Raw genomic sequence first — 72,089 nt, forward strand, 5'->3', positions numbered from 1 at the left:
TGGTTTTAGTTGCAGCAATTGTTTCTAGCAGCGCATGTTTTAAGCACAGGTAAGACCAAAGACAGAACTCTTGCCAAAATCAAGGCCTGTCTTCAGAGACAGCCACCACTGTAGCTGTGCTCAGTCACAACATCTCAGTTTCAACATCTGTTGAACTGATCACTGCCCCAGTCAACTCTGAGCGGAGGATTACTTACGTCACACAAAGATGTTAATTTCAGATGTTTTCTAACTTCCGTGGGTTTTGTTGTTCATCTGGGTGCACTGCTCTTCCCTTGCACTGGCAGGTCAGGTCACCACTTTGACAGGGCAGCCCTTCCCCTTACTTTCCCATACAGCTATTGCCAGCTACACAACACGTTTTCCTATCATTTCAGGATTTCCTTTCACGTTTGGACAAAGGGCTAGACCATTACCATTTTTTTCCATGTGGAAGGAAGAACGTTTCCTCTATGTATATCACTTTCAAAAGCCACGTTCACTTTTTATGAAACCCATGGCTTCAACTAGCCCCTCTGAAACTGCCTCTGGATTACTTATTAACTACAACCCACCACCAGCAGTCATTTGCAGCATCTGTTTGGGATATTCCATGTTTACTCTAACTTTACCAACGTCAGCTGGCAAGACAACAGACAGTGTCACATAAAGTCAGACGTCACTGCTGTACGGTGGGAGGACGTATCTGTCAATGTAACGTGACCTCCAGGCCAGTTTCCAGTCTCTTCTAAGCATACCTTACTACTTCCTTTGCTACCTGACTCTTCCAGGCCAAGCCATCACCTTTATAAAAACGTTAAGGTGATTAATTAGCTTAAATTGAGTGAAAGAATCTGTGTTTGATCACTAAGCTATTTGTTTAGCTTATACAACATATAACAAGATGTTTATAGTGGGGAAAGAAGGAGATGGGCAGTTTCAGTTATAAGCCCTAGTCCTTTAAGACTGCAGACAACTATGTAATAAACAACTCCAGAAGGACAGGCATAGAATACCACTGAAATACTTAGTAAACTTTAGACTTTGTCTCAGTAAGGAGCCATAAAAGTCACGATGCATCACAGGAATTGAAAAGACCATGTTTTTCAATAGTTTACTGTTCATGGTTATCACAAAATACTTTGCAAAAATCTACCTATGCAAAAAATGCACATGGAACAGAAAAATTAATCTTAGATAATCAAATTCTACAAAAGCAGAAGGACAGCACAGAAAAGGAACAGCAATTAAAAAAAAAAAAAAAAAAAGCAGAACAAGAAAAAAACACACATGATTACTAGACCTTAGAGATAATTTGAAAAGTATACTTTAGATATCAATATACAAACTTACAAATAGTATAGAAAAGGTAAATGGGATGTTTTAATGTGTCATTGAAGAATATAAACATGAAAGACAAACCTAATTACAAGATAAGAAAAGGCTTATGCTTAAGACCTTATCTGTAGCAACAAGCATATAAGCAGTTATTAATAAACAGTACGAGCTCTATGCTCCACAACCAATTACAAGAATTTTGCTGTTGTGTACCAATGCCAATACTAAATACTGTCATTTCAACCTGAACAGACTCTAGAATACTGACTGTTGTATGTCTTAGCACTCCACATCTTGGTAAGTCTTGGTAAGTAGACTTTCTTCTCAGTTAAGGGTAACTAAAGCAGCCACAGGGTGGCTATCTCCACCCAAAAGAAACAGATTTAAGGATTTCCCTCATTTTATGGGGAGGAAAACCACCAACAACAAAAACTCACTCTAGAATCCAAGTCCCTCACAACTCATTTGAAGAGGCCAGTTTGGGAATCAAATTTTTGTTATGCCTGCAAAGCAGACAGAACACCAAATAAGCTGGATAGCTGTTACGTGGTCAGTAAAAACTCCATAGTATATCGTCATCTGTTCATAGGTCAAACCATGTAATCACCAGGAAGTATTTCTTCTGCTTTATTTATAGATGTAGCAGATAATAAAGAAGAAATTAAATCACCCTGAATGCAGTAAAAGTTAATTTCAGTTAAGTCCTTAGAGCTTAGTCTACATTGAAATAACCCCTAGAAAGAACTGAAAACTGGGAAGACTGTAATAAAATACCTTGCTGCATAATGTTAAAACACCTGTAGTAGTGAGATAAATGTAGTTCTATACCAGAATCATGACATGACACCCAAGTGTTTTTGTATCAGAGCAAACTACTTAGACCTACATTTAAAAGAAGAGAAAGTGTGAAACTTGTATGAGAAACTCCAAAAAGTCTTGAGCTTTTTTCATTTCCAAACATTGGTAATAAGATCACAAATATGTAATGCACACCTAGTGATGGCATTTAGGCACTCTTTTCTTTCCACAGAAAAGAAATAGCAGGTGTAAGAGTAACGGCCACTTGGTATGTTCTAGGGTAATGACCCTGTCTGGAAACTTATTGACCGAAAATGAAAGTTCTTTCCTTAGAAATATATTAAAATTACTTAGCTTTTCCTTTTTATGACAGTGCTCTTTATTCGTACTACAAACATCCATGTAGCCTTCTAAATGGCAATGCACCAGGCATGTAATACTGAATTTAGAACAATTACACCGAGGGTTTATTCACGAGAGGAAGTTGTTACATATAAGAAAAAATAACTGTACTTAAAATATTCACATTCTGAGTCATTTCACAAGAAATTCTGCCTTTAATACAAGAAAATATTTATTTGTACAACTCCCCCAACAACTGTCAAAATACACTGTACCAGCATTTATATGTGAAGACCTTACATGTCAGGTCAAGTTGTCAGAGCAGAAGTTTAAGGCAAACACAGTCTATCACAATTGATTGCATACTGTCTCTTACAGAAACTCAACTTTTTAGACCTCTGTCCTTTTAAAATTCATATTTTTTAATCTTTCTTCAAGCACATCAGCATCTTCTTCATTGTCTGTACTACTGAAGTTTGTGTCAAAATCAGGTTCGTCCTCTGATCCACTCTCTTGGCCATTTTCAGTGTTCTTACTCTCAGATCTGTCTTGTCCTTTATCAATCCTGCAGAAATCAAGAATAAGTTATCACCAGCTACTCTTGGAATTTCTCTCTTAAACAAGAAGAGGGTAGAGCACTGAGTATTCTACCTGGGATGGAAGAGGATGGAGAAGAAAGGAGGTGGAGGGAAAATAACCGCAAATTACTTTCATGTTGAATAGAAGAGACAGTAAAGGAAAAGAGTCTATGAATAAAAAAGAATATATAGAGATATGTATTCATACATAAATTGTCTGACTAAATAATCAACTGCTGGCCAGTTGTCACATGCTAGCAAATTAATATAGAATGTTCAGAAAAGAGACTGTGATGGTAAAAGAATAATAATAATAAAGAAGCCCGCTAAACACATTGCAGTAACTGTACTCAGTATCTGTCCTTCTTTAGTTTATTTTTGTTTACTGGTAACTGAATCATCAAATGACACACAAAATGCAAACAGTAAACTGTCTCACACATATTTTATGGTGCTCTATACTTAAATCCATTTTGAAGTACTTTGTTCCTAAAGAAGAGATGCCATTTATCCTTTGGTATTAAAATCAAGTGTCTTATCCAAGTAAGAATTATTTGGCCCAGCCCTACTAACATCAATAAGCATTCCATCCTGGTTTCAGCAAAAGAAAATGAAGCTGATGACTCCTACTGATTCCTGTCATGATTATTCAGAATATGGCATAAAGTACAACAGCTTCTTGGCAGTTTCCAAACAAGCTTTTACTAAAGAGGAAGAATGAAGTGCAGTGCTGAAACTGTATAATCTATCAGCTACTTACGGAATTACAATCTCTTCTTCCTTTCCACATTTGGCACAAATTTCCAGCTTACAAGCACATGGTCGACAAATAATATGGTAAGGATCTTTTACAGCCTTCTGGAGGCACTTCACACTGTGAAGAGAAAGAAAACATGATTAAAAAAATATTTGTGTACACTTATTAAACATTCTGTGTTCAAAGACACAACCTTCAAAAGAAGCACTGTTAAAGGCCAGTTTCATATGAAACATCTGTTTTTTCAACAAGCATCATTATCAAGATCATTGCCTTTTTTCCTCTCCTTTAACTTTTTCAGAAAGTTTTGCTAAAACTAGAAAAAAAAAAAACATGAAAGTAAGAATTTCTATATTTAAAGTGACAAAATAAATATTTCCATTCAGTTCAGTAAGTTGTTTTGCTTTTAAAGCTGCATAAATTAATTCACCTGGCTTACTGATAAAAAAAAATAAATAAGAATATAGTGTAAAAAGGTGAGTGGACTTTTACAATTAAAACATTTCAATCCAAACAATACGTCTTCCTCTTGAACTTCTCAGAATATAAACAAAGTCTGTGCTGGACTTTGCTTTCTACAAACACTAGAACTCTATTCCGAACAAAACATTCATAATTCTGTGTATGTTTTTAGCTACTCTTTTTAAAGATATGGTGAAACTCTGTAACTTAACTTCTGAAATGCTATGGCTTAACAAACATCTGACATTTCTAAAACCTTGTATTTTTAGTGAACAGAACCCTTGTTATGCAGCTGTCCTAAAAGTCACCATTTCTTGGTTCCTCAGGTACTCAAAGGCTGTCAGGAAAGCTCTAGCACACAGTTCTGAACAGGGTCTTTGCAGACGTGGCTAAAGCAGGCCGAAGGCAAACATTAAGTGTTTTTGCACGCCTTGTAAGGAAAGATGCACTAGCTAGCATCCAGTGAGACAAAATTTTTACTTCCTTTCTCAAATCCCATTCCTAAGCAGGATCAAGTTTTTCTTACTGTTTGCATCAAGTGCAAACTGAACTTTCATTATTACAATACACAATTCCTTAAGAAACTATAAATTCACAAGAATTGTTGTAGGATACACTTGACAAAAGCAGAGTCTGAACTGCCTAGTCTTCCCTCTTCTACAAGGAAAAAACCTTCAGTCAGATATCACTGAAAATACCTACTTAGTTGTTTTATTATTATTATTATATTTTTAAACTTCTTCTATGTTCAGCTGCAATACTGTTAATATCTACAGTTCTCAGCCATGTCTCACCAAACAGGGACGTTATCAATTCAAGCCGGACAGACTTTTTTTTTATAAAACAAAAACAAAACAAAAATTAATCTGTGCTACTTAATTACTTGGACTAAGTTGTAGATGTAATAAAAATCTTAATTTTAAAGAGTTAAAATATTAAGGTGCACAAAAATAAAATTAAGGTGCACGAAAGTCCTCTGTTTCCATCCTCTGTGTACAGAATTCAGTTTCTCATCGTGAAATAACGAATTTCTTATGCTTGTACTGTTTTACTTTATCTAGATGTTTCACCCGTTGAAATTCTTTCAGAACACTGGCCCACTCAGAAAGCATGGTATCCAAGTGCTGTAGGCAAGGATAGAAATCACAGTCTGTAGAGTTAGAAAGATATGAAATCTAGCTTACTTATTCAAAAATATGATGGAAAACATCACATATTTTGTCAGAAGCAACTGTACCACAATGTCACCTTTTTTATTTTATTTCCCACGCTTCCCTGATTTACATGTTTTTGCCTGCTTTTTTTTCCTTTGGGGCTGAGTAGAGAGGACGTAAAATAACCAGCTCCAGCTCATTACTTTTAAACGCAGTCTATGTAGTTATTTGAGAAAGAGTTACAAAAATTCTCAACCTCGTCAATGGTGCATACAACTGAGTATGCTTACTTTGAGAACTAGAGAGACTGCTGCCTAATCAGAATTTTTTTGTTAACATGAAAGGGCGAAATCGTTTACTGAAACCGAAATATTTATTGCATATATTTTCATATTAGAAAGTAAAACATCTCACAAGTGATAGATATAGTATGAACAGACATTCCTTCCTTCCTTTTCAACCTCATGAAAACCAAAATGAAGTATATATTCATTCAAGGAACTGCACATGTGCTTACAGAACCTCTTCAAGTGGTTCAGGAGCATGTATTTCAAAAGTATGTAACACAGTACCACACAAATGCAGAAGGAACAAGTGTGACAAATCTGGTTATGTTGTGCACTGCATCCCAGATGTAGTTTCCTTGAGTTCCATGTCTCATTGTTGAGATATTGGCTGTGTCTGGAGTCATTGACATAAGGACATCTGCAGATGAGCAGGTATAAGGAAGCAGAGTACCCATCTCAGAAGATTAGCCTATCACAAGACTATAAACTATTTTAAGGTATTTAACACCTTTGTTACGTTCTTATCCAAAACCACTCAATACAGTTCTGTTTGCATACAATGCTAAGCATTTCAGATGTAGGATTATAGTTTCATATATGAAGAGAACATACTAAGAGGTAAAGAAATACAAATACTGAAAACATTTTGTATGAATGTTATGTTTTGTAACACTGAGAGCAGTATTGCCAATCAGTTTTGTTTAATGTGACAAAAATTAATAAAGCTTTCTTCTCTCATGATTTCTCTGCCAGATGGTCTTTGTGAACAGAAAAAAAAAAAAGAAAGACAGAGGTGTGCAGATTCCTCCAATACTTACTGAATTGCTACAAGGCCTGAGAAAATCAAGTTATAACTGGTTCTGGTTTGACTCTTCCATTGGGAGGACATACTGATACATTTTTGAATATTTACAGGTCCAAAGTAACCACTTAGATTATTCAAATACTCTAACAGAGAGGAGGGAAGCAGTTATTCTTTGACTGTATTTTCTTTTCTAAAGTTTAACATAAAAAGATTAATGAAATTCAAAATTAACACCGCATTTTTATTACTGTTGCAGACTCCAGACTGAAGAATGTAACATAACAGCAGTTACCACCTACAGGTTTCCAAACGCAGACTAATTTCCAAAAAATTCACAAATTATATGTATATATAATAAAATATTCACATTTATACAATTCACAATTATATTATATATAATAAAAAAATCACAAAATATATGTATATATACAAATAATGGTTAACATAAAAAATCTTAACTCACCATTTTTTAGGTTTTGATAGCAGTTTGTACTTGTTAAATTTTACCCGCCACTCCAAAATATCTTTACAATGCTGACATACTCCATCATGAAGCTTAGCATTTATTTTCTAAAAAAAAAAAAAAAAAGATAAAATAAGAGAAGGTTTTCTACTTTTATGTAAATTTTATAATTTTGCTTAGAAAACATTTCCACCCATTGTGTGATTCATAATATATTTAGAAAATTATTTGATATTAATATAAGCATTTAATAATTTACTACTAGTAATTTTCTTCAGCAGACAGAGTGGTGAGGTCATCTTCTACTTTAAGGCAGCCTGTTATTACTATAATAATATTAATATAGTTAATAGCATTATATATGTTCTTATATTGTTTACAATATATTATCATTTTCTTGTTGTTATTCCATCTCCAGAGGTACTACTAAACAAGATTGAGTAAACCTGAGCCCTGAAATATGCTTTATTTCTTTATTTAAAGAAGACAGTTCAAAAGACTTAACATTTAGTTTATTATTGCTCAAGCCACTGTTATACTACACATTTGAAGAGAGTAGTCTAAGATATTTTTTTTCCAGAGCAGAATAAAATAGAATTGACATATCACTTACTGTCAAACCACTCCCATGTTTCTTTTGAAACAAGATTCCCTTATAAGTAATACATTTTTGCTCTCAAGTATCTAAGATAAAAATCCTCAAAACAGTCACTTAAGCTACAGTATATTTCCAAGATAATGCTCAATAGTTTGCTGGACAATACAAACCGTGAGCTGGCCAGTATGATTTGCACAAGAAAAGTTATTTTGAGATTGGAAACAGTAGAAAACCACGCTTATTTCTTCTCTAACCAAAAGTGCCAGCAGTAATTACAATTATTCTATGGTTGTGTGCACATTCAGAACTATAAAAACAGTAATTTCTCCACAAATACAGATATATATATATATATATATATATATAATGCCTATTTTAAGAGAGCTTAAAAATGACATCTGTAGAAAAAAATTGTGACATGGTAACAATGGTCTAAAACATATTTATTGCTTAAAATACCCCAAAGTCCATTGGGATGGACAATGTAGATCCTACATTGGCTGGGATCAGATTTTACATTATCCTTTTAGAAATAAGTTTGTAAGTTCATCTATGCATACAATAGTTTCCGAAGTGATTTCCTGTTTTCATGACCGACAAGAGCTTCTCACTAATCCACAGAAGTCTACTTCAATACAGTAAATGAAAGAATAAGCCTAGTTTTAAACACACGGTATCTTACTCCATTCCTCAAAGGGTATGTGGCAGAGGAAATACTACTTATGAGCTCTCACTGCTATGAGAGTTGCTTTCCAATGTTTCCATTTTCACTAAACTTCAACTTAAAAACAAAGTATGAGTTTTCCCATGCTGTAGTTACCTGAAGCTGTGGTACTCCTTGTCTGGTTCAGGTAAAGGCAGGATTTTTTATTTTTTCCAAATGATTCAATATTGACTTATTATGTTTAAAACAAACAGAAGAACCAAAACAAACAAACAAAACAACAACAACAAAAACCACTCACAGTTTCTGCAAAATGCTTGAATACAGAAAGCTCTGTATTCAGCAACGTATTATCAATGAAATTTGTCAGAAAACACAATGATTTGGCTAACATGGTAACTTTGAGAGAAGAAAATCAGTGGTAAGTCCTCAGTGGGCACCTGTTAAAAAGCTGGCAGTTCAACCTGCTGTCAGCACTGACTGTGCCCATCCTTTAAAAATTCAGGCAATGTGAAGATAAACCTTTTCAGTGCTTCACCTGCTCTAAGATTTTAAGTAGCATAGCCTTAGTAAGTTTCTAACAACCTGCAAATTAGCCTGAACTTCCCAGTTCTCCCTGCAACTCTCCTAATTTGCATTAATTAGTAATGCAGGAGGGGAGAAAGACACACACACTGTAATTTGCATTCACAAGCGTGCTTTACTGTGATCAACTATTTTTAGTATTTTTAAGGCAGAGCCCAAAAAACTTCAAAAGACTACAGTCACTCACGCTGAAGACAGCTGTTTGTCTTTCAAAGGGGAGTTAGATTCCTTGCTGATAACCACGCAGTTTCCAATAACCCGTCATGCCATCGGGGCTGGGGACGGGAGCCCTGGTACTGCATGATGCAGGTACTGGCTCCGTAATGTGTAACACACTTGGAATTCCAGAAGCAACGCTCCTAACTGATTGTGGCATAAACAATGCAGAAGAGTAAGATTGGAATTACTTTCACCTCTCATTTGAAGGAAATTCAGTTTGTAAAACTGTCAGCCTACTACAAATTCGACTGAACATTTGTTATGGAACAGGAAAATAGGTAGACCTATTATTACCAGAGCTGCTTTTTCCCCAGAGACACTTACCGTGTGGCTCCTGAATATACAACAGTCTCACAGTCGCTGATTTTTAACTATATTTTTTATAAAGGTAAAATTCAGGTCATGCCAAATTCTGAAAATGCTTTTTCCTATTACTCATAGAACAGGTCTTTGCTTGAACATAGCACCTTACAGCAAGGCCAAGAGACCAGTCACGTGCACAGAGGTTATGTGACTGGATCTTCACCTTTACTTTGAAGAACAAAGTCCCAAGTCTTAACTGATGTCCTCATCCCAAAGACTAGTTCTTGTTCTACAGTCCTTAACACCTTGTTTCACCACTGAAAAAGGGCTGTAATAAAACATCAGTAACACACAAGAGGCTCTAACAGAAAGTGAAGTAATTCAGTTTCACAGTGACAAGCATATTATCTACATAAAGTCAATCAATCTCTATCAGAGCTGGTCTGTGCAGTTAAGTTGTTTCTACTCTGCCATGTTTCAACTGTTCTGGTTTAATCAGTCACACTTTCACTATTCAGTGCAAAGCCAAGGATTACGGACATTATCCAAAACACTGTGAGCTATCAGTTTAGACTCAAAAGTCAGGAAGACAAAGAAATTCAGAGGTACCAAGTCTTAAGTTTTATGTATCACACTAAGTCACTAAAAGACAATCATATTTTGAGGTGTTAGATGCCATTTTTAAATCAAGCTAGCTTGACTAAAAAAAGTTTCAGTGAGGGAGGCAATGAAACTGGAGACTCCCTAGAGGAAATACAGAAAAATGTAATTTAAGTAAAGAGGGCTGTGCTATGAGAATGAAGGTGGCTTGTGCACTGGCAGATTTTTGAGTCACAGCACACCGGTAAATACACCAAGCCAGGAGAGCTGAAAGGCCAAATTAATTCCACATATAAAGATAGGGGTGCTTATCAGCCATTACAGAGACACTGTTACGGGAAGTATGCAAGGTTGCTCCTGCTTTTTGATGCTGTGCCACCATCTCACATACCACTTTTGTGCATGACTCAAAGAAGAAATTTAATCAAAGAGCAGAAATGAGACTAAAGATAAGACTAAAGAAAAAAAAAAAGAAACTCAAAATTCAGTTAATTTTTCAGATCAGTAGCAAAAGGAACAGCAGTTCCCAAACCTTCCTACCCCCCACTAATTTTGCAAATACATACTGCTTTGTATTAGAGCTCTCAGTCACACTGCTAGCAGTCCTTCTTCAAAATTAACAAGGGTAGCAGATAAAAAGAATTCTTTTAATGAGTTTTAAAATAAGTAACAAATACAAAGAATATTACCTAAAATCCAGACTCAGGGAAACACAGAGTGAAAGAAAAAACATCACAGCAGTAAAAGCCAGATCTTCTAAGCATAAAATAGAATGTCTGAGTATACAACACAGGTAATTCCAGTTATTTATTTTCCAGGAAGAAGGAATTTTGACAGAAAACAGTCTTAAGCATGTTTAATAAAATACCTTATTAAATCTCACATGTTCATTTGTAATAGAAGCATGCCATAAATGCTATGGTATTACTAGTAAAAGAACAGGACAACAAATTAGAGTGTAGATACAAAGATCATATTTATGTATAATTTAAGTCCTTGTTCAGGCCTAAAGATACCTGGACTTAACAGTCACGTGTAAGACCACAGATCTTACAAAGGACCTTGAGGAAACAACATGGTATCTGCTCAGAAGGGAACAACTGGAGTGAAGACAACAGCTTTTAAATTTTAAGTTCCTCCTAATAGGAACCCATACAGCACAGTCTCTCCCTTCCCTCCCCCCCCTTTAGCAATTTCATATATTTTTTAGCTCAGAGTTGGCACTTCAGGTATGGGTGGCTCAGCATATCCAAATATGAGAGAGACTAAGATTCTACCATCCTTCTCTACCATATGGCTGATTTAGAAAGTTAATAAAGATGGATGGATTGATGTAAAAGCAAGCAAGAAGGCAGATTTACCTGGTTTTACCCTGATTTAACCTCAGCTGGATGTTAGGAAAACTTTCTTCACTGAGAGGGTGGTTGGGTACTGGAACAGGTTCCCCAGGGCAGTGTTCACAGGCTATGAGCTATGCTCTCAGGCACATGGGTCTGTTTTTTGGGTGGTCCTGTGTGGAGCCAGGAGCTGGACCCAATGATCCCCGTGGGTCCCTTCCAACTTGGGATATTCTATGATTGTGATTCTATGATTGTGTTTGTCTTCTAAGTTTACCTTGCTCGGAAATAGTACCCCATTTTAAAATGTTAATATCACAAAAACAAACTCAAGTATAATTCACCGTGGTTTTCTATGCTAAATTCACCATTTCCTTTGACAAAACAAAACTATTTCACTTTCAAAAACAAAGCAGGCTTGAAGAAACAAAGAGAGTTGTCCATAATTAAATATTTGGATGATTCTTTTTCTCATTTTTTTTTAATTCACTGAAAAACATGTAAGAATAAGTTCTCCTAAAAAACAGGAAGAGAAACTTTCCTGCAATCTCACTTCCCAGTCAGAATGGAGCAATTATTAGTTAAATAAATTTCTCTGCTGCTTATTTTTCCTAATAATATTTGCCTTAGTATGCATTTTAAACACTTTAATCTTCACCCATTTAATAGCTTGCTTTCCTTTAAAATAAACAAACAAAAACCAAGACCAACATAACACAACCCCCACAAAGACCCAAACAAGGATTGCCAACTTCATTATTCTGTTCAATCTTTTTTTTTTTTTTTTTTTTTTCTTTAACCTAGTTTTCACCCAGGTATTTAGCTATCATGCACAAATACATGGTAATGCTTATGGCCTGGAATGTTTTTCTTGGTGTGAAAACTACTCTAACAGACTAGATTCTTTTTCTAGTACAGCAGTTTCTCAACATGTTTTACGCTCATTTCTGTTTTATTCGATACCTCTTTCCTTTTCCCTTTGCCGTACTTCCTCCAGGAACAAGGGCAACTCATCCAATGTTTACAGTATTGCTATCTATTATCCTAAGAAATGGCAAGTATGCAGTGCAGACTTATATAAACATTTTAAAGTATATAGTCACAAAATATTCCATGTGCATATATATTATATACACACAGTCAGGTCAACTGCATCAATAAAACAGCATCCTCTCTACGCTTAAGTAACCCAATATTAAATCATTTAACAACCTGCCAAAAGCAGTTCAGAATGTATTAAAGTAAACACATGCACCTACACCTACTAACTTGGCATACAAAATAATCCCTAGCTTATGCTAGCATTAAAGCAATCACAAGGAAGATGTAATAATGAAGTTTCAAAGAAGCCTTGCTGTCTGTTTGGAAGTTACTAATTACATGTGCGTGCATGTGTATTTTGATTTACTGTATTGACAGCAGACTTCTACCACCAAGCACACGAGTGGTTTATTCTGCTGTAAATGAACACAAAGTCAACGCTATCCACAAACTTCCTTGTCAGAAGCACAGATGATACTACTTCAATGAACAAGGCTGAAGGCAGCATTTCTGAATAACTGCACTTCTCAAAAAAACAAAACTCTATACAAACTCTAGTGTATGACTACAAAGCAGTTAGAAAAAAACCAGCGCTAACTAACAAACCTGAAACTCTGTGATATAAAATGCCAGTGTCTCAGGGCTATACCACACACTTCTCAGACTGAAACCAAATACTCCAGAGAACTTCACTTGCTCACATATTGCATCGTGGCCTTTAGAACACAGGAAACCAAAACCTTTCTTTAAGCCCAGCTCCAGATAGACCTTTAGCTTTTCCCACATCAGTGAATAGCTCTACAACAACTCGATTCTCCTACAGATCTTGGGATGTGTAAGAGTGTGCATACTTGGAAGGACTGACAGTCAACCCCCATAAAGAAATGAATGTATGTATGTTTGCGCATACACGTGCTCATGTTTTCACTAAAGACTTAGTCCAAAATATATGTTTGGTTTGCCCCTCATCTGCCTACTTGAAAGGCTAAAGCTAGGCGTGAATTCACTCTCAAACTCAGTATAGGAGGGGTGGCTAGAGAGCAGACTTCAAGATGCCTTTGTGTTAAGAACTCAAACTATCCAAACTCCAGTACAGTTACCTTCCAATTCCAGTTGGCTACCAGTTTACCTGTATCTTCCCTTCTGAGCTTCAAGTCACATTCACTGACTCAGCATTTAAGCCTGCTCTCTTCCCTGTGCCTTCCCACAGTCTTGACCAGTGTCTCCATTAAAACAGATTATTTATCTGCGTAGCTAGCTGAAGAAGTAGCTGACATCAGCATTATGGTAAACCTGAGGTTCAGAGTTAATAACGTCTGAAATTTAGGAAAATCTGGATTATCATCTGGGGTTTATTTAATGAGAGGAAGAAATGGAGAAACAGATCAGTCATTTGGGTGTAAATATGAATCACTTTGTGGTTTACCGTCTTATTACAATTGACTTCTAAATGCTCCTGTTGAATGCTATTTGCTTTCATCTCTAGAACTACCTTCATTTCCAGTTTCCATATTGACTTATGCAATATACTTTATATAAAATGTATATTCATACAACATAATGTATATTCCTCAGCTCAGTGTCACAAACAGCTGTACCAGAATATACTACATGAAGCAATCACCCATAAACAAATTCCCTGTTTCAATAATTAACAACACAGTGTGTCTTACTCTGTCTGGCTCTTCCTTTCAGTTCATCCTAGCAGTGCTTTCCCAGTGTAGGCATCTAACGAAACGTAGTAGAGAGGCAGTGTGTGTTGCTTCATCTCAACTGGGCTATCCCAGAGTAATGCTGCAGTAGAGCCTGATCATGAGAGGAAACATAAATGGATCTTTCCGTATGTTCTGCAAATAATCTGAACTACAGTCTTTAAGATCAGAAAATGGGTGCCAAGGTCAATGTCAGACAGAAAGCTCAAAACCATTAAAAAAAAACAAAAACAAACAAACAAACAAAAAAAACACACATCCAAACAACCAAAACCAAAAATAACCTGGATAATAACTACCAGCAAGGAAAAGTCAAAAGATTAATAGATCAATTTCCTCTGCAGCAACTCCTTCACTGGGGAGCAGCAATAACACTGCAAATAACTTCCTCAACTCCACCCACAGTACAACCTGAAGTGACTGTACTTGATACTCAACATTGCTAAAGCATTGTACAAATGTAGAAGGATATAAATTTCTAAGCTAAACAACACTCTCCAGCCTCTCTAGATGCTATTAAGTTGGACAGTGTACAACAATAGTCAAGGATGGGCCAACACTAGACCCCCTTGACCCCCAAAAATATTAGTGATTTGCAGGTGACCCACCCTCTTTCAGCAACCCTAAGTATTCAAATTTATTCAGCCAGTAAGAGCTAGAAAGGAGGAATGTCCCAGTCCCACACCAGCCCTTCTGATCAAACTTCCACTATTTGTTCCTTTGCCTCATCACAGCTTGAGTACCTGTGGTACACCTGATCACTCCGGGCGACACAAATACATAGAAGTGATGAGACAGAGAAGCAACGCTCAGTGTAATCATTAAGCATATTCTGTATCTATACTATGACACTTAAACTTTGCTAGTCCAACTCTTCACAGTTCTTAAACAGCAGAATCAGGCCTAGTCATCATTGCAATGGCTTCTGTTGATGCCTCACCAGTAGAGACCAAAATTTTGAGTTATATATTAAAGTACACCAAAAGGAAAGTAAATTATTCAGCACACTGTAATAGGAAGCACCTTCTTCAAGAATCTTCTTTCCTGTATTTTGCAGTCTCCAAGAGGCATGTACAGAAGGGAAAGCTATGTTCAAAAGATGTATGTGTGTGTGTTTTAATGTGTCTGTTTAAGTGCATGGTACTGTATAGCGACTTCTATGTGATATCAAATACTGGGAAAAATTAAAATAAAAAACACCAATCTGCATATTAAACTGATTATTTCAGTTACAAAACTGATGTCAGAACTCAGTTTGTCTTCAAAGATTCTTCTGATAGAACAGCTCTTTAGGATATTTGGGGATGGGGGGTGTCGCAGACAGCAAAATACACTTATCTATACTATCAGCGATTGTACAGTGACTCAAACAATGAATAATACCGGTGCCACTTGGAGCACCAGGAAAGCAGCCTGTTCAACTTGCAGAACCAGTTCTACAATCATCTAAAAAAAAAAAAAAAAAAGTCTAAAAAAAAAAAAACCACCAACACACCTCTCTCTCTGGTGCCATTACTCTGACTTACTAGTTTCTCCCCCGGCCTGACCGCCTGGCCAGGTCACTTAAGGAGCCATGGGCACAGCAGTGACAGCGCTCCTGCAGAGCTCTCATCCCGTGTGTGGTTTGAATCGCCTCCGAGGGCGGCGCATCCCAGTCCGCGGTGCTCCTGCTCGGGCACTGCCTGGCCTCCACCCCCGGCCGCGCTACCACGGCCACACGCAGGCTCCAGGGACATATTGTAAACCGCTGCCTTCCTGACTTAGGAAACACAATAATAACGTAACGATGATCTTGGTGCGAAACCAACCGAAGAGCTGTAAGGGAAGGCGTAAGGAAGCGACGAAAGCGACGCTAAGGCAACGAGGCCGCGGAGCCGCCCCTCGCAGCGCCTCAGAGCCGAGGGCGGGCCCAGGCCGCGGGGCTGCCGGGAGCCTCCTCGCGGCCCGGGGCCTCCCTCGCGGCCTCCTCAGGGAGCTCGGCGGCGCGGCCCGGCCCGGCCCGTCCCGGTTGCGTGCCCGTCCCCCCGCGCTGCCCGACCTTGCGGCGGCTGCTGGCGTCGTGCCGCCGGTTGCTGAAGGCCCAGGTGTTCTGGTGGCGCTGCGGCCGCCTGCGCACCGCGTTGCCCCGCTGCGAGCTCATCCCCACGGCAACCGACCCGGAACCGCTCCTCCTCCTCCTCCCGCCCCTCCCTCTCCTCCCCCTCCCCCTACGGCCTCTCCCATTGGCCAGCCCTCCTGTCTGTTCCACCCGCTCGCCCGCGCCGATTCGCCGCCCGCCCCGCGCTCCCCGCCCACCCCCGCGCGGGCGGGGCGGCGGCGGCGGGGGGCCGCGCGGCGGGTGGCGCTCCCATTGGCTGCCGGCGCGGCCGGCCCCGCCCCCTCCCCCGCCCGCCGCCCCCTCAGTGGTGCAGGCGCTGAGCTCGGCGGGGCGACGGCGGCGCCGCTCCCTTAGGCCGCGCCGCCACCGGGGCTGGGGCCTCCGCCGGCACCGCGCCGCTGACGGTTGTGACGGTTGAGCCGGCCGCCGAGCCGTTACCCGGCACCAACCGACACCCCCTCCACCCCCCACCCATCCTCCTCATCCTCCTCCCGGCGGCGGTTGGGGGCCGCCGGACGGGGGCTGAGGGCTGAGGGCCCGCCGCAGGTACGCTGAGGGGTGTCGGGGCTGAGGCGCGGCGCGGCGCGGCGGGGCCGGGGGGGGGGGGGGGGGGTCTCGGTGCTGCCCACCCCAACCCGCCCAGCACCGGCTCCGCGGCGGTGTCAGGGCAGCGCCGCGGCGTTATGTAACCCGCCCCGGTCCCGCTGCTCTCCCCGAGCACGGGCACTTGAGGTGCGCAGCGGGAGAGGGGCAGAAAGTGCCTGGGCTGCCGCCCCTGCCCGCCTGCCTGCCGCCCTGCGGGAGCGCCGCCGCTTCTGGGTCTTCGTCCGTTCAGCCTTCGAAGCCAGGGCAGCTCCAGAGCGAAGCCTTGGTCCTGTCAGGCTGCCCCGATTTGGTGCAGGTTGTAATTTGCTCCGAGATGTATTTGGGGGCTTAAAGCGCTACCTCCGTGTATTTCTGGTGTTTCTTTCCTCCTATTACTGGATAGACTTCCTCTGTGCTCTTTTCCGGACCCACCACGCGTACTTTCGTAATGATTCTATGACTTTAATGGTTTTACATAGTACTTACTCGGATACTTACTTACTTTATACTAAATACTTTGTTCCTTCAGCAGATAACCCTGTCCCATGACAACACAATGCAGATGTTGAAACAAATATTAGAGTTTCAGTAGCGGTTTGACCTCAGGATCTCACTGCATTGTGCTCAGTGAACATGCGAGGGGAAACTACATTAAAGTTTCTTATTTCAGCGGTGTATAATGAAAAATTATTATTTATAAAAACAAAACCCCACAACATGAATATCTTGCCTGTTAGACAGTTAGAACAACACTAAGATTTACAAACTGGCAGCAGTATTTACGAGTTTGACTTTGTTCTTTTGAATAGTTCTTATGAAATAAGTAATTTAATTTAAATACATGATTGGAATAATTTATATTTAATGTAAATACAAGATTTCTAGATAAGTGTTTGCAAGGGTTGGGCTTTCAAGGCTAAGCTACTAATATGTAGTGAAGTACTTAGAGATGTGAATAATAGAAGTCACTCTGTTGTTATGATTTGCAGAGGGCGGAGGACAGGAATAATTGCTTATAAGAAAGAACTATGTCTGTGTTATCCTAGGAATCACAATATAAATATAAGTATTTGAGGTGTTCTTTCACGTTGGATGAATTTTCCCCTGTCTTCTGTCAGCCTTAATCATAAGGTTAATTGCTGAAGAATGGATTAAAACTACTGCCTGTAGGCAGTTTTAAATTTGCCATTTTGTATGTTACTTTTTTATTCATGAGAGAGTTAGATAAATTTGATAAAATGATCTCTTTCTTTTAAATGCTCTCTCATAAAGGGTGGGTGATGCCGCCTGAGTTACCTTTGTTTCTTTGTCTTGAAGCAATAGTAAAAGTTAATGCATTACAGATTTGTTTTGTTTTTTTCCCCTCATTTTTTTTTCCTACTTATATAAAGTAAAACAAAATTCTGTATGGTTCTGAAGGGTATATACATTTCTCATACTATATTCTTTTAGTTGTTAGTAATCTTATAAGGGACTGCATTTGAAGAGCAGCACTGACATCTTTATTACTGAAATAACAAACAGAAGGTGAAATTGTTATGTTGTTAGGATGTGTTGATCTTTGCTTTGGAGATTCTACTGTAATAAGGGCAGAGTTTTACATCATACAAGCTTAAAAGGTGTTAGATTATAACCTAGGTATTCACTACGTATCTTAGAGCCCCATTAAAATTACTCATCTGTATTTGTGGAACTGTATGCTTGAGGTAATTTGTGGTGGGCGTTGTTTTTGCCCCAGTTTTAGTAACAGTGCAGATAAAGCATACGTCAAGCCTGTTTGTTATTAGACTGCTTTTTAATCGGTATCAGCTATGACACTTTGTTCACATTCCATAAATTTTGTTTTACACTTAAAATAGACATTTTAGACTGAACTATACAATAAGACTCTTGATCCCCAAGTGGGAAATCTGAACTGCTTTTACCAAGGCTTAGCAATGCTAATTAATGATTTACTTATGACTTTTTAAAATTTTATCTTAATTTCTGGTTGGGTAAGTCACCAGAAAATCGAGTTATGTGTTTTCCCAGCCTTTCAATTAAAAAAAAAAAAAAAAAAAAGGAAAAAAAAAAAAAAAAGGAAAAAAAAAAAGAAAACTCCAAACTTTAGGTTTAATCCCTTCCCTGAAGTATCTCAGCGGTATACCTTTTGAGAAAAGACAGTGCCTGTTCTAATTGAAGTGAAATTATGACATCTTGTGCATAACTACTAGGCTGAAATGCTGATTCAGTTGTACTTCTAAACAGTGATATCAGAATTACACTATGCACCCTGGGGACTCTCACATCCTGGTTCCATTCCAGATCCGGACGTTAAGAACACACTCATGTGAATACAATGAATGACAAACCAGTTCCAGTATAATGAAAACATTGTTTGCATTTAGCTGAAGGTATCCTCCTGAGGAAGTTCAGTAGGTGTTTTGTGACAGATTTGTTCGGTTAGTGATGCTAGGGATCTCCTGCTTTTTTAGGTCTTCGAAGTGGAGAAAAACAGCAAGTAGTTCTTTTAAAGAAAAGGTTGTTGCTAGCCATGGCTTAGGTGGAAAATAACGGGAATAAGAATCTCTAGTTTCAGTAAAGATAGTTCCCATTGGATTAAATGGTTGTTACGTGAAGTCTACACTGCTGTCTAGTACAGGAGAGAAGTAATACTTAAGCCATATTGTTCAGTATAAGTCATTTGCCATATGTGGCAGCAGCCCATTTTTAGCACATTTAAGCTATCTTGGGGCACAGTACCACCTCAGCTGATTAACTGCAGTTACTGCAGTAATGTGAATTCCACAGGCCAGCTTCCAGTCTCTTGAAATGACTGTGACAAATAGCAAATATTTTCTGAGTGAAATCATATTTGTCGTGTTGCTGGGCTGTTTATAGTTATAAATAATGTAAACGCCTGTTTTAATTCTTTCTGACAAGTCGATTGGGAAGCTAGTAAGAAATTTTGTGTCTGTTATTTTATGCTAGAATAGAATTATAATTCTTTAGGTTGGAAAAAACCTCCAAGACCAACTGTCCTGGGCACAAAAGGCTTTTTTTTTTTTTTCTTTTTTCTTTTTCCCCACTTTAGAAACTGTATTTTCTAGCTTTGGCCTTCAGCTTCTCTGAAAAGATGGGAAAATTTACTCAATCAATAGATTTTGGTAGAAATAGAAGTGTAATTAAATACTGGACTATGGATGGTACTTGGAAAAAAAATAAATCCTGTTGAGGTGTTACAGCAGTTTCTCTAACTTGTTTCTCTACAGCGTGTTCTCATGTGGACATGAACCTTCTGATTAGAGGTGAAAAACGTGTCTCCTTTGGTGCTTACAGCTGTAACAGACATAAAGCAGGAAAAAACTTGGGCTGCTCTTTTGCATAAGACGATCTAAGCCTTTTGCGAATCCCTGGACCTCTTCAGTAGATCTCTTCCACTTGTCGTGTCTTGCAGATTGAAATTAATGTCCAGGTAATCTCACTTGAAAGGGAACAGATGAGCTATTACAAGTTTGAGTGACTACTCTTGCAGATTGCATAAATACATGAGGCTGTTGTTTCTTTAGCTGGCAAGTCATTTACTCGGGATTTGTTACTTGAGAGACAATCTGCCTTTTTATGGGAGGCAGTGGCCCCTTTCTGCTGTCTCCTCTAAATTGGTAGTGTTGGTCACCCATGTCTAAATCTGATTTCCTTCTGTTTTGCAGAAAACTAGAGACTGGGAATGAAAGCACTTGACTGTATCAGTTCTGGCAAATAAACTTTTTTATGCTTTACAAAGTGCAATAGCATTCCAAGAATGCTCGTGTTGCATATTATACTGTATTGCTGTTGCTTGCTTACTACTATAAAAGTATATTTTATGTGGCATTTAAGCAGCAGTATACAGTCAATCTATACCAAATGGAATAGACGCATCCAAAATAAGGCTAATTGCTCAGTGATCTATATTGAAAAGTTCTTACAGTAGTGCTCTGTGAAGCTTTTCAAAAGAGAAACATACAGGCATGAAGACTATGCTTGTATAGAAGTCAGAGAACAAACTTTGAAATGTGATTTTAATATTGCCAGATACTGTAGTTAGCAGAAAGAGATTTTCTTTTATTTTATTGTTGGTTTCCACAAGTATTTCTGAAACTGTGTAGGAACGTGGACATCAGAAGCTAGTTTTTGTTGTTGTTGTTCCTGTTTTTATGTTTGGATCTAGCAGTTGAAACTGGTACACGAAACTGTAAGAGTGTTCCTGTTTGCATGACCTAGTAGGAACTGAGCATGAGACGTGGTAGAGTTGGGATGCAAAAGTTTTTGTTTTTCTTTTCAAGTTCATATGAAACATCAGATGCCTTCACGCTAGGAAAGTAAATACTTATCATAGGTGTGCTGGTGTCCAGCATGGTTACTGGCAGATTACATCACCCCTCTTACCTCTGAGGAAAAAGTACTGTCACAACCAAGGATTCTTTTCCTCTTCCTTCTCCCTGTTGTAAACTCAGTGCTTGTTTTTCAGAGCAGCTGTGTCTTTAACTACCTTGCTTTAGGTCTATGTGTTTACTTTTTTGGTCTTTTTCAACCTCCCTCCTCTCCCCTTCCTACTCAGTTAATCAGTGCTTTAAATTGTTAGTATAGACTATGTAGATTTGCCAAGTATCCATGTTAGAGCATTTGGTTTAAAATGTTTTTGCTAAAGCATAGAATAAAAGCAGTTGTATTATTCAGGTGGATAATATAATCCCAATTCCAAATCACAAAAATGTGCAAGAAGGGAAAACTAAGCCAAAAATTTATTTGAACAGTGTGGAAACATTGGTGTCAGCCAGCACAGAGCTAGGTTGGATTTTAGTGGACTGAAAGTCTGAGTGCTTACTATGCGGGTAGAAGCATCTAATTTTGCCTCCTGAAGTTTTGGCCTTCACACACCTTTTCTACTGCTGATACCACCTGCAGGAGCCCATAACTCATCATGACAGTGTATTCCCAGTATTTGGACAATGTGGTAGCAATTCTTGGCTATAGAGACCTGCATGGTCTTCGTATTCTGCAAACACTGCAACGTATTTTAATTACTCTTTCTAACATATATTTGTCAAGGGGATGAATTCTTCTGTTATTGCCTGAAGGTGAGGGACTTCATTTCCTCAAAAGAAAATCTAAAACTCATGCATGTTCTTGCTCTGGGTAGTCATATCTTAGCTTTAATATCTGGCTGGGGTTTAGAGTTACCATTCTTCTTTAATAATATGCTCATCCTAAACTAGCTAATATTATCAAATAAGCTATTGTGTAGAAATTTGCTTACATATTTAAATCTGTGCTGTGTTTAAATGTTTCCACTAAAATTATGTGTTATTTTCATTAGAGGTTAAGTTTACATTTTCCATTTTTTTTTTCTTTTTATACAGGATTATAACTAGAAACTGATACAATTCTCTCTTCCTGTTTCAGACTAGAAGATGAATAATCTTTCCTTTAGTGAACTGTGTTGCCTCTTCTGTTGTCCGCCATGCCCAGGGAAAATCGCCTCCAAACTGGCATTCTTACCTCCTGATCCCACGTACACACTGATGTGTGATGAAAGTGGTAGTCGCTGGACTTTGCATCTCTCTGAGCGAGCAGACTGGCAATATTCTTCAAGAGAAAAAGATGCCATTGAGTGTTTCATGACTAGAACAAGTAAGGGTAACAGGATTGCCTGTATGTTTGTGCGTTGCTCGCCTAACGCCAAGTATACTTTGCTCTTCTCTCATGGAAATGCTGTTGACTTAGGTCAGATGAGCAGCTTTTATATAGGACTGGGTTCACGGATTAATTGCAACATATTTTCATATGATTATTCTGGATATGGTGCAAGTTCTGGGAAGCCAACAGAGAAGAATCTGTATGCTGACATTGATGCTGCTTGGGTGGCTCTTAGGACAAGGTAAGACACTAGTTGCCATGTTTATTTTCTAGCACTCTTTCTAAATGGTTGTACTTAATCTGCTTTAATGTATTTATATCAAAGCTGATTGGTGGCGTCTACCAAAGTCTTTGCCAGTATTGAGCAGGATTGGTGTATGGTGCTGATACACTACAGAGAGTGAAGTGGGATGAAATTTAATAAGATATCATTCAGCCTTACTTGAATAATAAGAAGATAGCATTTATTATCATAGCTTGGGATCTCCTTAGCTGGAAATCTTAGAAGAGAAGAAAAACCTATCATAATCTTCCCAGTAACAGAACCACTGGTATGATGTGGGTGATAGAAAATGCAAGTTTCTTTTTCTGATACTTAAAAGTCTTCATGGTGTTCAGACCCCATTTGTTTCAGAATTCAGACTAGCAGCTACAGCCTTTCCAAAAGATATTAAGCTACCCTAGCAAAATATGATGTCTGAGAGAGTTTGTAATTGATCTGCATAAATACCTTTATAGTGGGAACAAAAAAAACCAAGAAGTTCATCAGTGCTGTTAGCTCAAATAAATTCAAGAAAAAAAAAATCTGAGCTAGAAGGATGTCATTTCCAAAGTTTCTGTGTTTTATGCCTCTGTTTTTGGGGGTGGGTAAACTAGTAAGACAAAATACTGTGGATGTATTCTCTGATTATAGTTAGGAGTCCCAGGTATCAAGTATGTGCAGCACTGAATGTCTGCTGCTTAAATTTGAGAGCATTTTCTAATCATGGCTTGTTCAGTTTAAAGCAAAACTCTTACTGAGTTACGAGTACCCAGGTGACAAAAATATATTTGAAAATACTTTGTAATGTTCACCAAAAAGAATCCCATTATATTGTGTATGTAATATACCAGAGAGCTGTGGAAAAACTGAATTCAATATAGTGCAGCCTATTATAGTTCAATCATCATAACCTGACTATGCTGTTTAATAATAAAATATCAGGGATATAAATTAGGCAAGTGTAGATTCTGTAAATCCTGTGAATTGGTATTGTTGTGGTGAATTTAAAACTCAATTTAATAATAACTGTTTCCCTATTATTTTGGAGGGTTTTATCCTTTTTCAGAGTTCTAAGTAGTTATTTTCTCTTGCATTTCTTTTACGTTATGAAAGGTAATTTTAATGTTATTTGTCCTGTTAAAGTGTATTTCATTCATAGATTAAAGAAGGAACACTTACCATGAGCCTCATACATGTACAAACGGATAGGATGGCTATTCAGCCTTGTATTCTAAAACATCTGTATTGTGTTATCATATTTCTTTTTGGCATTTCTTTTTATTATAGAGGAATGTTGAGACTTAACTAGACATCTGCTTGGTAAGCCAAGAGCTGCAACAGGTGCTCTGGTGACTGTTCTGTAGTTGATGGGTGATCTGGAAGACAGCCACTTGATGAAATACCCAGTAGCAATGACCAAAATATAATGTGGTCTGTGGACAATGCTGAAGAAGGTCTGAATTGTTCAATCATATTGGAAGAATGGAGACCTAGATGATGAAACTTAATCATTTGCTTTGAAGTTTCTAAGGTCTTTTTTTTTTTTCTAATTGGTAATGATCATCTCCATCTGCATTCTCACCACTTCATCCCCTAATAATTTCTTCATGAAAACCTAAGATGAAACGTGATAGCAAGTTGAATTCTTCCCTCCATCCTTAACCTATGGTATATCTTCTCTAACCAAATAAGATTAAGGTTCATAATAATATCCCATCTGAATACATCCTTTGCTGAACAGACATTGAGGGGGTATATGTCTCTAAATACATGTTCTATTTGCTTTTCCATCTGCTATTTGGAAATGACCTCACCTCAAGCTTATTTGCTGCCTGTGTGTTTTTTTGTTTTTTTTTTTCCTATGTCTAAACTTCTTGTACTAACCCCCCTGTAGAAATATGTAGGGTGTTTAAAGCTTGGGTTGGTCTAGCTAATTTCCATTCATTAAAAAGTGGTTGGTATTACTTGTTTCCACTGTGCTGCTTTCAACAACTTTCCAACTGGCAGTCCTGGTCTTGCTTTTGTATTTGAATGGAGCAGGACAAAGTTCAGCACACGACTCTGGACATACTGTCTCATAGAGGATGGTTACCTTTCCATGATATTCTTTTAAGCCCTGAGATGGTGCTCAGCTGCACTAAAATACTTGATAAATATCTGGACCAGAGACCTTTGAGCATTTGCTGCAGCATTGATTTACTTTTCTAGTGTAGCCGGTTTTGTCAGCGTTGCACTGGCACAGTCTTTAATGTTTTATAAAGTTCATGTTCTTTAAAAACAAATTACTCTATGGATTGTTTGTCGGATAGATGTAAGTATAGCTGTAATTCCTTTGAAAGTCATGGTGATAGGAAGAGAGAGGAAGGGATCCTGGACTTACAAACAGTGTCTCACAGATCATGTGGTATGACAAAAAATGGAATGAAGAATTTGTGTCTGCTGGAGGTTGATCACAGCCACCCACAGCTCCCTCTGTTATCTTTTTTGAGAAATGGAGTCACAGAACCCAGCATTGAAAGGTGTTTCTGGGCTTATTGAAATGTTCACGTGGCTGTCATTTCTACAGTTAATGCAGACGCTTGTGGTAGAGACACGTTAGTGTTAAGTTATATCTTGGAATAACAATCCTGATTGTCCTTCCTGCAAATCGGCACAACTTCCCTGTGGTGATTGGACATAAGCTGGAAATGGTCTTAGAAGTAATATTCAGGGTGATACTGAGATTACCACAAAATTGTTTTCTTAAAAGTGGTTGCTGTAAGGGAATGTCAACATTATCGTTCTTCTAGGTGAATATAGAGAGCTATTTTGGTAGCATATCTGAAGAGAAAAACAGTAGATGCAGATTCTGAATTGTCCTTATTCCTTACCCGCTTTTAGTATTTTAATAGGACTCAGTAGCTATGCCTGTGACTGCTGACTGTGGAAGATGGCAAGGTGATTCATTGGCATCGTGTTTGGGAAAGATGCATGCTGTTACATATTCATATGCATGGCACTATGTAAAAGCTTCAAGTGAGGACATTCTTTTTCTGACTGTCATAGCTACAAAGTGTTGAAATTCCAGTAGTCATTCTGGGATACGCCTATTTTATGCTGCCCTGGACTCTGAAGGCCTTTGATGACACTGTAGGAAGGGTGGAAAGGTTTAACAAGCCTCAGGCAAATGCAGGGCAAGTGGCGTTCATTCAGAAATCTGAAGAGTTGCCAGAGTAGTCTCATGACCAGATTCAACTTTGAGAAGCCAAGCAGCCTTGGCATTGTTGCTTACCATGGGCTGCACAATGTTTGAAAAACTGCAGGATCTCACTGTCAGGCTGATGTGTCAAAGTGACAGAACATCTACAGTATGAACGTAATTTTAGTCTATTTTGGTGTTGGCTGAAAAGTGTTCTTTTAAGAGTTCACAGATGACATTGTTCATTCAAAAGTAGTTTTCTTTTATGCTAGGAGATGGGGTATTGCTTTCTGGTGCCTAAACTTTCAATATTTGGAGAGAGATTGAGTTTTTATTTAAATTGGTAGGGAAATGTAGCCTTAACTTATTGTGAAAAGAAATCTTGCCAATAAAACAAATGTACTAGCAGCATTGTAAGGTTTAAGAAAGTCCAAACCATCATGGAAGAGGCAAAGGATTTGTGGCTTGTTGATTACTACATGCATGGTTAGTGGATGTGCCCCTCTTAAAACATACCTTCTTCCTTTCTGACAGTGTTGCATGTTGTATACACAGAAGGGTGCACCTGAGTTGAGGAAGAACTATAAGCAACATTCCACGCCATGAATGAAATTCATGTGATAGTTAAAGGTGTGGAAGATGTTTATCCTTCATGTTCTACAATTTGCAGCTGTAATTTCATGTGTTATATGAATGATGACAAAAGGTTCTGAAATGTGCATTTAAAACTCCCTCAGGATGTTCCTCTTTATTCCCTGTGCCCCAAGCACTTCTGTTAGTTGGTTAAAACTGTGTGTTGCAATAGCTCCACAACAGTAGCTTCTTTAGAGCATCTATTGCACCTCTTTAGTAGTATGAATCTGAGAGATACTATCGAAGATCTACCCTTTTAAGGGAGATTGTAGTGACACCTTATTTTATACTGTAAAGGGAGCAAGTCTTCCAGATAAACAGTTTGTTTATCTAGATAAATAGTTTGAGGTAATAAGATAAACTGCTTTCTGTCTCCATCAGATGTATCAGATGCAAAATGGCAGGCACTCTGAGGGCCCACAAACCATACTATGGTAATTTCAGCTGGGTTCGGATTGTTAAAGGCAACTGAAGTCTTAAAAACAAAAACGAAACAAACTAATAACAAAAACACACACACACAAAAATAAATACACATACAAAAAATCACTACAGCCAGATGTGACTTTTGCTGTTCGCATGTGATGGTAATATTTATATTCAATAAAAGGAAAATAGTAAGTGTAATATGGCTTGTTGCTTAAGAAGTAGAAAAGGTCTTATTTACAGAGACAAAAATGTAAAGGGAATGGAAAAGGAGTTTCTGCTACAGCACATTGTGAAAGTAGTCACAAAGGAGGAAAAAGAAATATTTGTGCTTTCTCTTGTACTAAATATTTTAGTACAAGAGAAGAACACTAGTTCTTCTTTCCCTGCCAGAAGGTGAAAAGATCAGGAAGGAATGTTCAGAGTTGCCTCTATTACAAGACCCCATCAATATCTGATCAGCATATGTAGGCTCCCAGGAGAAATCACAGGCTTTATCGGTGGCCCTGTGTCAGCTTGGGTTCTAGTACTTGGGAGTGGTGTGATGGTGCAGTTATGGTGGCATTCTTCCTTCTACCCCTCCTGTGTCATATCACTTCTTGTCTGACCCTAAAGACAGTTGGCACAAAGGAGCCAAAAAGTAGCTGTCCTCTACTCAGGGATTGTTTCCTAAATCAGCTGGTGAAGCCCAGTGGGCACACTACGTGGCTGAAGATACAAATAGGAAAATGGTACTGTCTTCTTTGGCAGTATCTTAGTTTAGTAGTGACGTTAACCTGTACCTTTAATGTGGTGAGTGCACAGAAGTTTGAGTACTTAGACTCTGTGTGAATGCTAGCAAGCTTTTGTCAGCAGAGGTATGTTTACTTTTTCATTTTACATTAACTTGAAGAGCAGTATTTACATGTTTTCCATGCAGGGAACCCTTAGGTGCGTAAACATAAAGAAAGGATAAATCAGATGTTGAAAAGAATTGAAATTTCAGTTACTGTGGGAAAGAGAAAAATGTTATAGGCAGCCTTTAAACTGCTGAAAATGTCTAAATTCTATGCCAGATTCAGTCTAGAGTAAATTGTCCCTGACGAATACTGCTTTCTCTGAGAATGTGCATCTGGGCACAGCTACTTTCAGGTTTTTGTTCCAAGGACCATTCAGGTGATCATGGCTAAAAATCCCTATATCACTGCCAACAGCAAAACACTGAAGGTCTGACTGTTCTGGCAGAATTTTTCTAAGATTACGTGAACAATCAGTAGTGTTATTGATTTGAGTCACGATTAATCTGACCAATGTAAAATCTTCCAAAGATGCCAACAGCTTTCACAGCGTGTCTTTGAGCTCTTGGCACCTGAACAGGTGTTTACAGCCTATTACTTTGCCCTTCCTAAGGATGAATGGTAATTGTTAGGCACTGTGTAAGAGAAGCACTACTGTCGCTTTTTCTTGATCTGACATTTCCTAGTTTGGGAAACCAGGCAAAGCTTTCAATTCATAATTCATTGTACTCATAGAATTATTGAATTAGGAATAGTTAAATTAGTAATCAAAAACAAGTTTATATTCAAAATATGATTATTTTGAATATATGTATCATTGCAATTTTTATTATATTATTTATCATATTATTTGTATTATGTATTTATTTATTTATATTTACATTCGGAATATTCATAAGTCTGAAAGCTTTGAACTACCTCTACCATGATAGGTTTCACTGGCTTTGTTTCCAGACTGTGAAACAAATAGTTTCTGAGGGGTGCTGTGAAGGCAGTCTGGCTGTGGTGGAGAAAGCATTTATTGCGTTTACATTAAAGTAAACCTATTCATGGATTACTTCTTGTAGATACTGTTTGGATCTATATCCTTCAGCCTAAGGTTAGGTAAAAATAGAGGGAAGAATAAAGACATTGGAGAATATATTCTTCAAAATGTACTTTTACGTTTTGCTTTAAAATTCTGTGCAGTGGTCTTCATATTCTAAAATTTGATATTTGAGGAAATGTGTGATCACTTGCAGGGTTTTTTTTAAGAACTGTCATCACACACTCAATGTCATACTAATGCTGCAATGCATGATTGCATACATACTAACGATGTATTTGAGTTCTGATTGTATGAGCTGAAATACAGTATGAAATACTGTATTTTCAGAGTGCACAAAAGTGATGAATTAGAGCTGTTGTAACAGTTCCCAGGTGTTATCAGAAGAGATAAAGAAATAGTGAGAGCTGCATCTTGTTTAGGTTTCAAAGCATTAATTCGTTGTTTTGTAGCATGTGTTGGAATTCTAAGAAAGTCTTCATTAATCAGACTGAATTTTTAGTGTGCTCCAAGAACTTTTTTGAGCAGATGGTTTGCTGTTGATGTCAGACTGTCGATTGAGTCTTAGTGTTTTAGAACTCTTAATCATTAGCAGTGTTCCCTAGAAAGAGTTCCTAGGGTAATCAGCAAATTAAGTAGTCATGGTATAGGTTGAGTCAATGGATGTTTGTGATGATACTTTTACAATTTTTATGTTTTGTTCTTGCAGAACACTAACTATTCTTTTATTTATTTAAATTTTAAGTTGTGAGTAGAGAGGGTTTTAGCCTTAACTTAGAAAACTAGTGGAGTGCCTAATGAGTTTTGGGGTGCTAATGATTTTTACATTGTTGCTTAGATATAATCTTGTTTTTCTTGATCTTTCTAGATTATCTGTTTATAAGTCAGTGTGTTACCGCCTGTAGTAATACATAACAGACTGTATTGCAGATGTAACATACAGAGCTTGTTTTCTGGCTTATTGAAAAGTACTAGCAGATTTTTTTTCTTGGTAATTTGAATATTGTGGTACGTGTGAGAAACATCTTTTTTCTCTAATATTCGTGGGTTTGAGACTTGTAGACCTTTTTTATGTAGTACTGCATAGTTACTATCCAGATGTCCATATTTATAAAATATTGGAATTTTTTCTTTACTTCAATTTTTCTCTCTTCTGGGTGTATGCAAGTAAACCAGTTTGAGAATTCTGTAGGTATGTCTTCTTGTCTGATACAGCTCTCCTGGCTTTGGCAGAAAAGATGCATACATTTATTGTAGACGAGGTAATGGTTGCACCTTCCTTAACTTTAACTGAAAACAACAGGTTGTCAGTCCTTTTAGGAATTTTGTCAGTTGGCAGATAACTTACTGTATGCTATTCCATAATGTTGTTAGACTAGTGTAAATCAGCTGAACAGGCTTCTGATAATATGTGAGAACAATGTTTGATTATTTTACATTTTTTTAATGCAGTTCAGTATCTCTTCCTAAGTAAATTTAAACAAAGGTATCTAGATAGACACTCTTCTCCAGTCTGAATCTGTACTAAAAGGACTCTGCTGTTATGTATCAATGTATAAGTAGTTCATTTCTGCCTTGGATGCTTTCCTTGCCAGCACAACCATCTGCTTATAGACCTTTCCAGTACCATGGTGTTACTTGGCAATCAAACCATCTTTGTATCCTGGTGCATACTTCTGGGTGCTAACCAGATGTTGTACAACTCTTTGGTCAACCTCATTTACAGAAGAAGTAAAGGTTTTCATCTTACTAGGAGGGGAGCCTGACTTTAACTTTGTAGTGCTTGTTGAATTGTATTAATTGTGAGTTAGCTTAGGTATTTCCTTTGGCTAACCTGCCTGTCAAACTGTGATGAGAAAAGTATCTCAGCTGTTACAGAGAATGTATAATATTTTGGCCGTTGTCTGTATGGGCATGTATTTCCTATGAAATTGCTGAGTACTCTTACTAGCTTGCAGTTTTTAGCAGATAAAGCCCAACACATTTTTGCAGGTTTGACTGTCATCTACTTGAAGATATAGAATAAATATGGCTGTAATCAGTTTTCTGTTGTAGCTTGACTGGAGCTAGCAATAAAGGTACTCAGCTAGCATACAATTTGCAACTGCATTCATAAGGCGAAAAATGTGCTTTAAATGCAAAGTAAGTCTTTTAAGGTCAGAAATGTTCAAAAATGTACTTCCTTGTTCTTCTACTAGCACCTGTTTCATCCTTTTTAGGAAAGTAGTGTACAGCAATGGTTTGTTTGCTTATTTGTGTAATTGTTTTTGGCTATTTCGTTCTATATGCCATTTTTGTTAATACTTTTGGTCTTTTAGGTACGGAATCCGCCCTGAAAATGTGATCATATATGGCCAAAGTATAGGAACAGTACCATCTGTGGATCTTGCTGCTAGGTATGAAAGTGCTGCTGTAATTCTTCATTCTCCACTGACTTCAGGAATGCGAGTAGCTTTTCCTGATACAAAGAAGACATATTGCTTTGATGCATTCCCAAAGTAAGTAGTTAGATTTTTTTTTTTTTCTGCATGTGTTTTTTTTTCTATTACAGAAGTTTTATACTAGGGAAACAGGTATTATGACATTCTCAGAATTTTCTTTCAAAGGCTTAAAAAATAATAATCAGAGTGAATAACAATAATAAGAAATGTTTGATTTGAAGGTGTTTCTAGAACTTTGTCTTCTAGGTTTTTCTCATCTCCAATCATTGCAGCAGGTATCTGTAAAAGAAGTGATTAGTTTTCCTGTGTATTTAACTCCTAATACCACTAATACTAACAAGCAGTTCTCTTCTAGTGAGTTGTTAATCTTACTCTAAAGTCTTTTGCATGTATTTCAATAATTAGTAAATACAGGAAAAAATAAGTAGACCTTAACTGAAGAAAATTCCTGTCGTTTATTTCAGAACTGTGCCATTAGTTGACCATTATGGACTGGTATACTTGGCTCAAGGAATACCTTGAATTTTGAACATTTAACTTGAGACTTTTTCCCCACATATTTAAACATTAGAAGCCAAAATTCTTTCTGTTCTGGCAAGCATGCTTTTTATTGAAAAATTCTGAAGTGGTATTTTCATCAGTTCAATGACTACCTTTTATTGATGTTAAAAATCAGTGAATACCACTTTCAGATGGATTACTCTTTTCTTCAATCGTAATAGTTTTCACAAGTATTTTTCCTTCCTAGGACATAGTTTTACCTGTGCTAATGTAAGTGTTCCAGGGTGTTGATAAGTTTTAATTTTCTGATAATTTAAAAAGCTTTAACATTAAATAGTCAAAACTACAATGTGTAATTAAAAAGTGAATATGAGTCTCTGGTCCTTGAAGATTTAATAAAACTGATTATGTTCATAGATATAATCTTTTTCTTACAGCATTGACAAAATTTCTAAAATAACGTCTCCTGTGTTAATTATCCATGGGACTGAAGATGAAGTAATTGACTTTTCACATGGCCTAGCATTATTTGAACGTTGCCAGAGACCTGTAGAACCACTGTGGGTAGAAGGAGCGGGCCATAACGATGTGGAGCTCTATGGACAGTACCTCGAAAGATTAAAACAGTTTGTGTCACAGGAACTGGTGAACTTGTAATTTTCTTTGTATATTTACATGCTTTTTAATTTCACTGCAGAACTGCACGCCTTGATACATATATAACATAAAACCTGAAGGTTGTGTTTTCAAATCGTGTTGGTTGCCTTCATTAAATGCACAGGTAATGATTTGTCAACATAATTAATGAAGGTTTTAATGCCAGTATTATAAACTGGAATTACACGATCATACAGTCAAGCTTGGCAGTTCATATTACTTTGTGTGAGGTTTTTCTTTTCAGATGTACAAAAAAATCACAAGGAGTACTGTATGAAATTTTAATTATATAAAATCAAATGCTGTAAAAGTGTTGCCAAATGCTTTAGCATATTAAAAACAAGTTTATAAATACTTTTCAAACATCTCAAAACGTACTGTGACTTATTCTATTGCACAGGTGTAAATTAAAAACCAGACTTCTAAGCAGTTGTCCTGTAAAAATGCAATAGCCATGAAATTTGAGCAATTACTCATGTACGTAATAAGAACAAACAGTCACTGGAAATGACCTGTGCCATATTATGGAGGGAGGGGATCAAAATCTCTTTGCATATACTTCTCAAAGAGATCAAAATCTTTTTGCATATATTTCATATCTTTTGTGGTTAGTTAAATTTTAGTTGTTTTGTTTTCTTTGTGTGCTTTTTTTTTTTTTTTTTTCACCTGAAAAGGACAAATTTGTCCATGCGTCTTCTCAGCAGTCCTAATCTTGCCAAAATAATATCACAAGTTACCATTGTAACAACATAAATGTCATTCACGTGATTTCTACTGAGGCCACTAAGTACTACTTTGAAACCATTAAGGCTTTTAGAACCTAGAAAGCTTTGTGGGCAATGTAGTTTTAAACGCTGATTGGTTAGAGATGCAATATTTCAATAGAAAGAACCTGGAAGTTTATCCAACTTTGTAATAAATAATTTGCAACTTTGGAATAGTCTGTTCAGACTTACTTTTAGATGTTTAGTGTAATATTTTTTTTGTTTGGGTATTGTATGGAAATCTTACTAATTGGTCCTGGACAGGATGGGAGGAGGGACAAGAAGAGAATGTTGACATTTTTCTATTAATTCGTAGTAAAATAAACTGTAAGTTGCCTTTCCCTTGAATGCATTTTGCTTGAATAAAACTATGAAAAAATAATGCCATGTAGCCTATTTGTAAACAAAGTAATATTCTGACGATACACACTGTGCTTCTAATTTTAAGGCCTTATGTAGTTTAATTGTTCTACTTGTTTTGTGATTGAGACTATTGTATAATTAAATGTAGCATCAAGTATTGTGAAAACTTTGGTTCGGTTATGTTGATTAACAGTAAACAATATTCCACACACTTGCTGTTCTTCATTTCTTTTTTTTTTTTTTTTTTTAAAGAAATAGCAATAGTTGCTGGTGATAAAATAAGTATCTCCACTTTACTCCAAGAAATCTGAGAAGTAAAACAGTAATCCACTGTTAATAATATTGGCACATTTCTTTTATCATCATCTACTGTTCTGATCACCTTCCTATTCCTGTGCATTGTCTTATTTTCTGCTGTCAGCTGCTCAACATACAGCTTTCTTGGTGCAGACTTCTTCATATTCATTATTCTATAATGAATTTAAGTTTAATTTTGAAATCTCCAGTGTCTTCTCTTGTGCTGTCTTGAATATAAACCAACTTAAGCTTGTTCTCGGCTATCTTTTGTTTGCCTTTCTGATCAAATAGGAATCAGTATATTCTGAACTTCAAACTAGTACTCAGATATGTTAGAGTAGATTTTCACCCCAATCCAATATTGAGTTGGAAATGCTCTTAAATAGTTATGTAAATCAGCTCTATTACATCATACTTTATATACAGTTTATTTTCTTACTGCTGTTTAGACACTATCTGTGATTTAGATCGAAATACTTTCCCTTAAGTGTTTGAATGCTTTAATTCTAAAGTGTGTCTACAGAGCTTCTTTCAGAAGTACACACAAATAAAGATTGGAGAACTCTGAATGCTGATACAGAGTGGCTGGTAGTACTACAGATTGCAGGCAAATGATCAAGTGTCATCACAAGATCTGACTGCTGAGAAATATTATGGCACCCTCTAATTGAAAGGACAGAATAGGTGGCCTAGCCACTTTGCTGCTCTTGTTTCTGTTTTGCTGAGGCTGAACAAAAGGCCTGACTAGCACTGTGTTGTCTTCAGTAGATGCAGCTGTGCCAGATTACAGTGGTGAGTAAAGCTTCTGGTCTCTTGGGACCACTTATGCATTGTTAATTACTGCCAGTTTGTTCCAATTTGTATTTTACACCTAGATTTTTCAGATGAGTTGTTTACTGAAGGAATTAAAATAGCTTTTATGCACAGCCTAGCTTGTGTTGAGAGTTATATTATGACAACAAACATGTGACTGATGTAAAGCAACTCTGAGCTGTTGCAGCTTGGAGGAAAACAGTTGACATGGCAGTTGTCTTGCCTTTAAACCATCATTTTGGTGAGATTGACAATAAGCTGTTGTTTTGTTATAAAAGCAATTGTCTCATGGTACATAAGAGTTGATTCAGCATTCATTAATAGCACAATGTCTTTATTTTACGGAAAATGAAAAGAGCATTGTGAACCATGTGGTCTTTTTTTATTTGTTTAGCCAGATATTTGACAGCAAATTCTTCTTAGTTCTGTAAACCTGGCAAATCACCTTTTAAAAAAACTCCATTTCTATAAATTATGATTACTCACTAAAGGTGTGGTCTTTTGGGGCATGTTTTGAGCCTACGCTATCTCACTCCCATCCACAGATTTTAAGAAATAACGCCATGATCTCACTTCTGTTTACTGTTCTCATGTGGCAGCAAAATGCTCTAAGTGTACGTTCCGTTAGCTATTCTTACTAATGGATCTCCAAGTTAATTTACTTTTTTTAAGAACATGAAAAATTGGGCTCTTTTAATTGAATGTTACTGTGCTACAGAGCTAGCTACTCAGTACCTCACTACAGAACATTCATTTTTTTCTCAGTGTATGGTATGCATTGGTAGTAGAAGGTAAAGTGACAAAACTAATTAAGAAGTAAGGTAAGTAGTGTTTGAGAATCAGAGGAGGAAAATGCAACCTGCATAACTAGGGGGCTGATCTCCTTGAAAGCAGTTCTTCAGAGGAGGACTTTGGGGTGGACAAGCTGACTGTGAGCCAGCAATGCACTATCACAGCAAAGAAGGCCATCAGCACTCTGGGCTGCATTAGGAGGAGACTTGCCAGCAGTTTTAGAGAGGTGAACCTTCCTCTCTACTGGGTGTGGGGTGAGACATCTGGAGTGCTGCGAATAGAAGATGGGGAGTTTCCATCTTTAGGGATACTCTCAGCTCAGTTTATGGAACACAGCTCAGGGCAACCTGCTGAAGTTGACCCTTCTCTGAGCTATGTGGGTTGGACTAGGTAATCTCAAGATCTTTCAGCCTCAGTTGTGCTGTGATTTTGTGAAGTATGGTATGGAAATCCTTTAGATAATTGGCACTATACATATTTGTACATCATTGTACACCAGCTCAGAATCAGAGACTCGAATGATAAGGATGGTAGGAATTATGTTTATTGACTGCCTCCCACTTAAAATGTTTCAACTTTCAGCAGCAGAAAAGCATCGAAGACTGCTACAGGAAGTGCCCCTGTATTTTTTTTTATCCTGAGATTGATATGCTGCTGGTGGTTGATATGCTGCTGTTGGGACTGATTCTAATACCAGAATTTGTACTATTGATAGTGTTATCAGAGCTTGTATTGCTACTCTACTGCTAAAGGAAGGTTGAAAAGTATAAACAGGCAATCCTGAAAAAGGCAAATGTCTTTGCCTTTGAAAGAGGTCCTGGACCTTCTCAGGTGGGAATATTGCTGCCACAACTGTTCCCTTATGACCTTTGTGTTTAGCAAGCAGTAGATAAGCCCAAACAGGGATAGTGTTTTTTAAATAAAATTGGTTAGTAAAGTTTGGTTTAATCCACTTGAATAGTGTTTGTAAGATGCAAGTGAAAAATCTGTGTTCTCATTGGAGGTGAGGAAAAAACACATGCAACTTTGAGCTACCAGCTGAATCAGGCTTGCTCTTCATTTAAATAGTATGGATATTTGACACTTCATCAAAAGTTATCCTGAAGACCTATTGAGCTGACATAGCATCAGAGTGACATTCCAGCATGAAAGGACTTCTTGACATGTAGAACAGGTTTGCATTGAGACAATATTAATTGTAAAGAAACAGTGTTTCCCTCTGAAGAAATACCATTGTAAGATGATGATAAATTATCCACTCTATTTTTTGTCTTCAGTTTTCAGGTAAGATTTTTTGCTCTTTCTTTCTGTTGAAGGATGTAAAATTCTAAAATATTTCTGATAAATTGTCAATGAAAATGCTTTAAAAAATTGATGGTGTAAAAATCCACGTAGTGTAAAAATTTATTTCTTTGCCAGGGAGAAAGGCGTCAACCTTAAAAAGTATTCAGCATCAGGTTTTCTCTAGAGGTGTTAGCATGGTATTTTAACCTAATAATCTATTTCAAAATAATTAGAAAACATCAAAAAGATTTTGCTGGCTAGAAGAGGTTTTGTGGTTGGTAAGTTAGGTATCATACAAATGGTTATATGATTTTTACAGCGTCCCGTTTCCAAATGTTTCATTCTTACTGAAAGTTGTGGGAGTTCTAAGACTACTGTGAGCTATTTAGAATTGAATATTTTATCTTTGGCTTTCAGACTTCTATTTCAAGTTCCTTAATATTACCCAATATAATGCAGGTGTCTATGTACGCACATGTAAATATATGTATGCATACACAGACACACAAAAAGGACTATGCTAGAACTGAAAGTGCAAGTTTTTTAACCATCAGCACAGAAGAGAAGATACTGAAGAGATTATTAAGAATCTGATCATCAATTTGTCTTCCTATAGTGCTGGAAGCTGTGCATATTATGTTAGGTAGGTTGCAGTGCCCTTTGTCCTACAAGAGCGTAGGTCATATTCATATGAGCGTGGAATCAGGCTCTCCTATTGGGAACAACGTTGAATTTTTTTTTATTTATTTTTTTTTCTTCCAAAACCATGAAGCCACAAACATTTTTGCCCTAAGTTTTCATCTGGAGTCAGATAAATGGTGGATTTACTATACTGTTCTGAAAAAGCTGTGCCAATGATCCAAATGAGTTTTAAGCTATAACAGTATTAAAATTTTATTACAAATAAAAAGATTAGTATAATTTGGTTAATAACTCTTGTGGTACCTCAAAGGCATGCAACAGTAATACAAGTCTTTCTCAGCTCTCTTTTTAAAGCATTTTTCTTGGTTGGGCAAGTCATCTGCTTTTGAAGATCATACAATCCAAATATGCTTTAAATGTGAAGAAATTGTAAGCCATCCCAGAGAGAGCAAGAGAATGTGGATGCACACCACCAGAAGCTTTTTCAGATTACTGATTTGGAGGCACATGCAGTGCTCAGTGAGTTAGCCCCAGTTCTTGATTGAGTTCCTGTGGCCCATTTGGTAGATGCTGCACTGTTCAGAATAGGATCCATGCTGCTTTCTGCTGAGGTCGCTGGTCTGAAATGGCCTCCCAGATGATGCTATTATGTTTTGTTAATGGGCATGTTTTCATTTATTAGAAGCACTTCCAGGAAAAAAAAATGAGCAATGTAACCTAAGTGCTGACAAGAGGCATTGTGTTTTTCAGAACGTTCTGCTACACAAGGCAGCACGTGGGTAGTGCTAAATATACGGTTTACTCCTTTATATGGTATATGGACAACTCTTTTGTATCATGCTGTACAGAGGAAGGCAGAGTATTGCGTGGTTTTCTTACTAGATTTCTTCTTGTGTTGTGGTAACATATTTAGTTAGCAACAAGTTTGAATAAAAGCCGCTACCTGTCAGAGATTTTGTGGCCGCTTTAATGATGTAACACAGAACTTGGAATCAGAACAGAAGGATAGACGAAGAATAAAATTTTTAAAAATCATGTTAATTCCTTTTATGCTGTTGTATGAACTCCCTTGTTTGTACAACTACATAAATGAACCAAATGCAGACTTGTTTCCTATTATTGCTTCGTCAGTGATCAACAACTTCTGGACTGAGTCGTCTTCTTTTTCTGTGTGTTGTTTGTGAGGATGTGGCCATCTATGAGAATGTATGTGTTTAATAGTACTTTTGTTCTTCTATCTGAACTGTAACACCATTACTGAACTGTAATTCAACTGTAGGCTAAATAATTGGAATAAGTAGTAACCAGGAACCACTTTAGCGTATAGTGCATGTACACACTACAAGGTGCAGTGTGTTTATTTAAGTGTTTGGTAAAATATAAGGAAATTACATGTTTCCATAAGTCAATGTCAGTTCATAGAACAATCTAAGTTAGAAATACGTGTGTTATATATGTGCAGTTTTACTGGAGTCAGTCATGAATGTTTATGGCAGCTAAGGATTTGATTCTTATTCACAGTAAATGATTTAACAGTCTGCACTTCTTTTCTGTGCTTTTCTTTTATGTTTCAAAGAGTTGTTTTTGTTTTGTTTTCCCTGTTATATAGTATGTAGATCTAACTAAAGAAACAATTTTAGTTATGATGATGGGAGCTGATCCACCCTTCATGGGGGCTTCCATGAAACACAGGGGTCTTTAGTTTTATATTATTGCAACTTCTTGCACTACATAGACTGCATGTAAAGCGTCAGGACATAGGTGCATAATATGTTTTACCTTAAACAAATGTATTGATTTCTTTTGTTGGTTGTTCTGCAATACCCTGTGATCTTACCTACCATAAATGCAGGATTGCTCATCCTTCTTTCCTTTAATTGTATCATGCTTCTGTGTGGGTCTGAAAATGCAGAGTAGCAGCTAATATACTGTAAATGCTTCCTTGCAGTAAGTTCTCTAAAAATATAAGAAATGCGGTAGTGAGTCAGATCGGTTGTCCATCTGTCCCAGTATTCTGTCTCCAATAGTGATAGTCACAGATGTTATTTAGGAAGGCAGGCCATGCAGACCTTAAATTATCAAACAAGAAATGTTAAAGGGTACATTCAAACTTGCGTCTTTTAATATCTACTTATGTTTTGTCTGTGAATGTTTATGCCCCTTTTAAAGTTGTTGCTGCTGTTGTTCATTGAAAACAAATCCAAGAATTTCAATGCTCACTGTACAGTAAAATAATAACAATAATAAAAAATAATACTACTTTATTTTCTCTGTTTAAATCCCTGTCTTACAAGTTTCAGTGTCCTTCATTTCTAGTTTGCAGGATTTAGTAAACAACTCTGCCATCATCTTAGCCATCTTACTGCCTGTCAGCAGCTTTCTCTCCATTTTTATTTGTAAGACAAGTGCTCTGCCTCCTTAATCACTGTAGTTATTCTCTGCTGTGTTCTGTATGAGAAGCAGTAAGGGGAACTGTAAAAAGAAACTGTGTTATTGAATATGTGGCCACATACTTTCAAATAAACTGATAGAGAAGAGCCAAACTTTATAAACTACAGCATTTAGTACCGATTGTGTATATAGATCAATACTTCTATAGACATTTTTACTTATTTTTAGTTGTTATTAGGAAAAATAAGTAACACAGAATGCTGATACTGTTTCTACAGTATAATAATTCAGAAAAAAAAAAAGGAAGGAAACGTCAAAAAAGGAAATGGTTATCTTCAAAAAACACTTAGATTTTTTTTAACACTTTTTTAAAGCAGTAAAGCCATGTGTCTGCATATATTTTGAGGCTGAATTTAAATATTCATCTTTAATTTTATAGTGAAGTTATCTGGTGTATACTGTAGCAATTTGATATCTTTTAGCCAAAGGTGTGTGTAAATATAGTTCATATAGTAACCCTTTATTTTAACTTTATTTATTCTAAGAAGTATATGTGTGTATATATATATATATATCTTTCCCTCAGTATGTACATCAATATTTTATTGCTTACATTGCATTATAGCTGATAATTTCTTATGACATTTCGTATGTAGAAACACCTGGAGTAACGTCTTTTTGAAAATGGCAGCAGTGGTGAAGCAACTACATGAATAACTTCAGATTTCAAGATGCTGTGACTTTTGACCACTAAGTTGCATGTTGCCAGACTGCTAATTGTTATGAATCCTGCTGTAACACTATAATTGAAATAATACGTCCTGGCATGTAATTGCCACCTGTGAGTATAGAAAGCCTTTCTTTGAATTGTCTTGTTCTTCAGCTGCAGCTCACAGGCACATACCTGGTTTCTCACCACATATTGTTACTTGCTCCCTCTTTTTGCCTGCTTCGTCCTCTTTGCCTGTTCCCATGCTGGTCTCAGTGCTTCACGAGCCAGGGCATCCTCCCAGAAACCTCCCAACCTGCTGCCAGGAGTGGATAAGGCTTCACTGGTGGCATGCTGCATTGCATATTTTGGTGGTGCAGAGGACCTCAGGCAGGAAGGGACTTGCTGCAGCATGTGGTCAGCTATTGCTACTCTGGCTGGAAAAGGTTTGCTGCCAAGAGAAAGGGTAGCCGGAAGGCTAGAGGAAACAGAACACCACAAAGGCATGTCTCTACTCCCAAGTATTTCTCTTCCCTCCTGTCATGGGAAAAGAAAATAACAGGAAAGAGAGGATGTGGAAAATGTAAGGTCCCAGCGGGGAAAAGAAAAAAGGTTAAGGTTGAGGGAAATGGACAATGGGAAGGCCCAACGATGGCTCTGCAAGTAAGATAAAGGGGGTTTGAGGTTAGGTAAAGGAGGGGAACAAAGGATGGGGAAAAAAAGGAGGGGAAAGAAAAGAGGGGAATGAGACAGAAAAAGGGGAGATGTTGGGAATACGAAGTGTGGCGGAACTAGACAAAATGATAGAAAGGAAATAAAAAGACAAAAGGACGTATGAGCTATGTTTTTATAACAAAATGGTTTTTTAGATTGAACTAGTCCAAATAGGAGGGAAAATGTACAGGACAGAAAAGTGCCAGATATAACTGTAAACAGAGATGAAGTAGGAAAATGGAAAAATAAAAAGCAGCAGAAAAGAGAGGAGGGGAATAAACACTACAGATTTACTACTTTTTTTCCCCCCAGTTCTTGTGCATTGTCGCATGTCCTTGGGAGAGTACTTGATTCTGATTTAAAAAAAATAATAAAAAAAATAGTTTTAATGACAGCAAGTCCTCCTTTTTTTTTTCATTGTTACCATTACTGTACTATGAGTAGACCAGTGGTCTCCAAGCATCTTAGATCATGCACCTCTAAAACATTTCATTTTGAGCAGGCACCCCTGATACATGTATCTATTAATCTATGAATTACATAAATGCACAGCTGTACTAGAATGTTATGTACATTATAAAAATATACACAAGTTAAAAAGACTAATGAAGATGGTGTATGCACAATTTTAAATTTAGTTTTATTTATTAATGGTACAAAAACATATTCTTCCTATATCACAGTGAACTGTCTTGCACACCCCCTAGCGTGCATGTACCTCTTGCCCCACTACTTTGGACACCTTTGGAGAGCACTGTAACAAAATGTTTTAAGCTCTATAATGAGGTCCCTGCAAAGTTATTGTTGACATTTCTGGTGGCCTTGGTGATATCACAAGGTACAGAGCTGTCTTGGTGCTTCATGGCAATGGAATCTGGGTGTTTGCAGTCCTGCACAGGAGCTGATCCTAATATAGCTTTTTAGTACAATAGAAAAACAAATAATGTGGTCATTCAGTCTGACCATATTTGAATTTTCTAGGTTCTTATTTTGTTTTTATTAGCTAGAAGGACCAAAATTACAGTTTTCCAAAAACATAGACAAACTGTTCTGAAGGCAGTTGCCATGATTTTGAAGTTTCCAGTCTTGCTACAACTAATTAGACCTGAAAGTATTTGCTGAAGACATTGAGAATTTTAATCTGTTTTGGGTCTTTTATATTCTTAGAAGAGTCTTCACAAAGTAGGAGCTGTAAATCAAAGTGGGTTTTGTAAGCCCTTTGAACCAGACCTGCAATCAAGCTCCAGTTGCCCAGATAAGATTAGACTTAACTGCTTCAAGGGTAACTTTGTTTACATGTGTTGTGTTTTAAATTTCTAATGTGTTTAATGTAACATATTAATGGGAAATTCAAACCTTCAATGGTAAATCATACTGTGTTTTCTTGAGAAGTGTATGTCTGAAAACACCTGCCTTCGTTATGTTATCTTTCCATGTGCTTTCCTGTGGAAATTCATATAACAAAGGATATGGGTAGGTAACAGCTGTAAGCAGACAGAGAATTGTTTAAATAATACTTCTTCATTTCTGTTTAATAATGTTTACATTTATTTTTTTTACTGATACACATTTTATTATGCCTAGAAGCAGCAATTCTGTGCACTAATGAACAGCAAACATTGACAGTGAGATACAAACATGCTAAAACAATGAATTTATTAAAGTTATTTTTAGATGAGATTACAGTTAAAAGCATTCTAATTTTGGTTTTGCCCTTTGTTGACATATGCCCTACTTGCTAGATATTAATACATTAAACATGCTAGGATGAAAAAACTTTATTACAGATAGTCTAGCTGATACTGTTCAATGGGAAGGCTCTGGCTTTGAATGCTGTAGGAATATATGAACATCTATCTATGCTAGCAGGAAAATTGGCAAATGATACTACTCTCTTTAGATGAATTTATACTTATGTTTCAAGTATGTACTCCTAGGTCAGTGTGGCTGACTTTTTTTTTTTTTTTTTCTTCCTTTTCCTGACTTCTCTTCATTTTACGTGTTTTCTGGACAGCCTTCATCAGCAATATTAACTGTCCCTTTTAATGACTTGAGGACCAGAACTGGTAAATCCCAAAATTTGTGTTAAATCTTCCTGAGCTTGACCCTTCTGCTGAGAATATGAACTCAGTAACTGTTACAAGACAGACAGTGGTTTTCATAGTATTGGAACAAGAAAATTGCCAATCTTCGGTATGCTTCCCCATGCTGGCATCAAGCAATTCCTCTGCACTTTGTTTTTAACTCACTTTATAAACACAAATCCATCATTCTTTTCAAATGCTGGAGAAGCAGTTGAAGTCAACTCAAAGATAAAAGTGTCTGTATCCTGTTAGCTATCTGCTACCTTTTAAGTAGTCTTTAATGATTATACTGTTTGTGAGAGGATGCAAGCAGATTGATAGGAAGACAATGCTGTATTGTGAAATAGAAATGATATTATCAATTAGACTTTTTTTAAAAATGTTTTCTATAGATCTGAGTGTAGATAATGTCTGGAATTTAGTTCCAACAGAATGCATTCTGTAAAGTTTTATAAGAGATCTGTTTCCCTGAGGATGTTTATGGGCCTTTTCAACAAGGAAGAGCTAGTGAATTCAAGCCCAACCCTATCCGGTATATCAAAAACATATGTTGAACCACAAAAAGTCCTGAGTTTATCCCTCTCCCTCAAGACAAACTATTCCAAATCTAGTACTTCTGATTTACCTCTTGGGTTTTGAACTTTCAAAGGATGTTCAAGTTATATTGTTAAGCTCCAGCTGCAACACACACTAAAAATACTTATTTGAAAAACTAAATAGATTCTGGTGTAACTATAGTGTTCTGGAGAGAATAGAGAGTCTAGAGTCTTAAAGGCAAACAATAAAACTTCAAGCTGATGAAAGAGGCATGGAAGTTGACTCCACCAGTAGATGCACTTGAGTTTGCACTTCTCTTTATGTGTTCCTACTTGCACAACCGTTTCTGACATTCTGCATTCTAGGGGCCTGGAGGTCAAGGACGGGTGCCTGAGGTCGTAACTGATGAGTTGTATTAGGTTACACGGCAGGGAAGATCACAGCTTTGGCCTCAGTGATCCCGAGACTTCTCTGACTTTAGGATATTTGTAATCTAGAAGAGATTTCAATACTACAACTGAAGTATCAAACATATCACTAAGTGTTAATCAAACGTTAAATGTAGCCCTCTCATGCTTTAAATTTACCAGGTCCATACTGAGATGTTTTTCTATTCTAGCATTATCTAAATATTAAGAAGAGCCTTAAGCCATGAAGAAGTTTCTCCTAAGCTGCTGTTCCTTACAATTCCTGTGCAAACCCCCTTCATTGTCCTTTTTTTTTTTTTTTTTTTTTTTTCCCCCCCCAGGGTCCTTTTATTACTTGGCCCTGAAGTAATAATGGCCTTCATATGACTGTACTGTTCAGATCTTAAATACATCTGTAATTCAGTTTGTAACTCAGAAGTAGTCCAAAGAAAGAAATGGGCTTCCTGTGAAGTTTCAAGTAGCTTTTTTTTTTTTCTTCTCATTGAGGAAACAGTGGAAAATTTGGTGAGTGCAAGAGACATCACGTATATCAAGGTGGAAGTGAAATCCTGTTGAAGGGAGAAGGCAGCCACATTCTCCAGGCAAGCAATTTCAGATCACAAGGTACTGCTCCACTACAATTCTGGGTTGGAATATGGTACTTTCAAATAGTGATAGCCAAATATCAGCCATATTATTTATTTATTTATTTATTTATTTATTCCTCCCCTTCCCCTGCTGGAACCAATCAGGAGTAATCACTAATATTTCCCTTTAAGATGTGATTAATGATCTCCAGGATTAGCACCAATGAGACATACAGGAGCCATTTACATCTCAGGCCTTTTGTTGTACCAGTCAGCAATCTCTGTCATTAAGCTGATATGCAGTCTGTATTGAGAAACTTAATTGTAGAGCTGCAGGCCTTCCAAGGCAGATATTAAGACAGCCTGAATATATTTGTATAGTACTTCACAAGGCATTGTAAATATATCAAATAAAATAGGATCCCTTTGGGGACTGGGAAAAGTTTGGGGGGAACGGGGAGGGAGGGACACAGGACAGAGAAGGGTTGGAAGGGAGAAGGTAATAAATAAAAGCTTAAATTTGGAAGTCTAATGAGGCATACATTTCTCCCCCCCCCCACCCCAAAAAAAAAAAATAAAAGTTATTACTGAACAATCTTTTAGGCTTTTTGTATGTAGCAGCATGTTACTGAGTATTTACTATACAAGACAAATAGATCAAATAGTACTGCTTAAATTTTAATGATATTCTGAAATAACAGCATGTAAAAACATTTGTGCCCATTATCTCATTTTAATTCGTTACCTTGCTTTGAGAAGAATGTTTCTAAAGTGAAAATGGTTTCTGTAATGCCTGTCCTTCAATCAATCTATGATTTATAGATACATTTCTCAGACTCTGAAGAAATGCTGTCTCTCCCTGGTTACTTGTGACATACAATAAAAATTGTGAAGCTCAGCAGACATAATCTAATACCAAAAATGCAATATAAACAGGGAAAATGCTTCTTCTCTACATTCTTTCAATTAAAATGACCTTGGAGAGTACACAGAATAAAATTAGCTTTAAAAAAAAAAAAAAAAAAAAAAAGGGCAACAAAGTGTTTACTTATATATATCAATTTTTAATTAAAAATAGTCCCTACGCTGTTTCTCCTAATTTGTTTTTATGATTTTCATACTTAATCACACCACAAAGATAAAGTTGCTAAACAATGTACATGTAGGATTTGGGTCGTGGAGGGGGGGGTTATGCCCTGAAAAGCATATGAGTTGAAACAACAATGTCAAAAGTTTTAAACTTTACATAAGTGAAATGAACTAAAAGAACAAACTTGCTGATGATCTCAGTAGTTGTGGAATAAGCAATTATTTGTGCATAGGAAAGACATTTGACCTAAAAGCATCCACAGCATTGTGAAACTATAGTATTTCACTCTTTGCCCTTTTCTGTTGGCTGGACTGTGAATCTCTAAGGGTTTATGTTCCAGCCACGGTGCACTTCAAGGAGAGGGCTCAAATTTTACCCAGTCTCAGACAGCTTCTTGTTCTGACCAAGCCTGCTGAAGAGCACCTCCTTTTTAGAAAGTAGTTCTCATCACACCCGTTTACATGTTTGTTTTGTTTACCAAGCTCATTTCTTGACTCCTTTGTTTTTCATTCTTTAGGATTAAAGCACGGCTCTGGTTCACTTCCAGGAGGAAGGTTAGTCCAAGGCCTGCATGAAACCGTCTCTGCAGCAGGGGCCAGCAGGAAGCTGGTATGTTGCTCAGGCCTCACTGTAGAGTTAGTCTGAGTCCATGGGAAGGTCTGATCATTTTGTTGCTCAGCACAGAGAAAGATTCACCTTTTTTGATTCCTTATATGTATAAACAATATAAATTTATGCTACAGAACACCATGTGTACTGGAAAACAGTGGGCAAACTGGTCCTGCAGACAGTCTATGTGATATGCAAAGCCAGCAGGACCCTTTCTGTTCTCAGTATCTGTTGCTGTGCAGACGTTAGCTCAGATCATTTTAAGACTTGGAAGACTTGGTTGTGTGTAGTGCTGTTTTGTTTGTTTGTTTTTTGACCCCAATTAGCATTCTTTTCCCTGTGCTTGGCTTAAGTCATGGCTACCTTTTTCATCTTCATAATGTCTCCAGTCTGTCTAATTCAGACAGGAAGAAAATTGCCATGACACATACATGCTGTTATCTGTATGTTCAGCCCGAAGTTTCAATTGAGAAGTCATTTTCTAAAAAATCTTTGCTGTCTGAGTTTGGGATGCATTGTGTATAAACATGCAGTATGTTCGCAGTTGTTGGGTGTGGGGTTTTTGTAGTTTTATTTGTTGGTTTGTTCATTTTTGTCCTCTTGCTCCATGCAGCTTACTCCATTAAATTTTGTGGAGGTAGAAGTTAAATATAAAACGTTGGTATCAGTCCAACATGTACATCTGGCTTGCTTAGCAAATGTACTTCTGTTGCAGTACAACAAGCAGCGGGGGAAGGGAATGGAACCAAAAGCAGGAGAGAAATAGTAGGTTGGTAGCAAAAGAAATAGATGGAAAAATAAAGGGGTCAGCAGAAAAGAACTTGCCTGATTTAGTGTTGTCTAACCTTCAGAGTGCATGCTTACACTGAGAACATGTCTTGCCTTGTGCATAATTTGTACTTTTTCAAGCATTTTTCCTTTATTTTTTCCCCCTAATTATTTACCTTAACATTAAATGGCAGCAATTGAGAAGACAACAGGGAAGTGAAGTTCTGCTTCTTACACTTTTTTTTTTTTTTTTTTTTTTTCCTGGTGTGTTGTGAAGCTCATCAGTTTTTCATTGTTCCTTTATATGGAGCTGTTCATGAATGTGTATATCTCAGTAATCTGAGTTTTTGGAGCTCTCTAGAGGATGAGTTTGTAAGTGACCTTTCAGCTTTCCCTTTCAGCGCTCATAAACCTTATTGAAAATACATTTCTAAAAGTTAGGTGGCACTGAAAATGTTTGAGCCGCAGTGTAGTTCCTAGTCCTCCAAAGTGCAAATGATCACAGGAAATAAAAGGTGATCATGAAATGGCAGAGTTCTTCAGCTGCTGCTGCTGCCTGTACTGAGCTACTGGATGAAGCCACTTAACTGCTTTGCAGCTGCAAAATAAAACCAAAGTTTAAGTTATCTTGCTTTATTTCCTACATGACTCAGAACAGGAACATGCAATTAATCTGATGAGCTTCTTAATCTTCTTAAAAACTTACAGATCTGGTTGTGGTATTTGCCAGTTGTTGGGAAGTCCTAAGTAAAATTTATGTGCACAGTTACAGGCTCTAGAAAGCTGCTGTTCAGGAATGTAAGGTCTTGACATTACAATGAATATTACTAAGCAGACATCAGTGGTGATTAGAAGAAGAAAAAAAGACTTAAGAGTTCATTTGTGCAGAAGAGGAGAATAAAAAATTAGATTTTTATATACAGGGTGCCCATATTGTGGAGCCTATTGCAATTCTGGTTCTGTTACCTTAAAGACAAATAATGTATCAAATTGGAAAAAGAATCATAATGCACTCTAAGGATGATGAGATATTAAACAGTTTCCATGTAAGGAATGAGGAAACATACTTTGTTTATGTATTTAGAGTGGAAAATAAATGAATAGGGGAGAACATGTATGAGTTGCATGGAGAAGGAATGACTGTATTTTTCAGCATAAGAATTCTGGAGTATCAAATGAAACAAGTACATGGAAGCTCCAAACCTAGCAAGAAGAAGTATTTCTCACAAGAAGCAGTTATGCTGTAGAGCAACTTGTCATGAGGCATTGTGGATGCTAGGAACTTATGTGAATTCAGAAAGCAACAGGCTCTTTTAATGGCTGGAAAATGAAAGTGTATCAGAGTTGATCCAGAGCCTCCAATCACTGGGAGGTGGGCAACTAGACAATGAAGTGTTGATGTATGATTAGTTAACTTTTTCTTATATTCTTATCATCTCTTGTCACTAGCTACTGTTGGTACAAGCTGCTGTGCTAGACAAACCTCTGCTCACCAAACAGACAGATAGTCGAAATTTATTTATTTATTTATTTGAATAAACCTCACTGAAGTCAGTCATTGCATTTCACTACAGTGTCTTGTTTTAGAGGCTGACTTAAAATAAGAGGCATGTGTTTTAGAATTACTGAGTATGTCAACCCGAATTCTCTGTTGTTTTAAATGAACTGTGTTTTGCAGCGCTGGAAATGCACCTCAGAGAATCAAAGGACTCATTTCTGATGGTCAAATACTTCTTGTTTTTACATTTGGCTGTCATTCATATGAGACACTTCAATTCCTGTTTTTGTAAAAAAAAAAAAACAAAAGGTCAGGATGATATCCTATGCAGGGAACCCAACAGATAACTTTTCCTGTAACAGTAATTAGCCTTTGTATTTTTTCTTTCCCAAAAGGAAAAAAGGTTCAGTCAGCCATTTTGTGACATACTGTGTTGACAGAAAACTGAAAATTTACTGGAAACAAACCCCTCCAGTTTTACGTAGGCATATGATTGCCTTGATACAATACAAGGTAAGCATTATTCTACAGTATGTGCTTCAAAAGTGCTTCACGTGTGTTTTCATGCAGTTTTAGAGACTTTTTTTTTTTTAATAAAAAGAGTATCACTTTGAGGACTATGGTCTGAATGCATATTGGAGTTTAGAGCCCAAAGCTGTGCACAAAGATTTGCAATAGAAAATTATATTGTACAAGAGATCAGTTTTGCACTGCATGATGGAAGCTTTGTTTTCAACCTCTGTTTTATGCCATGAAAATGTATCTTCCCTTGGTGTTGTAAGGTTGCAATTTAATTGTTATTTTTTCAAAGATACAAAAAGTATCTTACTTGCATATGTCTCTTCTTGGATGAAATGGATTACCTGCAAATACAGCTTTTACACTTGAGTTTGGGAATGCATTAGAAGTGTTATAGCTTTTTTTTTTTTTTTTTTTTTCTTTTTCCGGAACTATTTATGAATGCTTTTTAGTTATGTGATGTTCCTGAGCATTTCTGCTTGTAAATATTTATCCTGTGCCTTCAATCAGATATGTAATTCTTAAATATAAATGCAAAACATAATACATTTCTCAGCAGTGGAAGCCAGACTTTCTTTCTTTCTCCAAGATTAAGACAACACATTTGTGTGTTTGTGTGTATGTGTGTGTGTCTGTTATATTGAATATATCTGCCAATGTGAGTGAAGAATAGAAATCTATGTTTTGTGTTATGCTCTTCTTTTTGTAAATTTCTCAGTATGTTAACTAAAATTGTTGTCTGCTAAACACAAATTAGACCCCCAAAAAACTCAGGACATATATTTATGGCACAGAAATAATATGCATGTTCTGCATTATTAATGCTAATTATGAATGTAGAAATGCCATAAAGTGATAATGTTAAGTGCATGAGATGAAACACAGTCATAGATATTCCAAATAGTCTCGCTAAATTCTGGCAGGCAACTTGTAGGAGATAATGCATTTAATGATTTTTAGTTTGCTTTATGGATTATGAACTATAAGAGCTCACAATCCATAATTTATCAAAAAAATCTAATAGATATGTAAAGATCTGTAGACTGCAGCTTTTGGTTTAGGAGCACAGCACTCCCGACTGGACTCTTCTGGGACTGACTAGACTAGTAGTTTTTCTGGTTATATTTTGTTTCTGTTTCTTGACCAAACAGGCAGATAGGACCAAATTGCCCTTAGGGTTACCAGTAGATCATTTAACAATCAGTTTCCAGTAAATGTAAGCCAACTTTACTATTGCAGTTTCCTAGTATTTTTGGTGTTACATATCAACCCCAATCACATTGAAATAAATATTGAACTGACTTGGAAGGTGGACTCCTTCAAAGAAAAGCCTTCCCATGGAAAAATATTTAAATACAAAAGACAATCAGTTTAAATGTTTTAAGTTACATTGAACTAAAATCCAAACACAGTGGAAAAAAAATATTATAATTATTTCTTGGTGTGAGACGACTCAGCATATGGATAGCTTTGGTGAGAATTGTGACCTTTACTGAGACGATATTAAAAATTAATGCAATATGAGTTTGCATTTAGTATTTTCCAAACTGTACTTTACAGAATTATGGAAGACAAAATACATCCTTATCTCCTTTCCCTTCCTTCGCCTTGCCTCGCCTCCCCTCCCCTCAACTTCCCTCACTTAGCCTCTATGTTTTTCTGCTATATATATCTGTCTACTCAGCCTATTCTCATTTGGTCCTCATAGTTATATTCAACCTTTCTTTGAAAATCCTAGTTCACAAATCCTCCTTTAACCTTCACTGCAGCCTGCACTCCCTTCATTAACAGGAGTTTTGAAATGATTTTGCTGGTTCACTGTCAGTGTCTGCTTACAGAGAATAACATTTAAAAGACCAAAAAAAAAAAAAAAAAAAAAAAATACCCTCACTTTTTCTTGTTGGCTTTCAACACTTTCTAATCTCTGTATGACCCAGAATCTTGAAATTCCAATGTGTTTCTCTGCTGTAAAATTGCTGGTAACATCTGAAGTGAAGAGGGAGAATGAATAGATAGGCTCTGATAGAACTTAGTGGATTGATTAGGGGAAGCTTTAAGGAGGTCTGTGAAATCCTTGAAGAACCCAGAGCAGAGTCTGCAGTCTTGTTATGTTTGCCACATAACACAGACTTTTGCTGTCTGTGTTTAGTGCTACTAATTTCAGTAGTAGTAAGTGAAGTCTCCAGTGACTTTCTTCATACTTTCTCACAGACCTGCAAAAAGAAACTTGAGTGCTAAGTGGCTTTGTTCTGACATGAATTAACAAAAAAGGCACAGTCCTTCAGTGGGCAGGGGAAGACTTCAAGGTGCAAATGTCAGAGAGGAATTGTAATACATTATGACACAAGAAGACACACTGAAACTACTCCCTCCTAAAACCTGGTTACAGATCTAAGCATTCCTCTAGTGTGCAATTTAAACTCTTTCATCTTCTACTTTAAGCTGTCATTACATCTTGTTAACTGCTGCTAGCTTTAGTTGAAGCACCATGTTTCAATGTAGGAGCAGGAGTTTACCAACAGCAAACCTCTTCAGCCCAGGCAGCCTTTGTTTTATTTCAGGAATCTCACTTTTCTTTGCCACACAATATGTTAAACTCCCAGAGAGGTAATTAAAAATACATGTGTTTAGTATGATAATTTAAAACACAGCTACTATATGGAAAAGGTATTACCACAGAGTACCCGGGATGAATGCCAGAAAAAGCAAAGAAACAAGGAAAGAAATATGTATGTTTGCTCTCTTATCTGCAATACACCAACAAAAGCAAAATTTTCTGAATCACAAGGACCTGGATAGGAATTCAGAGTTAGGCTCTGATCTTGAATAGTAACTGGACGCACTTACCACTGTCCTAGAATTTACTTTTGCTTAGAAATACAAAAGGTGGCTTCCTTCTTACTTATTTTGAAATCATTAGACCATGGTCACCACATCAGTGTTCTCTTTCAAATCTGTCTTTTGCTGCTTTTAAGGTTTGTGATATACATTAAGCACAAGGATTTGTCTGCTTAAACCCAAAGAAGTGTGAGGGAAGAAGTCGTGCCAGATGTAGATGCAATGCTTCAGTGCACCATTTGGGTTTGATATCGAGATTTCAAATAGTCAGGTAATCTTGCAGTCCGACCTTCCACATACTTAGGGGTTTAAGTTACTGTTACGTCCACATGTAACCATCACATTTGGAAATTGTAGCTTCTGGGTGATAATTCCGTTCTGTAACTGATCTGCTGTTTTCACAGTTGGCAGGTATTTGTGTTTTGAGTCAGATTAATGAGAGGCATGTGTGTGTGTCATTTAAAATACATGTATATATAACAATGTATTTAGCTTTGGACTACTTCATCTATGTAGAAGTGTTTCTACTTTTTACCCCATACAGTAAGTACCAACAAACATCTACCCATATATCTCTGAAACGAGATCTTTGCACATCCCAAACTGGGAATGTTGATCAGCAGTCTGAAGAAATGTTTAAGAAGTAAATGCTTCTTTCTGGTCTTGGACCCATATCTTTCCAATGGATAAGCAGTGCTGTGTGTGAATGGGGGAAAGAAAAAAAAAACCATTGTTTAAAAAAAGCAGTTAAGAATAACACATTTTAAGAGGCTAGTTCTATTATTTAATGGGAACAGAAAACCTATCCGTCTGGCAAAATCATCTTTACATACATTTTCTGTGGGAGTAATATGTTAAGTGAAAATAATTTCTCAAAGGGGAAGAAAGGCTTAACTCTAAATATTTCATGAGATTTCCACAAATTAAATTGCATGAACATTCTGTTTCATTTGGCATTCTCAAGGAATAGTTCAGGAATATATGAAGAAAGATAACTGAAGGAGGGTTTTGATGTAAAAGTGGTTTTCAGGACGTCAGACACATGCTAAAAAAAAATAACAAAAAAAAGTCCATTCAGTAAAAAGAGTACACCAACTATTAATTTGCTACAGTTTCACTGTGTATGAACACAATTGTCTGTCCAAAGAGACAACTGAATTAATAATTGAGGATGTGCGTTTCATGGGCAAGAACAGTAGCACATGTGTAAAATGGATGTCCAGTGCAGTGCAGATTTTGTTTTGTTTTATTTTAAAATGGACATTTGCTTTCCAGCTGAAATATTTGAACTTCATGTTAAACAAAGATTAGCTGCTGTCATTTTGGCTTGGTCTTCAAAACTAAAGTCACTGGCAAATACTCAGATTGTGTGTGCATTTGTTGAAATGAGGCAAAGATTTACAGGCGCACGTGTTAAAAGGATTGCGCTCCCGGGCATTAAAAAAAAGTTAAGCTGAAGAAGACAAAGGCACGATCAAAGGGAGATGAAAACGCCTTACAAGCCCTTATACCCAAGGGCTTCCTTCGCCGTGGTTTACTGCAAGTTAGGAATTGCCCCAGCCCGTCCCGCGCCTCTGCCGACAAATCTGTCCAGCACTGCTCCAGACCTCGGTCACGAAGGGGTCTGCCTGAAATCGGCCTCCACCACCCACTGAGGATGGTGGCCACTGGACGGTGTCCTGGAGCCTTCGCCCCTCGGCCCCGAAAAGAGGGCGACCTCCAAGTTTTCGGGCTGATTGGATTTGCAGTTTGAGGGTTCAGTCACTAGATGTCTCCTCGGGCTGCACGGGCCGGCTGCGCTCAGCGGTAAACAAAGAAGAAATGGCTAGAACTGAAGTTACAGGGCAGCGTTTATAGGAATATGCATGAGTTATCACTTGGTTCCCAGCTGTCTGGAATTTTCCCAAGGAAATAATTAAGTTGGAAAATGTTGGCTGTATTTCCAGAACCGTTTCATTCAAAGCATTTTGAATCTGATCAGGGCTTCTTTTTTTTTTTTTTTCTTTTTTTTTTTTTTTTTTTCCTTTTTTTTTTTTTTCTTTCCGATTTGTAGCGAGTTTGGCCCAACCTCAGTGCACTGGAAACGGTGGGAGGTCCCAAACTTAAGAGCAGCCCGTTGTCAGATCTACATCAAAGCCAGCAACCTGGGCGGCTGCCCTGGAGCTCCGGGCCTCCAGCGAAGGTAAGTGCTGGAGCTCCTCTGTTCCTCCGCGTTTCTGCATCAGACCGATGATGTGCTTTGCTAGGGAACAGCTGCGGGCACCGGTTCCTTAAAATCGAGAATATTTGGGGGTTTGATTTGATAGTAGTCCAAATCAGACCATATATTTATGTAGGTATATGTATACATGCAGAAACCAGAACCAGATTTTCCAGCCAGCTCTTTTACCAGGTCGGAGGCTGTCCGGGCACCGGCTCACGTAAGTACCTTTATTTTCTTTAAGCCTAAACGCGTGAATAACTTTATTCTCTATTTTCCCTAAGCCTGAACGGAACGATAACCAGCCGGTACCCGCTTGCTTCTCGCCGCCCTCCCTTGCTGCGGGTTTGTGCCTCCCCTCGCTGCCGCTGCTCACACCCGGCAGGGACCCCCACCACCACTACGCCCCCCCCCCCCCCCCACACACAGCACCTGCGCCTTTGCACCGCGTTTTGGGGGCTCGGGCACCCCGCTGCACCTCTCTCTCCTCCCACACCCTCCCCACCGCCTCGCTGCCGGTCCGGGGGTCGCGGCGCCGAGCCCCCCAACCCGAGGGCACCCCCGCGGCGCCGGGCGGGGCGAGGGGCGGGCGGCTCGGCCCCGCTCCTCCCCGTGCCGGGGCGGTGCGGTGGGACGGGGGCGGGACGGGACGGGACGGAGGAGGAGGAGGAGGAGGCGGTGGAGGGGCGCAACCGCCTCCTTTCGGGGCCGGGAAGCGTCTCCCCCGGGGGGGTTGCGCCGTCGGCGGCCGCTGCCAGTTGCGTAAGGGCGGCAGCCGGGGCGGGGAGCTGCGGGGGGTGCCGAGCAGCCGTGCGGCCGCTCGCCCGCCGTGTCCGGGGCGGGGAGCGCCATGCCGCCGCCCTGAGCGCGCCGCCGCGACGCGACGGGCCCAGGTGAGAGCCGGGGGGAGGCACCGGCACCGGCACCGGGACCTGGGCTGGGGAGAGGGAGCGGGGGGAGAGCGCCGCGCTGCCCGGCGGCCGCCCCGCACCGGCCTCTTTTGTTCCCGGCAGCGGGGAGGGAAGGGAAGGGAAAAGAAGGAAGAGGAGGGAAAGGGAGCGGCACGGCACGGCTCGGCTCGGCTCGGCCCCCGTGCCCCCGTGCCGGGGCCGTGCGGCCGGCGGCAGGTGTGGGCAGGGCGGCAGGTGGTGCGGGGACCCGCGCCGCTCCCCCTCCGGCCAGCGGCAGGGCAGGGGTCGTGTGCCCCCACTATGGGTTAGGGGCTGCCCGGCCGGCTCGTTGCCCGAAGGCTGTGTGGGAGAGGGGAAGAAGAAACAAAAAACCCACCCCGCAACAACAATGGGGGCCGTACCTCTCAGCCCTCCTAATGAAAGCGAGCGTGCGGTGACAATTGTGCTACATCACGGCTCGGTCGGGGCTGTGTGTCGGAGATGCCGTCCTCGCTTATGTTTTGAAGGCTGAAGTGGTGGTGCAGAGTCTCTTTAAAACCTTAGAGATTTTATATCCCTTAGCAGTTAAAACAATGAAATAGTGTCCCGAGCTACAAAGACAATTCATTGAGGTGGGTAAAATGGCACTTGAAATTTTGGGGTGGCATCAGTCTGGTTTTGATGCAGCAGGGCAAAAGATTTGTGAGAGTGTGGTGCCTACGTTACTGGTGTGAAACGGCCCGTGGATAGCAGCAGGGAGGAGCAGGAGAGGATCATCTTTGTTCTTACAGAGCGTGTGGTTGCTTTGTCTGCAGGGATCCTGCACGCTGCCTCTGGCAACGTGAAGTCTTCTGCCAGGTCGAGCTTGTTGGGAGCAATATTTAGCTTGTTTTTCTTGCCCTCTCCCTGCTAGTTCAGCATCCAGCAGAGAGTGTGTTGTGGGCAAAGTGCCCAGAAGAGTAAGTTTTGTGTAAAGCACAGGCAATACCCCCAGCTATGAATGGGATTCATGAGGGAAAAAGGAGGAGGAAGAAAAAAAAAGAAAGGGGAGAGTGAGAAAGAGGGAAGCAACTACAATGAAACAGAAAACAGAAGGTTGTTGTGAGGTCCTTGATGAAGCGAGGTTGCCAAAGTGCCTTCTGAAACCTAGTGTTTGATCTGAAGGTTAGATGTGGCAAGTGCTGCTAGATGTAGGTATTTTGTAGGTGGCAGACTATAAGGTTTATTTTAATTAGGAATGTCATTACTCTAACAGTGGCTAGGGTTGGTGGGGAGCTCTCACCAGTAAGTCTGATGAACAGGTTAATTGTTGGAGGGTGGACACACTAAACAGGAGATGTTGGTGACCCCAATGTAGGGAAAATGTGTTTTTTCTTTTTTTAAATCAGGTCCTATTATATACTCCAGAGGTTTCTCAGCTGTAACTGGTCCCATGACTGGAACAGTTACCGTTTGGTGGCACAAATCACGCTTCTTTCCAGTTGACAAACCAAGTCACGGGGCAGAGGAACAAAAAGGTTATTTTTTCCTTTAAGGTGTGATTATAAAAATAGGTGAGGCAGAATGAGATCTGCTAATCCTAGCAGCTTGAAGAAAAAAATATGGGGCCAATCTGATTTAGACTCTTGGTCATAACATCCTTACCATGAAGGATGTCCACATACTGAAGAAAATCTGGACTAGAAGTCAGTACCTCTCCTTGGTGTTGAAGCAGTGTTGTTTTTCTTCTACATGAGGGAGGAAGGACGGGCATTGGGAATGTTGGGGATGTTGTTCAGTGGCTCGGTGCAGCCAGATGTACCTGTGGGAGATAGGAAATGCTGGGCCTTGCCTTGCCACTGCTCTGGGCCTCTGCATTGTTTGGCCTCACATGGGAGATGATGGGCATGAAGAGCCATACCCCGGAGCTCTGCTGGGGGTCTCCTGCTCCTCAGCTCCTGCCTGTTCCCATCTGTGACCCAAAAGCTGTTGGCAGCAGTCAGAGAGAGCCTTATCAACTGGCCAGTCTCCGTGTCTGCATAGCCAAAACCTGTGTGTCGGAAGCACACTAGCAAATTGGCAAGGCAATTCTTTGAAATTGTCTGAAATGTACATCAAAACAAGATTAAAATCTGTAACATATAAATTACAGTTTCTTGTTTTGAATCAAGTCATGCTTAGACTTGATTCTAAGTCATTCTGATTCTAAGCTATTCTGAGCTTATTTTTACAAAAAAGGATTTCAGTGTTGATTTAGTGGAGATGTTTTTGGCAAGACAAATGGGAATGAATTGTTTGTAGATGTGGATTCAGAAATCCACAGAAGTATTTTCCTGGAACAGCAATACTGGGAAAGGAAATAGAGAGGGAGTAGAGAACTATATACCTTGAAGAAAGATGTGAGGGAGAAAAAGTGCTGAATTTGCCAATATGGAAAGGAAATACTGAAGATGTTAGAGAATGCATGCTTTAAGACCTGTATCTGATTTTCTTCCTTTGTTGTGAAATCCATTAACAAGAGAACATACTAGTAGCTCATCTATCATTTTTTGGCATGTGGGACTGAAAAAAAATAAAAGGTAGAGTAATCATGTGAAATGACTGGCTGTACCTAGCAGCACATTGCAAAGCTTGGCTGCTGGGTGCAAAGTTCTTGCAGTTCTCTAGAAAGGAATTTACCACAGTAATCCCAAATATGAGCGCAGCTCAGCAGAGTGCATACTTAATGGTGGCTTAGAAGTCTTTGTTTTACATTTTGGAGACTTGCTTCTGTTCTGAGACAACCCATTTGACATCCCATTTCTGCTTGTGATTCTTACAGATGGGAAGTGATGGAGAATGTTTTTCTTCTCTAAAATTGTTCCTCACAAAAGCTTTACGTCAGGTAATTTAAATTACTGTACGTTATTCACCAGGCTCCCAGCTCATGTATTTGCGTGACTCCTGTGATACCTTAAAAAGCTGGCACCCAGATGTATTCAGGTTACCATGCATTAACTTGGCTGTGAAAACCCCTTTCAGCCTGTACCAGGAGCAAGACTGTTAGTTGTGAAGCTTTGGGATGTCACGTATTTATCTGGTATTTGCCCCGCCCTTCTGCTGGAGGCCACCGATCCTGTAGCAGTTTTTAAGCTGTTCCCATGCTTCAGCTACCATGTAGCAGTCTGACACGTTAATTTAGGATATCAGGTAGTTATATGTTGTGCTTTTGATATCAACGGACAATTACAATGGTTGAGTTACGGGGTTTTTTGCCCTTAGAGCAAGAGGTGATTTTTGGAGAAGTAGGAGCACAGGATGGTTAAATGAGATTTTAAAGCGTAGTAGTAGAATGGCCCTATCATGGCAGAAAAAGTGTCCATCTAGACAATTACCTGATGTCTGACAGTGGTGAGTAATAGATGTCTGGTAAAGATATTGCATAATGTTGGAGGCTGGAAGCAGTAGTATCAACTTGCATCTCGAGGACTTCCTAAGCTATTCTTGGTGTAACAGTCCTTGACTGGCTTCTCAACTGTAATTCTGTTGCTTCCTGAAACTATATAAATTCTTAAAGTCCAAAACATCCAGTACTGATTCAGGTTCAAAAACCTCTTGTCTGCTTCCCTCCCCCTCTCCACCCCCCTTGGAATACTTATGAAGTCACTTGCATTCTCTGTGCTGCTGCTGACTGCATGGACCTCTGTTATGCAGCCTCTTAGTGATCTTTTTATGGGATGAATGATCCTTTGGGGATCAAACAGCTAAGAGGTGCTTATGTCAGATCTGCTTGCTCAGTGGATGCAATTTGGAATTCTTAGCTTAAAATCATCTCTTAATACAAACTCCTTGGCTCATGGAAATTCAAGGCAACTCTGAAAGAATGTGGGTGTGCAGCTACACCAATGCAGCCTATGGATGGCAACTTCTCAACCAGCATTGTCTACTTTGTAGCTGATGCACAATTAAAAAAAAAAAAAAAATTGCAGAGAGAATCCTTTGAGTAATCAAAATAAGGGATGACGTGAGTTAGTTTGGGGGGGGGGAAGACAGACCTTGGAGCTTTAGCAGAAAGGGAAACCAGCATACACGTACATGTAAGTACAAAGAACAAGGAGGAGGAAGAAAGAAATGTGTATGCTGTTGTGGAAGAGAACTGCCTTCTACATTCTGTGCTGTCGTATTTATTTATAATATTTTTTTAAGGGCTTTTCAGCCATAGTACTGGACTGGAAGAAATTAGATATTTGGCCCTCCTCCTCTGGAAGGCCAAAAAACTATTTAAAAAGCTATATCAGTTATTCGTGGTAGTGCCAGAGCTGGACCTCACTTCCCTGAAAGCGTATTACTATTATATGGATTATTTTTTTTCTGAAGCTCTAAGATGTAGTGGTTTTTGATTGGATCTGTGTTCTTCCAGGTAAAAAGATATCTTGCAAATATTTGCAAACACAGCTTCTTATCATCAATCTGATAAGTAGTAGTGTTTTTTTTTTTTTTCCCCCTACCATCATCTTCAGGTGAATGCTGTGAATCAGTTACTTTCACATGGATGCTGTTGACTTACACGGAGCTATTTATTTGCTTAAAAGTAGGCTTGTACTGCGATGCATTGCTGAGCTCTGGGAGACCAAAGTGTTCTGTAAACTAAGCCTCACAATGTCCCTGTGACCGTTTTTCCTCATGTTACAGGCTTGGGGCCTAAATGAGCTGTGACTCATGCAGCAAGCTAATGACAGATGCATGATTAAAATGCGAGTCTCCACTTTTGATCCTTGTGCAAATTATTAAAGCTTTCCTTTCAGAGAATGAGAAACACAGTAAAAATGATTCCCTTTGTATAGTCTGTTTCAGCAGGTGTGAAGTCTCCTGGTGCACCGAGTGGGATCCTTTGTAATAGAGACATTGGTAGATTCACTTGGATACAAATTAAAAAAATGGTTTCTGAAAAATTTCCTCCACCCAAACATTCTATTGTCTAAACAATGAATAGAAAACAGAACCGAGTTCCCTAATGTGTAAATAATTTATAAAGATTAACCATGTCAAACAGAAACAAAGGGAACAAAATTGAAGTTGCTGAAAGTGTTATGGCATAGTTTTAAATATATGGACCACCATTTCAGTGCCACAGCTTCTAGCTATTGTTTTCTTATCTCAAAAGGCAAGATCTAAAGATGTTACAAATGTATTATAGCAAACCAAAAATAACTGTGTCTTGACATCTGTTAGGAACAGGTGAGTGCTTATGGGAGAGTGGTGTCCAGGAATCAGAGAAGACAGAGGTATCCCTGCAGTCTCAAAACCATGAGGATCCCTGAACTTTGTATATCTAACTTTTCAGAAAGCTGATGTTTCATCTGCTGTGTCAAGTGCTCTCCTGGCAATTATGTGAGTGAAACCAAGTGACTAATGCAGAGCTCATTCACAAAAACAGCTAAGAGACAACAGTGTGCCCAATTATCCAATTATCATTGGAGAGAGGAAATGCTTCTTGTAGAGGTAAAAAAACAAACAAACAAACAAAAAAAAACACTTCACCTCTGATTTTTCAGCCCTCAACCTTAAGGGTGGTATACAAAACACCTTCAGAAGAAGCCAGGAACTAAATTCATGGCTCTCCTCTATGTTGTAAGCCATAAACATGAGAGTGGTTTCAGCTGACATACCATAATTTCATATTAATTCCCACAGTCAAACGCATATTTCACAGACTACAAATTACCTGTCTCCTTCCCTTGGGAACCAAGCTTCTCTACCATCCCCTTCTTCTGCCCCAACATCCTTTCTAATCCATGGATATGAGTTGTTTTGCATATCACCAGAAACATATATAACTGTCTCCTACTTGTATACCGCTTTGAAATTCACTTCTGCATCTGAACCAGAAAACTTGTATGCTCAAAAGATTTTATTAGAGCAAGTATTAAAGATGGCTTTTATATATGGACCTTGGCTTACACTATAGATATTATTCATGCTTGTACTTCTGTGTCTTGATCCATGGTACTTTAGAAAGACTTCATTTTTGAAAATGTGTTCCTCAGCTTGATTAGTGCTTGTGCACCAATCTGATCTTGTTTTTGTTTGTTTGTTTGTTTGTTTGTTTGTTTGACACACAGAAAATGCACCAAACAAACAAACAAAAAAAGCAGTACAATTAAGTCACTATGTAGTGAATTCAGAAAAGCTGGGTCAATGTGATTCATTTTGGACAAAGTTTTTTATAATTATTACCATGTAATATATTTGTATTTGTTTCTCATTTGCCATTGCTTTTATTCCTCTGATTTTCTTCTGAAACTGGTGGGCAAGGGAGAAGACTCAGTGGTGGCGTGCAGCAAGTAGTATATGTGACAGAAGTCATCTACTGCTTTTGCAGTTTATTTAGTTGGGATTTTGCAAACATCGTGATTTCCCACAGCTACCTAACTCTGTTAGTTTTACTGTGCAAATATTCCTTCCAGCTTTTGCACTTTGTGATGGAAAAGTAGTTTCCTATAAACATTCTGCCTGTTATAACAATGAATAGGCATAATTTCAAAACAAGGCAGTGGAATAAAATGTAAACCAACAGGGCAGAGCATGTGGATGCCCCCATGTGCCTATTGGGGATCTTTTTTCTTAAGGGAAAGCTTAAGATTTGTTGAGCTGGGGACTTCTGAGTCATTTGAAACATTTTCCTGAAATTGGTATCCCTAGCAGTTAATGGCCAACCTGGAAGCTTGTGAAGGCCGTGCTCATTGTACTTCGGTAGTTTATACCACGTTCTGTTCAGGAATTATAGCTACTCAGTAGAGTAGCTATACAGACTTCTTGCCCCTCTTGAGCACTTCACACCAGAAAAGTCCCTTTGCCAAGAAAGCAGCAGTGACCAACGTGGCACTGTGTTACAAAGGGAAATACTATTCTCGATGTGTGTGGATTTCTCCCACCCTTTCCTGGTGTTTTTCTTAATGACAATTAAATACTCTGAGATTAAGTGCTGTGTTAATAGGTCAGCATGCAACTGCTAGTGTTTGGTAGCCAAGAGCAACAAAAGTTTGGGGTTTCTTCTAGCTTCTTTTCTATTTAAGAATACTTATGACCTGTGAACTATGCACCCCTAAAATATACTTGAAAGGAAGCATTAATTTCTTTCCACTATGTAGAACTAAGCTTGCTTACTTACAAAGTTTTGAGAAGATGCAATGGTGAAGGAGTTTTACAGCACATCTGATAAGTGTTGCTATGCTACGCATTTCACAACAGATGTGTGAAACGTCTAGGTGTATTTCACACTTTTTGGGTGGTTTCAGATGATGTTTTGAACTGTCTTGTGAAAGTTGTAGAATAATCCAGTTCCTGTCCAGGAAACCAGCCCCCTCCTGAGTAACAGGAGCACATCACTCTCTTCTGGCTTCAAGAGAGTCAGATGTTATCCTGTGATTTGTACAGTGAATACATTTCTATTTTTTGCCAGTATGGGATAACGTAGGTTCATTTAGGTATATAGTAGTGGCACAAGTTGAAAGGGGTGAAAGAACATGTGAGGAGACCAGAGATGTTGCAGCCTGCTCAGTGGCACTTTGGGGTTTGCTGGCAGCACAGCTCAGATGCGCTGTTGATAGAAACAAGCGTGCAGGTAATTGCTGCTTCTGTTGAGCTTCTGTGCAAAATAAAATGGTTTTGCTTTGTATTCTTTAAGAGTGGTTTAAGCTAGATTGGCTGGCCTGATGAATACAAGAAGTACTTACTTGCTTGCTGATGTAGTGGGAAGGGGTGCATGAGCAGAAGCCTGGGTTGTGTGCAGTATTGCTGGTCTTGCAGAAGGATGGCATGCGAATGTGTCTAGCTTCCTAGCACAGAGGTGGTAATGAGAACATGGTGGGCTGAAGCAGCTGTCATCTTTCAGCTGAATCAGCATATTTGAAGTTTCACTGGGATTAGTTAACTGGAAGCACATACTTATGTCCCCGAGTAAAAGCTGTGGTGAAAAATGGATTTGATGATACTGTGTAGTGGTACTCTAAAGGCTAAGAAGTTTGAAAATGCTAAAACAGCAGCCCACCTGAATGGCATGGCCAACAGCAGCTTTGTGCAGATCACATTCTGTACAACCAGCTGTGTATTGTGTAAAAAACTTAACTTTTAATGAAATCACTGTAGCAAGCTGCAAAACAAAATTCCATGTCATGGAAGTGACACAACTCACCACCATAGGATTGTAAAAGTGGTAGCTTTCTTGTACAAGGCTGTGCTATCAAGGGGAGATGCCTAAATCATGGAGCTCCTTGTGAGGATTTGTGCTTCTGTGGGACTGGGAGGTCCTGGAGATAGGCCAGTGTGCTCTGGTACCTTTGATTGCATGGGGGCTCCTTTGATTCCAACCTTTTTTTTTTTTTTTTGCCTTTTCTAAAAGGAGCATCACAAAGACATGGGTCAAAGGGAAATGGAAAACCTCAGTTGTAGGTGAAGAAAGAAAAAGTGCTATGTAGAAAAACTCAGGTGATTGGGGACTTGAAAGAAAATGTGTTTTTAAATAGTTCAAACTTTTTTTTTTTCTTTCCCACAGCTCCTGCATTTTAATCAAACTGTATCTGTACAACAAAATAGCCTCACTCTTTAGGGCACTACTGACTGTATAGCTGTCTACTTCACTTGCATTTGTGTGATGCTATCTGAAAACTTCCACAGTGGAAATAAGCCAACAATTTGAATCAGATTATCAGTGTGTCTTAATTTAAAAGAAAAGTCAGTAGCTGCTCTGCAGGATAAAATTCAGCTAGAGAACTTCAAACGACACAAGAAGAGGGAAGGAAGTGTTGAAATGGTTACTCCTCTTGTAATGGAACATTATATGGTAAAAGTTTTGATTGTGCTAAATATCTCATTATGGCTGTTTTCATTATTTTTATTTTGTAATGAGGAAAAAAGTGCCTTTGCTGTCTATTTTCCACCCATCCTTTGGGGGTGACCAGTGTTAGCACTTGAATGGAGTAGTTAGAAAATTTTTACAGTTTGGAAAATGGGGGTTGCAAATAGGGCTGAATGCTTTGTAACATGTAAGACAAAATATGTTTGAAATATAACACAAATGTTTTCAGCGTGTTGCAATGAGTGACTGTTTTTTTTCTTTAGAGTGGTAGCAGTCTAAATAGGCTGTAGTAGACAGAATTGTGGTAAAATTATGTTGTAAAAGTAAAGCTTTGCATAAGTGTTCTGGATTTAGTCAGCATAACTGAGCAATTAAAAGAGCTGTTAACTCTATATGTTTGACATTATAATGAACACTGTATAGTCAGTTTGTCAGTGAGGTACATAAACACCATTTCTGAAAACTTTGGCCAAGCTTATGGAGTTTAGGATCCAAACCATGAAAAAATCTCATCTCTGGATCAGAATCTTCTTTATTTTTAACAAAAAGATGGTTCGGCATTTGTTTTGGTTAGACGTAAATACTGCCTTTGAACTAGTTGAAAATCTTGTTCTGTACTAAGCTTTTAACACTACTTGTAAAACACAGAAATGATTGAGATTTTACTGTTGAAAGATGTCTAGTTGAGTTTAAAAGCATGTGGTGAGGGAAGGCTGTTCCACAATGGTCATAAAGCAGTGGGCAATGAATTTTGAGAGCAGAGGATTAGGTATGGGAAACAGTTTCTCAAAGAAGAGAATGGTGAAAATCAATTTACTGCAGCAAACAGGTGCAAGAAACACTGCTGGAGGATTTGGCGTAATTTTTGCTCTCTGGAATGGCTACTCCAGTTAATGTTTCAGTGCCTTTATTGTTGTTTTGCATACATCTGGAGGTGCATTGTCTCCCATGAAAGGGTAATCCAGTCTGCTCAATAGTACCAACTCTCTTGCCTTGAAACAGTGAAGTATCGGATTTTTCAGCATGTCAGACAAAAGACTCCTTTGCTATGTCTCAGAACAAGATTACAGTTGTCGTATTTCTTCTTCACCAGTGTGCCTGGCACTTCAGAGCATAGCTTAGACTTCCTTTTGTTAATGGAAGAGAAAGAGGATCTTTATGCATTTGGTAGTTTTTGTTTTCATTATTATTTTCGTTTTTATTTTCATAATTCATTTTGTGATTTAATGCATGTGGCTTATGCTTAAATCCCCTTCAGCATTTGGTTTAGAAGGTTAGGTTTCAGTTAACTGAAACTTGAGCAGCCTTCTCAAAAAATCCATTATCCCTTAGAAACGTTAATAATAAAAAAATAATAAAAGTGCCAGCTTTGTGAATACTCCTTACCATACAGCACGGTTAACCAAAAAGCTTAAGAAACCAGTTGAATGAAGTTTGGGATCTCTTAAGGCACAGAAAAGTGCAGTGGTTTAGAACCATTGGCTAGAGTGGGTCAGGGAGAAATATTTTTAGTGGCTTTTCTCTCTGACTGCTTCAGGAAAAAGATAGAAATAACATGAGTAACTGAAATAAAAGTAGTGCTCAGTTCTTGGTGGTAGGTACAGAAATCTGGAGCAGCCGTGTTGTTTCCAGGATTTGTGTCCAAACCCAAACATCTCAGCAATGAGACAAACCCTGAGGTTTGTGGAACAAGACTTTCCTTACAGGATCGTTCCTGATGTACCTTCGCTAGCAATTGTATCCTGCTGCAAGCGGTTAAGTTTGCAGGATTCACATTCCTTGGATAAAAAAAAAAAAAGTGTTGACTAAGTCACATCAGCATGAATATAAATAAAATTGTTTTTATGTATTCAATTTAAATGCTTCTTGCTGCTTCCAGTGCAGAATAAAGGCATGTCTTCTTCAGCTTCTTTTCCACAAAGGAAAGCAATGAGGATCTTGTCGGGTTTCTGCATGCAGAAGAAATACATTTAGGCATTTTTCGCATATCTGTGGGGAAGAAGGGGTTGCTAGCTTTCTCATTGTTCAGCATGTTTCTTAATCACACAATGCAAGTCAACTGTGAAAACCCTCTGTGAAAATACCTAACAGAAGTGGTTTGTGCTGTAGTGTTCCCATACCAGATTCTTTCCAGTTTGTGTTGGAGGCATTTGCTATTGTTGCAAACTGTTACAACATGGCAAATGACTAGTATCAACGGTGTGAATGATACTATAGAAATAGTTACATTAAGGGGCAGGCATGTGTCTTAGAATTGCTTTTTTTGTTTGTTTGTTTAATGTACTGTACTCTGTATTCTGAAAGCCTGTCTCTTACCTTTTATTTTGTTTTCTCTGTGTGTGCCTTTTGCAGTGACTTTGTAACATGCAAGACACTGATGCCAGGGGGAGTTCCCCTGCTTTCCTTCGGCCTCAGAATGGGAGCAGTCACAGGTCTGCTGGGTATGTCCCGGGGAGAATTGCCCCTCTTCGACCCCCACCACCTTCACAGAGCCACGCTTCAGCCGAATTTACCTCTGCAAGACAAGAAGCCCGGGCGACGTTTGCATCCCTACCATCTGGACAGAACCACCCCCAGGCAGAAGCCAACAAACATAAAAATACTCTCATTTGCTTTGCCATTTCTAGCTTGTCACTTTTTCTTGCACTGGGAATTTTTTTGGGAATAGCTTCAAAATATGCTCCAGATGGTAAGTTCTTACATGAAAAAAATCGTACTAGACGTTAAGGTCCCTGTGAACATACTGCAATAATTCTGCATCAGAAGTAGTGTTAAAAGTTCAGTGCAAAAATAGGATGCTTACTGTAATTTTAATGTGGAAGGAAGCTGTGTTCGGAGGTTTGGTTCCTTTTGCTGTTATCAGTGTCACTTTCTATGTTTTTACTGTGAACTATTTATTTACATGAAGAAAAAAGGTATAGCAGTAAATAAAGATGACTGGTGAGGGGGTAAGAAGTGAGAATATTGTATCTGTATTACATGTGTAATTATCATGTGTATATAGAAGTTGCCTGTTCACAACGTACAGGCAAAATGAAATACTGTCTGTGTAAGCAGTGACTAGGGAAGGTAGAAAGGAGCATTCAGGTAAAACATTTGAAAGTCTAGGAATTTATACCAGCAATTTATTTGTTTTATTTGTAAACAAATTGAGCAGGGAGTCCTTTGACCACTTAGCCATGATTATTTCAATTTGTCTTAGAAAACTGGGCAACTTTAATGGAATTTGGAAAACCTCTGAAATGTGACTGTTTATAAAGCACAAAGAGGTGGAGCGATTAACTGCTAGTCATTAGAGAGCCCTCTGGCCAAACACTTACTATGAGACCCAGTTAGTAAAGGTTTGTAGTATCTTTTGGAGCATGGGCTCTGTTTTTTTTTACCTAAGGAAGAAATCGGGTTTCTGCAAGCTTTCAGAATGATTTTTGGAATTGAAGCTGGTACCTATTGTAACACTACAAGCTTAGACTCCATGGTGGCTTTTGAAGCAGTAATTCAGAAGTTTCTGTTTCTAGAGACAATGCAGCACGTGCTGAACAAATTGAATAATCCATTGAAGATTTTAGGTGACAGTATAAAATGGATGCATTCATCTTAACTGGGGCACAGTTCATGGTGGGTTGCAGAGATCTCTTGGGTGAAGTTGCTGAGTTTTCCTAATAATTATGAAGGAAAACAACAGAGAACAAACACTAAAGAAGTAGTAAATAGAAAATGACTACTATATTGTAAACTAAATCATTGGTAATATGGGCATAGAGACATGTAGCAAGGACTCTAGTTCTTCAAGGTGAAGACAAAGCTGAAGGGTGATCTAGCATGTTGATTCTAAGAAGTACTTGAGGGGAAAAACAGCAGCAACAACAACGATAGTAGTAAAAACACACCCCAAAACAAACAAGGAAAGCCTTTCCACTTTGATACCAAGACTCTAAAACATTTAACTAAAAGCTTTTTAATGGTTGTTTTAGTAGAGATAAGGCTGTACTGCATGGACTATGTAAAATAATAGTCTTCTCATGCTTTAAAAGTTAGTAATGTGAAGGAGATGGGTTTGCCACTTTTAAAATGGAAATGTTCTTGGAGTATTAAGATTTTAATAAGTAATATTATTTTTTCCTCTGTAGTAGTTCATTCTAGAGGCACTAAGTTTTGTAGATTTTATTATACTGCATATGTGGTCAACATGTAGTTAGTTTATGGATCACCAAAGACACTGAGGATGCTGCAGTAGACCTTTTTATCTTTGTCTGCTGTAGTGACTTACATGGAAGTTAAGGAACAATCAAAGGATGTAATCGCTTTCCTTCAATGTCCCATTGCTCCTCTATGGAAGTCCAGCCAGCTTTCAATATTGACTGTTGAACTGTGTCTTTCAGAAGTTTCCCTCCATTAGCTTTTACAAGAAAAGTCACGCACATGTAAAATCTATTGGAAGCCCTCACACAAGAGAAACTCCATGAGGGCACAAAAGAAAATCTGGCTGACTGAAATTTTAATTTTGTGGCAGCGTTGCTGCAGCAGCTCCCCAAGGATTCTTGACAGGTTGAAATGTTAATACCCTCAGCTCCATCCTCGCACATGCGGTACTTAAGCCAGCCACTGCAATTCCAGCTAGGTGTGCTCTTGCAGGGGGCTAATTGGAAATCTATATCATCAGTGCTTTTAATGTCTGTTTAAAAGGCAGTGAAGGGAATGTGAGACTTAGTAGTAATTGTGTGTAAATCCTAAACCTCTGGCATACCTTCCCCACAGGGAAAATGATGCTTGTCTGCATTTCTGTTCCTGCCCATCAGCTGGTTTCCTTTTTCCTCCTTGCTTTTATCTTCCTGTCATCATCCTTTTTTCTAAAGAGTCCTTAGCACTGGAGATCACGTACTGTGCTGGAAATGCAATTTCCTTCCTCATTTCCAGGGGCTTTTGCTACAGGGTCAGGAAGACAAGCAGGGGGGGTTGTCAGGGAAAAGTTCTCTTGGGCCTTTGCAGTTCTCTGCTGGAGCTTGCCCAGGGTAAACAGGATCCTCAGAAAATTTAGCTGCCAAACTGTGATAAACTTCTACTGAGCATAATATAACACTGATAATTTTTTACCAGAGGCCTTAAAAACTCCAGACTTGGTGGCTAAGCAGGTAGAAAGCAACTATTTAACTACATTTTGAGAACTGTTTCCTGCCTTTTCTCCTGCCAAATTTCATATCCTTTCTCCAACACATGGAAGGTTCTAGAATTTTATTTTTTTGGCAGGGTGGTGTGTGTGTGTGTGTTTTCTTTTTCTTTTTTTTTTTTTTTTCCACACCACATGCAAAAATATCACTTCCCCACCACCATCACCTTACTAGAAGCAACTAAACCTTATGGACAGCTGACCCATTTTTACAAATATGCACTGAAGCAGAGGCCTGACTTGAAAAATTTTCAGCATGAGTGGTTAAATTTGGCAGGGCTATAACTACCTAACATTTTCTGATTTATGCTTCTGTTTCTATTTAACCTTAACTGTTGAGGCAATGACTGTGGTCTGTAAAATCCAATCAGTAATTTTGAAGGTAACATATGGTGAAGTACTAAATATTTGATGTTTCCCTGCACCCTGCTGCAATTACTAAGGAAGAATTTCAAAATACTTCTGCTGAGCACATCTGATTTGCCTGCCAAAAGTTGATCCACCGTGCTTCAGAAGCATGATCATGTTACAGGAGTGCGTATTTCTGAGTCCAATGGCTTCCTTGCTCAAACATAATGTACAGTAGATTCAGTGGGGTTGTTGTGTTTGGTTTGGTGTGGTTTTGTACTTGTTGTGCTGTACCTATTCTTTAAAACTCAACAGAAAAACTTGTACAGTTATTAGATCTTTTTCCTCCATGAATCACACTATGTAGAAATTACTGGGTTGCTGACTCATGGTTTCCTCACACTGCCCTTTGCTACTAGCCAGGAAATGTGTGTTTCTTCACAGAGACTCTGTGTGTAGTGTCTGGGGAAAGGGGCTCGGTGACTGTGCATGAGTCAGGCAATAGAACTGCATTTTGTCAGTGACTGCTCAGCAGTCTTGCAGATAGCAGTGTTTGCTTTTTGGCTTTCCCTCATGTTTAATTTAATTTTTTAAAATGCTATTTTCTTCCCCCAAAAATTTTCTTTTGTTTTTATTTTTATATTGCTACTTAGATGCCTTTTGGCTTTGTGCAGTTCTGCTAATTTTTTCCCACTGGCAGGCAAATCTTGGTTTCTGTGGGTTTCCTGAGTTGGAAAGGATTTGAAATGTGGAGAATAACAGTGAAGGAAAACAATTTTGTCAGCAGAACTAAGGATGGCTTGTGTTAAATCTGTGGGTAGACTTCTCTTTCTTTGTCTTATGGAAAAATTGCAGGTAGCTTTTTGCCCACAGAATGTCAGAGCATAGGGCATTTTTTTTCCAGAAGATAAGATATGAAAAGGCTGTTACTCTCAGTTGGGCTTCTAATGTGTTTATTCTGACATCTTTTAGGTTGTGTTTTTTTTTTTTTTTTCCTCAATAAAAATGTTTGTAGTCTGTGTTTTTTATAAGAAAATCAAAAATTCAAGACATACTTTCAGTTTCTGTTTTCATAGTTCCTCTATGCTCCTGCATTAATCAGCTGCTTAATATTCTAAAAATGGGTGTGTTGTAAGTACCACATTGCTGTAAGGTCATCTGAAATCACACAACCCTTTCACTTCTGTCTGCTGCTTCTCCTTCTCTGGCCTTATAATATGGTGTTACTGCCTTGGTAGTACCAAATCTTCAACTGAGTTTTGAGGAGGATCGCATGTATCACTTCCATAGTGTGGTTCAGAGACTAGTGTTTAAGATATCTTAGAAGCACAAACCATGAGTTTGGATCCAAATGCTTTGCTTCCAGGACACTGCTCTAACCAGTGAAGCGTAATCCTAAATATATTATGGTCGTCCTGTCCACCTTTTTCCCATATCTGCAAACCTATACTGGAAGAAGTGATTGGGATGCTCAAAAGCAAGAGGGGATGGATTGGCCTTTCTCACACAGGTTTCTATGACCTTGAGGGAGGTGAGATATTTAGATACCTTACCACCATGTTAGTATTTTATGTAGCTGGCCTAGGATATCCTGGGCTCAGGGCAACTGCTGTGGAGTCCTTGCCACTGACCTCTCCTCATCTACTGTAGATGATGTAGAAAATCTCAAAAAAAAGCCAAACCAACCCTCAGACAAATAATAACAAAAACTAGATGCCTATAGGGGGGCTTGAAAGTACAGTATATGTTGACAGTTCAGTCTATTTGTGGTCTTCAGTGATTTAATTTTGGTACACGATGAGTTTTCATCCTTGGAAACTTAGCCCTGATTCAGGTATCTTTTTGACTGTGTGAATTTAAACATTAGAACTAGTAGCTGCAGTACTGTGAGCACAGAAGGAGGTGGGAATCCTTTGTAGGTGACTGACTCTGCCTTCTTTAGTATTCATCTTCATGCAGCCCTGATTGCTGTAGTCCTGTTGGTGATGCTTATTTAAAAATAAATGAATAATATATTTCACTTCATATTGCAGAAAATTGTCCTGATCAGAATCCTCGTCTTACAAACTGGAACCCTGGAAAAGATCCTGAAAAGAGAGTTATTATCAAAAAGGGGGATTTGTTTCGTCTGAACTCAGACGCTACAGTACACTCTATAGTCATACAGGATGGAGGTATGAAATCAAAAGATGAAAAACATGCTTCAATTCATAGAATCATAGAATGGTTTGAGTTGGAAGGGACTTTAAAGATCATCTAATTCCAACCCTCCGTTAACAGGCAGGGACACCTTCTGCTATACTTTGTTGCCCAAAGCCCCATCCAACCTGGCCTTGAACACCTCCATGGATGGGGCAACCACAGCTTCTCTGGGCGACGTGTGCCAGTGCCTCACCACCCTGAGAATAAAGAGTTTCTTCCTTCTATCTAACCTAAATCTCCCCTTTCAGTTTAAAGCCATTCCCCCTTGTCCTCTCACTACACCCACTGACATAGAAGGATGCTCTCCATTTTTCTTGTAGGCTCCCTTTAGGTATTGGAAGGTCTCCCCAGAGTCTTTTCTTCCCCAGGTTGAACAATCCCAAATCTGTTAGCCTGCATGGCTTTTACTTTTGTGATTAGTGGAAAATTACATTGGAATTTTGGTATTGACCTGTTCCTTTGCTTTTACTTTTCAGGCCAGA

At 38.5% G+C, this 72,089-nt stretch overlaps 3 protein-coding genes across 4 annotated transcripts in view; 2 read left to right on the top strand and 1 right to left on the bottom strand.

Moving 5' to 3' along the window:
• Positions 1-2,476: 2,476 nt before the first annotated feature.
• On the bottom strand, positions 2,477-16,168 carry CZH9orf85 (chromosome Z C9orf85 homolog). The gene is made up of 4 exons (XM_032205291.1): positions 16,061-16,168; positions 6,964-7,070; positions 3,796-3,909; positions 2,477-3,022 (listed from the first exon to the last, which is right to left on the bottom strand). Exons 1-4 carry the CDS (start codon positions 16,160-16,162, stop codon positions 2,848-2,850), a joined length of 498 nt encoding a protein of 165 aa, XP_032061182.1. The 5' UTR covers positions 16,163-16,168; the 3' UTR covers positions 2,477-2,847.
• A 292-nt stretch (positions 16,169-16,460) lies between these two features.
• ABHD17B (abhydrolase domain containing 17B, depalmitoylase) lies at positions 16,461-32,915 on the top strand. Of its 2 annotated transcripts, XM_032206498.1 has the most exons (5): positions 16,462-16,666; positions 19,957-20,159; positions 22,130-22,604; positions 31,002-31,181; positions 32,063-32,915. In XM_032206498.1, the coding sequence occupies exons 3-5, from the start codon at positions 22,138-22,140 to the stop codon at positions 32,280-32,282; spliced, it is 867 nt and encodes a 288-aa protein (XP_032062389.1). In that variant the 5' UTR covers positions 16,462-16,666; positions 19,957-20,159; positions 22,130-22,137; the 3' UTR covers positions 32,283-32,915. The 2 variants fall into 2 exon arrangements, with proteins under 2 accessions (XP_032062390.1, XP_032062389.1); XM_032206499.1 differs by lacking the exon at positions 19,957-20,159 and having other exon boundaries at positions 16,461-16,666.
• Positions 32,916-54,943: 22,028 nt separating this feature from the next.
• Positions 54,944-72,089, top strand: part of CEMIP2 (cell migration inducing hyaluronidase 2) — a 37,283-nt gene continuing 20,137 nt past the window's right edge. Inside the window, exons 1-3 of the mRNA XM_032205653.1 lie at positions 54,944-55,081; positions 66,246-66,582; positions 71,439-71,579. Of these exons, the coding sequence (XP_032061544.1) occupies positions 66,258-66,582; positions 71,439-71,579 (466 nt within the window). The 5' untranslated portion in view covers positions 54,944-55,081; positions 66,246-66,257. The remainder of the gene's footprint in view (positions 55,082-66,245; positions 66,583-71,438; positions 71,580-72,089) is intronic.

The sequence above is a fragment of the Aythya fuligula genome, chromosome Z (assembly GCF_009819795.1).
Source record: "Aythya fuligula isolate bAytFul2 chromosome Z, bAytFul2.pri, whole genome shotgun sequence".
Taxonomy (NCBI): domain Eukaryota; kingdom Metazoa; phylum Chordata; class Aves; order Anseriformes; family Anatidae; genus Aythya; species Aythya fuligula.

Coding starts and splice junctions, on each gene's coding strand:
- CZH9orf85 (XM_032205291.1), bottom strand. CDS start 16,162: ATGAGCTCGCAGCGGGGCAACGCGGTGCGCAGGCGGCCGCAGCGCCAC. Junction 3,910..6,963: donor CTATCAAAACCTAAAAAATG/GTGAGTTAAGAT, acceptor TTCTCTTCACAG/TGTGAAGTGCCTCCAGAAGG. Junction 3,023..3,795: donor GAAGAAGAGATTGTAATTCC/GTAAGTAGCTGA, acceptor TGATTTCTGCAG/GATTGATAAAGGACAAGACA.
- ABHD17B (XM_032206499.1), top strand. CDS start 22,138: ATGAATAATCTTTCCTTTAGTGAACTGTGTTGCCTCTTCTGTTGTCCG. Junction 22,605..31,001: donor TGGGTGGCTCTTAGGACAAG/GTAAGACACTAG, acceptor TTGGTCTTTTAG/GTACGGAATCCGCCCTGAAA. Junction 31,182..32,062: donor TGCTTTGATGCATTCCCAAA/GTAAGTAGTTAG, acceptor TTTTTCTTACAG/CATTGACAAAATTTCTAAAA.